The sequence below is a fragment of the Quercus suber genome, unplaced genomic scaffold (assembly GCF_002906115.3).
Source record: "Quercus suber isolate HL8 unplaced genomic scaffold, Cork oak 2.0 scaffold_383, whole genome shotgun sequence".
Lineage (NCBI taxonomy): Eukaryota > Viridiplantae > Streptophyta > Magnoliopsida > Fagales > Fagaceae > Quercus > Quercus suber.
In genome coordinates, this window is record NW_027069835.1 from 378,764 (window position 1) to 444,311 (window position 65,548).

General features: G+C 36.2%; 5 protein-coding genes and 1 non-coding gene across 16 annotated transcripts; 3 read left to right on the plus strand and 3 right to left on the minus strand.

Moving 5' to 3' along the window:
• Window positions 1-10,768: 10,768 nt before the first annotated feature.
• Window positions 10,769-14,401, minus strand: LOC112039962 (uncharacterized). Its single transcript, XM_024072864.1, has 3 exons — window positions 13,868-14,401; window positions 13,519-13,750; window positions 10,769-11,256 (listed from the first exon to the last, which is right to left on the minus strand). The coding sequence occupies exons 1-3, from the start codon at window positions 14,399-14,401 to the stop codon at window positions 10,769-10,771; spliced, it is 1,254 nt and encodes a 417-aa protein (XP_023928632.1).
• Window positions 14,402-20,738: 6,337 nt separating this feature from the next.
• LOC112022314 (pentatricopeptide repeat-containing protein At5g61990, mitochondrial) lies at window positions 20,739-28,505 on the plus strand. Of its 11 annotated transcripts, none has more exons than XM_065760814.1 (4): window positions 20,739-24,169; window positions 24,447-24,665; window positions 25,108-28,166; window positions 28,285-28,505. In XM_065760814.1, exon 1 carries the CDS (start codon window positions 20,822-20,824, stop codon window positions 23,942-23,944), a length of 3,123 nt encoding a protein of 1,040 aa, XP_065616886.1. In that variant the 5' UTR covers window positions 20,739-20,821; the 3' UTR covers window positions 23,945-24,169; window positions 24,447-24,665; window positions 25,108-28,166; window positions 28,285-28,505. The 11 variants fall into 11 exon arrangements, with proteins under 11 accessions (XP_065616886.1, XP_065616885.1, XP_023910644.1 ...); XM_065760813.1 differs by having other exon boundaries at window positions 25,108-27,218; window positions 27,509-28,505; XM_024054876.2 differs by having other exon boundaries at window positions 25,108-26,010; window positions 27,062-28,505.
• A 1,267-nt stretch (window positions 28,506-29,772) lies between these two features.
• TRNAV-AAC (transfer RNA valine (anticodon AAC)) lies at window positions 29,773-29,846 on the plus strand. The gene has a single exon. It is a non-coding gene; the product is annotated as a tRNA-Val (tRNA).
• A 328-nt stretch (window positions 29,847-30,174) lies between these two features.
• LOC112022318 (protein TUNICAMYCIN INDUCED 1) lies at window positions 30,175-33,098 on the plus strand. Its single transcript, XM_024054882.2, has 3 exons — window positions 30,175-30,401; window positions 30,917-31,240; window positions 32,068-33,098. Exons 1-3 carry the CDS (start codon window positions 30,258-30,260, stop codon window positions 32,875-32,877), a joined length of 1,278 nt encoding a protein of 425 aa, XP_023910650.1. The 5' UTR covers window positions 30,175-30,257; the 3' UTR covers window positions 32,878-33,098.
• Window positions 33,099-33,956: 858 nt separating this feature from the next.
• On the minus strand, window positions 33,957-38,283 carry LOC112022309 (malate dehydrogenase, glyoxysomal). The gene is made up of 9 exons (XM_024054872.2): window positions 38,086-38,283; window positions 37,404-37,619; window positions 36,792-37,106; window positions 35,879-35,968; window positions 35,674-35,757; window positions 34,787-34,822; window positions 34,600-34,689; window positions 34,397-34,491; window positions 33,957-34,290 (listed from the first exon to the last, which is right to left on the minus strand). The coding sequence occupies exons 1-9, from the start codon at window positions 38,155-38,157 to the stop codon at window positions 34,218-34,220; spliced, it is 1,071 nt and encodes a 356-aa protein (XP_023910640.1). The 5' UTR covers window positions 38,158-38,283; the 3' UTR covers window positions 33,957-34,217.
• A 24,062-nt stretch (window positions 38,284-62,345) lies between these two features.
• Window positions 62,346-63,185, minus strand: LOC112022319 (uncharacterized). Its single transcript, XM_024054883.2, has one exon. It carries the CDS (start codon window positions 63,124-63,126, stop codon window positions 62,443-62,445), a length of 684 nt encoding a protein of 227 aa, XP_023910651.1. The 5' UTR covers window positions 63,127-63,185; the 3' UTR covers window positions 62,346-62,442.
• Between the last annotated feature and the right edge of the window lie 2,363 nt (window positions 63,186-65,548).

The window sequence follows — 65,548 nt, forward strand, 5'->3', positions numbered from 1 at the left end:
GAGTATTCCCTTTCTGGAACTCCCTGATGGTGGAGTTCCATAGGATGGCTGCCCCATCCAGCTCCAGTTTGCTAGATTTTGAGGACGCACCTCGGCCATGAGCCGACCTTCCTTGCTTTCGACTGAGGAAGCCCTCCCCTTGTCCTTGGAGGCTTGGGGAACCTCCTTATTATGAGGGACCAACTCCGCCTCCTCGACCACCTCCCTGTCCTTCTTTCTTTTATTCAGATTGGTAGGCGAGAAGGGATTAATTGAAGGAGGAGGAGGAGGAAGAGCAGGAGGGAGTTGAGACCTCGAGGCGTCTTTAGGCGCTGATCCCTTGGCCTTACTCGCAAGGAGTTCGCAAAGACCTTTCTTCCTCTTCAATAGCATTATTTCTTCTTCTTCTTCCTCTAAATAGCTGGCTATGTGCGCAACGACGAGTCTGGAAGCACGAACGCTTGAAAATCTGTCAAGCTCGTTTTTCGAGTCCAAGACTTGAATCACAGGCTCTCCCTGCTCCTCTTTCTTTTCCTCAAGTTGAAATTGGTCTTAGTCTCAAATGACAAGCACGAAGAGGCTGTCTCTTCTTTTGGAGCCGCTGCTTCACGGGGAGAATGATGGGAGGGCAGCTCAACTTGTACAATGACTTCTCGGGCCAAGAATTCGGGCACCCAGACGTCAATTCGAGCTAGCTAAGGATCACAAGCTCTAATCGCATTGCCCATGTCTTGAAACTTGTTAGACAGAGGCTTGAAGTCAAGGATAAGATGAACGACTCTGAGTTGTTTGTCCTCGCTCACAAACACCTCGGATCTCAACACCTTGTTGAGATCAAGGACGTTGACAAAGTTAAGGTTAGGAGCCACGTATCTTTTATCTGTGAAAAATAGTCGAGAAGCAAAACCATATTTAGAAAAATGAGTCATCAAACAACAGGAAGCAAAGTGCTAAAAGAATGAAAGAAGAGGCAAAGTGCAAGATCAATTCCTGTGTTAAAATACCTAAACCTAGTATACCCCACCTAGTGTTCCTTCTTAGGTTGGGCAGTAAAGACCGTCATGCATTCGCCTGAGGCGATCAAGAAGTCATCTTTCATGCCCTTGTTGGATTTGGAGAGACACGAGACGAGCCTAATGATAGGAGACCTAGACTTAAGATAATAGCCAAGTCTGCAAGCAGATGACACTTGTACATCCAAACAATGTTGTGCCAGGTGAGGTCCAACCCCATTTACTCGTTGAGAGCGTCTATGCTACCAAGGACCCTAAACAAGTTGGGTGCGTATGGGCGGGGACATATCCTATGGGTGATCAGGTACTCCTTGGTCACTCTACCCATGGGAAGCCTCATTCCCTCTTCTATGAAGGCAATCATGGGAATGATGACCTCCCCTTCCTTTTTGAGGGTATGCCACTCACTCAGAGGGCAATACCGTAAGGAGACCCCTTGGGAAATATGATACAAGGCCCTAAACCCCCTATACCAGCGGGAGAATCTACTAAGTGAGCTAACTTACCCATCTAAGCAAGCTAAGGTGAGGCGAAGAAACCTTTTGGAAGAAAAGAATAGAAGATAGAAGGTTGAGAAAGCTGGCCGAAGAGAAAAGAACGTAAGAATAAGATTGGGATAAGCAGGGAACTTACGAGTATAATATCTTGAGTCACTTCAGGAGCTTCTTGAAAGTTTGAAGATTTGGAAAATCTTGAAAGTTTGAAGAGATTTGGAAAGTCTTGAAAATTTGAAGATTTGGAAAATCTTAAAAGTTTGAAGGTTCGGAAAGTGGGAGAAATGAATCCCTCAGGCGCCTTATGTAGGAGGCGGAGTTGGGTGGGATTTATCCTGCCCAAATTTCAAGGAAAAATATCAGCCGTAAGATCTCTATCTCATCGTAGGACGTGGGGAACAAGGCGCCGCATGTAGCATTTAATGAGACGTTATAGACTCCAAAGCGCCAGGAACAGTTATAGTGCGTACGAAGTGACGTTCTCACGTGCGAAATTCAAAGAAGCGTGAGGAATTAATTATCCAAGGTCAAAACCCCACTTTTCTCCTCGAATAAGAGGGAAAAGTCGGAGTTTCTTCACGTGTCATACCCAAGGCCGAAGAGGCCAATATAGTTCTGAGGAGCCTATGCACTCGGACGTAAAGCCGGAGAGGCAAGCCACAGCCACGTCAAGGGCAAATTACTAGAGGGGGGCTACACTGTAAATGAAGAGTTTCACAAATGGGGTTAGCCCTAATGTGATTGGAAGGATGGTAGCTACCACCACATTTATTGCACCTCACCAAACTCTCTAGCCGCATTTATGTGGAGAAGACTCTTGAATAGTGCTGTCTTGGTTGCCGCAACTTACAGAAGACTGGGGAGGGCATCTAATAGGACAAGCACTCAAGTAGTAGCTTGCATAATCAACAAATGGAGAGTCAAGATCAGGCAAAAGAGGTTATATAATGTGAGAGATCCTCCAGGGACAAAGGGAGGGGTTTAGCTGAAAATTTGAAAAAAATTTGCATGAATTTTGTCCTTCGTCTCTAAACTTTAAAAAAAAAAAAAAACATAATTTTTTCATCCATAAGCAACATCAATTTCAAAAGTTCATTTTCATATCTAAATTATTGAAAATAAAAAAAAATAAATTCATTAAAATTTTAAAATTTATGGACAAAAATAAAATTTCGTGTAAAAATTAGAGACAAGATCACAAGAACAATATTTTGGCCTAAATTCAACACATGGTTGCAATTGCATTGATCAATTAAGCATAAATAATTTTATCTTTTTAGAAAACAATTAAATTTAATACAATTGATCATGCATTTGTCATAAGTCTTGTAACTTAATTTACACTCTTGAGTATTTCCAACAATGATAGTGAGTTGTGTGTAGATAACTTGCTCTCACATTGCTTAAGAGAGTAGTGTGTTGTGTGTAGTATAACTTGTCTCACCCTCCTTTAAAAGTTGACATGGTTTTTTAGTGGAGTTGTGATGTGCCTTTGTGTTAGAACCCATTTCTCTTTTCCTTTTGTGTGTATGTAAGTGTTTTTCAAGTCACTTTTATAAAAAATATAAAAAATTATTAATAAAATTATTATAAAATATTTTTAAAAATAATTTTTAAGCTAATATTTTTAAAGTGTTCATTAGTATTTTCTAATGCATTAACTATGTCGTAAAAAATAAGTTAAAGCTAACGTTGTTAAATATTTAAAACTTGAAAAACAAAAAATGTGTTACAATTACACTGCATGCCATTCTTACCGACTAGAATCATTTGCAATCAAAAACTAGTACAGTATATATCGTTGCTTTCGAAAATTCGACATTCCAGACAAAAATATATTGAAGATCTCCAAGGGCTACAATTTCTCTCACCGACCCGTAGGATGTTATTTATTTGTCCCACATATCTATCATCCTATGCTCACGAAAGCAACCAAAAAGAAAAAAATAAATAAATAAAGAAAGGAAAAGAAGCCCTCTAGCTCCTAGCTATTATGTCTGTCACTCCTGTTCTAGATCGAAAGGTCGAAGTCCCCAAAAAATATTTATGAAAAAAAAGTACCAATGAATGAGAGATTTGTAAAACATGCATCAGCAAAGTGCGGTACCGCGGTCCTGCTTGCCCAGGTCCGGTAACTGTTGCTGGGTCATCGTCTTCACTTCACTCGGTAAAAGCAAAAGCAAAAAGCAGAGAGTAATCGAATCCACCCTGCCACCGTGCGTACGTGTTCTTAATCAATCATATCCAACTGCCACATTTTTTTTTCCCTAAATGCACTGCACCCACCCTCTCCACTATTCCTACGTTTATCTTTATGACTTTCTCAGCATACGAAACTTCTAGATTATTTATTTATTTTAATTAATAATGATAATGTCTCTTAAAGTCTTAATACTTTGTATTTGACCTGAGCTGAGTGGTTTGAGTGGGAATTTACTGTATATGTTGTGCTCAAAGTAACAACTTCATTAAGATTTAAGTGAGTTACGTGTTATTATAAAAAAAGAGTTAATATCTTTTATACATATTTTATTGCACATTTTTTTTCTATGCATAATTCAATTTTTGAACTAAAATTATGTTTCGGATCTATGACTTAGCTCAAAACTATTTAAATTGTGTGTAATATGACGGTACGTGTTAGAAAGTGTTTTTATATAAACTTGAATTAATTATTTTGATAATTTTTTATATTTTTTTAATGAAAATAAATCAAAAATTTCTTTAAATGTGTTTATTAATAATTGACCTGTGCACATTTTAACAACGCCCATATTTTTAATGTATTTTAGTCACCTCACCTCGACAATTGTGGCAAAATGTGATCCATTCCACTACCAAAAGCTAACTACGGGCAACCTTGAAAGCCAGTTCGGCCAAACTTAAAGTAATCAGTTTTCAACCCAAAAAAAAAAAAGAAGCTGTATCAGAACCTAATAGTAATAATTATCTGAACGAGATGATAATTCATTTTGATTGGGGATCGCTCAGGAGACATGGAGGAAAGGAAGGCAATCATGACTGTTGTGCAGGGAAACACAGTGACAGGGTCATGGTTCTATCTGTACGGAATGACATCTTCCCCATAAATGATTTTGAAGTGAAAGGTCTCCATTTCCTGGGGTTTTTCCAAGTGCCTCTTGGTTTTCTCATATTTGTCTTCATGCCCATGTTGTCTGTCTCGCCCGTTTGTTTTATGCCCTCGTCAGCATAACTCTAAAAAAAAAGTTATGATCCTAAAATTATTCGAGCATGACAAAATCAGGGATGGAACTATGTATGGGCTGAGGGGGGGGGCAATGGGCGGAGGGGGGCTTGCCCCACCCCCAAAGATTTTGAAAAGCCAAAGACTATTATGTTTATCTGTACGGAAGTCTAGAATTTTGTCCCAAAATGTATATTTTGGCCACCCTCCCTCAATAAACTTTTCAAATTGGCCCATGAAATCAAAACAAAAAAATTATTTGCCCATTCCAGCATTCCATTTGCCCAAGAAAATCAAAAACCTTAATTCAATCATTTGGACAATTCACAAAACCGGATAACAAAAAGGGTCTGGTTAATGTGTGCCCTAAAGGCACACATTAAGGGCTCGTTTGGTCATAGAGTTTAAAAATTGTTGTTTAAAAAGATGTAAAAATTATTGTTTAAAAAGTGTTGTTGAAAAACGTATTTTTAGTGTTTATAAAACAAAAAAATGTGTTTGGTATTATAGTTTAAACAATATGTTTTTAGTGTTTAAAAAACATAAAAATGTGTTTGGTATGTATGTTTAATTTTATAAAAAAAGCTGAGCAAAAGTACAAAATAATATTTTTAAATCAGGAGAGAGACAATAATAACATTATTTTGTTGTTGGAGTCCTTCTTCATCCCTTCTCTTCTTCCCTGAGGGCAGAAACCAAACCCACGCAGTCCTCGTCTCCATCTACGCCTCTGAATAGCCACGGCTAGGCTTCACGTTCCTCGGATCTTATCTCCACTGTCAGCACTCCAAGACCCAACAACCACTCTTGCGTTTGTAGCCGCCGACCCATAACTCCAAGATCCAGGTTCGCATCTCCCTTTCACCTTGCTTGTCAATGGGTTTTTTGTGTAAAGCGTGAACAGTTACTTCTTCAGTCACAGATTTCTCACTCTTTATTTTGTATTTTTCCTTTTGTTTTTTATTTGTTATTTTTTTCCTCACCAATCGGGAAAACCCATTTTTCCTGTTCTTTGTTTGCTATAGACACAATATTTGATTTACAATCCAAACATACACACCCTACGTTCTTGAAATCTAGAAGGGTTTTCTCAAAATCTTTGCTGTTGAAACAATTCTTGATTTACAACCCATTCGATTTTCCATTTTCCATAAGACTCTGTGAATCATTTGCCGAGAAAGCATCGGAAATTTGATGAATTTGTGGTTTTTCCTAGGGCTTCTCAACTACGAAAACCCAATGTTGCTTGCTTGCTGTTTGAAATTTGAGGGTCTTTTGAGTGTATTTTTAAGCTAATATGAAATTCTCCATAGCTGATTATTAGTTTCATTAGTGCATTTTTACTATTAGTTTTAGTTGATTAGGTATAGTTTAATTATTCATGAAGTTAAGCTTGGTGAATTTGATGAATTTGTGGCTTGTTTGACTGAATGAAGTTGAATTAAATTTGGATATGATGGATATAATGTGGCGCTGTTGAGGCCAATTCCTCAATTACAGTGCTCAAAACAAATGTTTTGTGAGGTTTAGGAGTATTTTCGGTTTTATCTGTTCTGGTTCTGTGATCGATGGTTTTCTAATTCAAAATTTTGAAAGTTTGTATTAATCTCACACCAAAATTTCGAAAACAGTTATAGGAAATTGCATTGCCAATTATTCATGAAGTTAAGCTTGGTGAATTTGATGAATTTGTGGCTTGTTTGACTGAATGAAGTTGAATTAAATTTGGATATGATGGATATAATGTGGCGCTGTTGAGGCCAATTCCTCAATTACAGTGCTCAAAACAAATGTTTTGTGAGGTTTAGGAGTATTTTCGGTTTTATCTGTTCTGGTTCTGTGATCGATGGTTTTCTAATTCAAAATTTTGAAAGTTTGTATTAATCTCACACCAAAATTTCGAAAACAGTTATAGGAAATTGCATTGCCATAATAGCTTCTCTTTACCAAAGTATTAGAGCAATAATTTCTTAGGAGATTTCTATGCATGCCTTGTTTATCGATTGCCTCCTTTTAAGAACATTTCAATTGGTTATTTCAGGAGAGCTATTTCCTTGAATCTTGATGTCATGGTAGATGGCAAGTACTGGCTTGTAACTATCGAAGCATAATTTATGGAATGTGGTTAGCTCATTGCTGATTGGATTATTGCAAGTTGAGCAATGTAATTATATCCATATGAATTCTTAGTTGCCCCCACATTCCCGAGTCAGGTATGTATAATAAAGGGAATCTCATGTTTAGGAGGTACAAAATTGTTTGATGCTTAAGGACACTTTTTTGATGCCTAAAATAAATTGGTTGAGTTCTTAGCTGGTTCTATGGTTTGCTCATGTTACTCTCACTTGGCCTAGATCCATACTAAAGTTTGATTAGTCTTCTTGCTGGTGGAACTTTAATAAATTTTGTGTTCCCTTTAGCCACTTACTTGGTTGGCCACTCTCCTGGACCAACAATCCCTTTTTCTAAGGAGGCTTTGTAGCCTAATTCTTTGGTCTTCATGCTAACCTCGTCGGCAACTGTTTTGTTTCAGCCCTTTATGTAGGGACTTTGTTCAAAATTTACCTTCACAATTTTGGTCCACAAGCACTCTTAAGCCAATAAGTTTAGTGCCTACACACTTTTTCATAATTGTTCTACATACAAAATTGTGATCTTCAGATATGTATGGTGTGTCCTTTTGTAGTGTTGCTTACGTTGTTTAATACTATAACTCAGTAGGTTGTTGGCTTCTTCTTGCAGATGTCGGACGCAATGCATGACGATATTGACGATGGCCTTCAGTTCTGAAATTGCAACTGTTTTTATGGCATGAAAGCAAGTGTGAGGATTTCGGATAAGCGAAATGAGAACTGATATAGGCTTTTCCAATGTTGCCCAAAGGACGCATGTAGGTTTTTTCAATGGTGTATTCCCATGAAGACGCCATTGTCATATACGGAGGAATTCCAGCAACTACAAGAAGAGTTGTGTGTGTTGCGCGAGGAATTGAGGATAATGCATGACAAGGTCCATCCCTTAGATCAGACAAAAAAAATGGTCAAGATTATGTTTATTGGATGGGGTTTGTTATGCACTGTGCTTGCACTACTGCTAACTACGACAATGGTGTAAGCCAAACTGTTATGATGATGTATTCATTCTTACTGTGTACCCATATTATCTTATTATGAACTATTGACTCCTCTTGAACTTGATGCACTTTGTACTAGTTTTTTGACAATCTTGAGTCACTCATTTTGATAGTGCTAGGTATATGTATAGGGTTGACTCTTGACTCTTACAGTAGTATGTTATTGGCTTAATGCTTCACTTTTTTCTTAGAATGAGAATGCTTGCTTTAGTGTAAATAATGTAAAGGATTGTAGTGATCAAAAAAAGAAAGGTTTGAATTTATGTTTTTTTGTTCTTCTCAGGCTTTATTTTGTCTAACACTTCTACCTTTAATTTCAGCCCAGCAATATTATAATTTTTTGATTATTTATCTTCATGGCTGACCCTAGCTAGTTTGTGGAGTACCATTGCTGACCTCAAAATTTAGGATTACAGCTTTGTTGTTGTTGTTGTTGTAGGTGGTTATATTGCAAGTTCTGAATGAGTATGGGAAAAATGATTCTATATCATTGTTATTATCAATTTTAGGTTCTTTTTACATATTACATTTATGAATAATTGACTTATAGTTGTTTTTTATTTCTTGGAAATGCAGTGACTGAACTGTGCTGGTAGTTATATAATGTAAGACTCATATAATGGCATATATCATGTTCATTGATGGAATTGTATGAACACCCAAAGCAGTGAACATGAACGTTAGAGAAGCATGAATGTTAATGGTGATCTACAAGCAAATAAAAGAAATCTGTGAATGAATTGCAATTACTCAAGTAAAACCTCAATCGTAAAAGGAAAATCAATTACCAAAGAAAGTATGTTTTCCCTCATTAAAAATGAAGATATCAAGGCTGCGCAAAATCAAAATCACCTCTTTTGGTTTTGGGGGTTTCTCTTTAGGGTTTACCTTTTGAGTCCCTTTGTCCCACCTGGCTAGTTTTTTTCATGAGGCATGTCTCTTTGCCATTGGAACTGTAATTTTCTCATTTTTTTTTTTGGAACTTCTAACAGTTTCAATTAATGGGTCCTATTTCCAGCTCCATCGGTACATTTTTAGTTTGTCTCATTCTAAGGTGGGGGAGCATTTTAAATTTTTAATTGTACTTATCAAAAAAAAAAAATGAAGATATCAAGACATACCCCACGACACCAATTGCTCGAACCTGCATATATTAAGTTTGTTAATTGAAAATAAGTGGAGGATGGTGATGTTCAAAAGTTGTAAGGAATTCAAGGCAAAGTGGAGCAAACACTACAGTTGTGCAATTTGCCAATTTCTATGAATGGAAAATGGTAACCACAATGCATAATTTTACACAATTTTAGCCACTAATTAAAGTTGTGTAAAATTATAAATTGTGTAAAATTATGTGATCTTAACATTACTCTTTTATAAATAAACCGTTTTTATACTTGATTTTACAACTTCTTAATTAGTTGTTATCAAAGTTGTGTAAAATTATGTAGTTTGCTCTTCTATGAATAGGTCATTTTCATATTCAATCTCACAACTTGTTGACTTGTGTGATTGTAAATGATTGATCAAAAGTGGTAGATCAATGCAAATTAGAATGGCCAAAAAATCCCCACCGCTCATATTAACACATCAACATGTAAAATTAGGATGTTGATTATTATTATTATTATTATTGAGAAACAAACACACACATAAGAAAGAGGAAAATAAGTTCTAACACAAACTCACACCGCAAATTTCACTCAAAATTCTCATGGTAACTGAGAGTGTGTCCCATTTTTCTTAAGAGGATGTTGTAAAATTGAGTTTGGGATTAGTCCTAAAATTAATTGTATCACTAAAATTATTCTTAAGATTTACCTCGGTAATCAACTCATGCGACTAAAAGATAATTCAAACTTATAAAGCAGACTTCATCAAGCAAATTTGGGTTTGGAGTTATGTAAAAGTCACTCCATCTAAAATTTTTTGCTATATATATATATTAAAAAAAAATTGTCTCATTTAATATGTACAATACATAACATTATAGAATTATTAAAAAAATAATAATGTTATCCCTTGATTTAATAATTCTTCTATATATAAAAAATAAAAAATAAAAAAAAATCATTGAGAATGACAACAAAGATTGGCCACGTTAGAAACTTGCATGTAGGAGTGGCAATGGATGATCCAAACTTGCATTGCGTCTATGGCATGACTGGCACCTTTGAAATGCATTCAATTGCATTAAACCAGAGAGTGCAGCAGAGTCAAAAAGTATGCCTGCGGCCTTTGATATGTAGTAAATTATACTAAACTGGAGAGTGCTTCAGAGTCAGAAATTTTGACCCCTAAGCTATTGATATTTAGTCATGCCAAGGTTTCTATTGTAGGTGTTGATTAATGAAGACATTTATTATAAACTATGAAATTAAATTGGCCATGTTGTAGCTCCGGATTATAAGACAGAAAATTATTAACTTTTTTTTTTTTTTTTTTTTGGCAAGGTAAGAAACAAAAATCCCAGGTAAGAATCAAAGGTGCTGACACCCCATGCACACATGCAAACACTTTCTTCCATCTTCAGGGAGATATGAAGTAGCAAACAACAATCCAATTTTACACATGGCCACTACACAAAAGCTTAATACATTTGCAATTGCTATCTTTTACCAACAATTTCAATCCAAAAAACAGTCCACATTTGCAATTGCTACACTATAAATTGAAAATGGTGTTCCCAAAGCTGAACTCATCCCATCACTCCTCATAATCTACCAAACACAATAATTTAGTTTACCATCATATGAAACATGAGGGACTTACAAAAGCTGTCCAAGATAAATGTTCCCAGTGATAACAACTGTTTCAAAGACCAACCAAAACACATACGTAATTCTACTTAGCAACTGAACTAAAAAGCAAGGAAATGAGATGAAGCAAAGTCAACAACAGCAAAAGTTCCATGTTATCCACATTTTACAATCTAGTCCTAAAAAGCTCAATCACGGTTGCCTATGTAATTTGCCCACATAGCAGCAGTTATCGCATCACGATACTTCGACATTGCTCGTTGTGCACGAGAATTAAAAGCTTCTTCATTGCCCCCACTACATACGCGTGCAGCTCCTGTTGGGTGTGCGTCACTGTTACGCATAAATGATCCTTCCCACACTTGGAACATTTCATCCGCCCGGTTATACATGCGAATAAAGTTGTGCAGTGCACAACATGCAGTCACAATCAAGCGTTGTCTAGAGATGGAGAAGGACTGCATTTGAGTTAGGATCGGGAACCTCGCCTTCAACACGCCAAAGCATCGTTCAATCACCATCTGCAATGAGGAATGCCTATAATTAAACAACTCTTGTGGGGTAGTAGGTTGCCGGTTCGCACCCTGAAGCTCTTGGGCATGGTAGCGTACGGACTTGTGTGGGGGGAGGAATGCACTGCCTATTGCATACCCCGAGTCAACAAGATAGTACGATCCTGCAAAAAGAGTGATAACCACACAACAAGCGAGGTCTCACATCATAGTGGCTAATATAAATAGAAAAACAATAAGACAAGTGTAGTGATACATTTGTATGACCCAACCAAATTGTAAACTCCCAATAATAAATGGTTTAATGTGTGCTCTAAATGCATATATTAGCAAAATCCTTAAAACAAACCTTTACGCTTTACTCTTCATTCTCATTCACAATTCTAAAGCTAGTATGCCTTCCGCTTTTTCTCCACAATTTTGCTACCATGCCAGCCCCTATTGTTTAGTTGTTATCAAATATCAACACAACCAAACAAAGAGTGGTTCTTGTGCCACTACTTTATGCACAATTCACCCACGTGGCGAGTTTAGGATAGGATTACTTACTTCAGCTATCTCATCACAAAAAATTTCTCTCTAACACTTTCTCTAAAATTCTTAGATATCACGTAAATAATTTTTAAGCACTATACTCAATAATCAAATAATTCAAAAAAAAAAAAAAAAAAAAAAAAAAAAAAAAAAAAAAAAAAAAAAAAAAAACTTCACACCTCGCTGATTGCTAAACCTAAAATAGATGAAGTTCAACATCAATCTCCTATGTACATACCCTCATCAATAACAACCTCAATATTTCCTACCCAACTTTAATTCACACACAACCAAAACCTACCCACATCATTCATAAATTATTGAAGGCAGATTCTGAAAACAGATTTTTTCACCCCAAATTAACTTGAACATTCATTAACAAAACAGAGATGGGCTTAGGCCCTCGGCCTGATGAGTTATCAATAGAAGAGAAATATTATTCAATGGGGACAAGGGGGGAAAAACAAAACAAATAAACTTTAAAGAATTTCCCTCTTTGTTGAAAAGATCATTAGAATATTCTTTTCTCTAAGCAAACAACGACAGACAACATAGAATCCAGAAGCAATACACCTCTAATTGCTCCAAAACATAATTTAAAAATAGAATTTCTAACCAAACCCACAGAGAGTGAAAAGTGGAATAATATCATATTATAAATATAAATCAAATTCAAAGAACAAAACTTTCCAGGACACAGATAACGTTTTCCCAATGACAAACAGAGTTGACATCCAAATCCGAGGTATAAATTTCATAAAAAAAAATACTACTATTACTACTACTACTCAAACTTCATGCTGTAACAAAAGAAATTCAAAACCCAAGAGCTTACGTAGAGATTTGAAAATTCATTAAGTGGCACACAAATAATCAAAGAACTAGCTCAATGTCCGTTCTTGAATTTTGAAACCCAGATGTAAACTTCCATGAAAATATGACTCAAACTACAGAAAACAAGAAACAATTTTGAAACACCACCAGAATTCACACCAACATACGGATAAAAGTTGATGAAATGACAAAAAAAAGTTCAATGAAAACAACAAAAAGCTTCAAAATCCCAGAAAACTGTGCAAAAGGAAATTCCAAAATAAACTTCCAAGAACAAAGTAGAAATAACTTTCCCAATTTTAAATGTCGTGTTTAGGTTGTAGAATTGTTTAGAGTTAATTAATTACGATAACTCTACGTTATATCCTGAAATTATTTTCTTCTCTAATGAGCAATGGATGTATTGGATCCCCACGAATTAAAAACAAAAATAAAAACCTATAAAGCAAATAAGCTTAAGACAAAAAGAAATAGGCCCATGTTAATGATAAACAGAACATATTACACACTAAAGCTGACATATCTTTTAGAAAGTTTATGAGGCAAAGAAGCAAAACATAGGTTCCAGTAATTTAAAAATAAAACAAAAAATTTCAAGGAAAATATTGCAAGAAAAGAAAGAGAATAAATTTGAAATGTTGTAATAAATAAACTTCCAAGAACTGTGCAGTGATATCACTACCCCCACAGGACAGCTTTGTTTTGTGAAGTTTAATCCTTACTTCACCGAAGCTTTTCTTTTGGGAAATTAAAGTAACTATTGCCAAAAAGAAGTGAAGTTGAGTGTTAATATTAAAAACTTTAAAAAGTTGAAGTTAAAGGTCAAGAGTGTTAACTCAACTGCCCAAACAGATTATGTAATTTGCAAGAAAACCCCCAACTTCTTGCCATCTTCACAAGATGTAAATCACTTCACAACTTATTCCCAGAGAAGAAACTTAACCATCATAGAATTAGCCAACCCTTGAAAAAGGGGATACTGTTTGCTTGAGAATGATATGACATCAAAGAGTTTGGCCAACCCATAAGATATAGAGAAATTGAAGTCTATTTTTTACCTCTAGGCAGCCAAGGAAACTCATACTCGGCATGTCCAAATGCATCCTGCATGACTCGTGAATCATTTGCACTCCCTTCCCATCCAGTATGCACATACGTAAACCGCATGTCGAAGTTGCATGCACACATCACGTTTTGGGTGATGTTACTCCGTCTATCTATGAATGCGGTGGTCCTACCGGATGGGGCAGAGGCACTTATATGCGTCCCATCGATAGCCCCCACACATTTCTGTTACAAAAAGAGGTAACTCTAGTTGAGGATTCTTTAAAAAGAGAGTGCATAGGAGAATGAAAATAGAGAGAAACTGACAAGTGAATTAACAAAAAAAGAAAAATCAAAGCATACCTCAAACCATGGATAATATTTCTCGTTCCCTCGAAGGGAATGAGGAAGCTCAGCTGCATCAGCGTCGGGCCGGATGATGAGACATCCCAAAGCATGGATAGCACGCAAGGCACGCCGGAACCGCCTTTGAATGGTCTCGAGAGAATGTTGGAAGCGGTTGGCAGTTAGTCGGTAGTCAGCATTGTGTCCAACAATAAATAGGACTGTTGCAACGGCCTCCTCAACTGAAACAATAGTAGTGTCCTCCTTTAATAGGTGCAGTCGCTTCAACTCATTACACAAGTGCCTAAAAATGGTCTTGTCCATGCGGAATATGTCGTAACACACTTGGGGATTTCCTTCTAGTACTTCAATCACATATGACCTCCCAGTCAAGATACTAGTGCACATCGGTCGCTTCATGTAGTACTTTTGCACGTACTCTATGCACAACTGAACGTAGGCTATGGCAATCTCAAGCTCCACGTCACTATCATACTCATCTGAATCGGACTCAGCCATGCCTGAATCACGATCTGAATCGGTGTCGGCCATAACTAAATCACACTTGTGGGCAGGCAATAAGTTCACATCAGCCACTATAAAGAAGTACATATATATATATATATATATCGCTATATGTATATATGTATCTATATTGTTGTATGTATATATATATAAGTTAGTATATATATAAATGAGTATAAATGTGTATAATATTTCTGCATAATGGTATTTATAATTCTGAGTAAGTAAGTATATATATATATATATATAAGCTGTGTGCATATATAAGTCAAGGGATGAGCCAAATACTCCTTCAAGCCAATGTCACTTGTATGGTCAATGCAATTAAGGTTTCTTGGCATAGCTAACAATGTATGAAGCAGATATGTGACACATTAAATAAATTTGCAAAATTAAATGCATTAGCTTACTTTTTGGAAATATTAATAGACAAATTAGGAATAACATGCCTAATTGAATGCACCATATCTAATGAAATATAATTACATAAGGATTCGGATAAGCTTTTCCACCTGATATAACACCAAATTGAATGCATTAATGCAGTTAAGTTATAAGCACAAACAGTACCAATAAAGTTCCTATAAATGGTCTCAAATTTGGAATTCATCAAACCAATCCCAGCAGAACAAAAAAAGTTAATATATGCACCAATGAAGTGAAGCACTAGTTCCCACTCCCATAAAAAAATCATAGACAAATTACAAGAAGTTTGTTTAATTTATATATTCCCTCACCAAAAAAGGCAAGTCATGAACGATGACTTGAGCCGAGTTGAGACTAGTTTGTAGAATAATAACTTGAGTAATGTTAAAGATTAAAGATACTACAAAATTTATTGAATAATATTATAGGTCACCAACCACATTCATTGGTCACATCATTTTATAAGTTTTTTGTAATAAAATATATAGTAGTTTAGCATCTTCTATTCAACTAGAAATATTTTAAAATCTTAATCAATCATGGTAAAAAAAAGTGTATTAGATTTTGATACATCATATCAATAACTTAAATAAATAATAAAATAGTCTTTATAATTGATCACTTAAATATTAGGCATGTAACAAACTATAAGTCACTCTTATTTAAAAGTAAATTTTTAGATTTTAGTAACTTTATGAGAGTTACAAACTCTCGACGATAATCTAATACACTGATTGAATTGCCTTGGAATATTCCACCTCTTTCGTATATTCAACAAACAAAACCAATTCAACTGGATTTCCCTATTTGGTACAAACATGAACTGCCCAAAAGCCCTAGAAGCCCACAGTCCTATGCAGAAGACTACAGTAAGCCTAATAGCAAAAGCAACCTATTTCTTTTTCTTTTATGAAGATTATTTAAACTTGTTTTAAATGCAAGGAGTTGGTCTTGCTAAAAAAGGAGGAATGATTGTACAAACTACAAACAAAAACCCACCATGCATACACATTACTCTATCCTCAATTTGTTCATTGGCAGAAAGCGAACAAATCACTAGATAAAAGGACAGTACTGGATGACCTTTCCCCACGGAGGAGAGGGGTTTTTCGCGTTCACATTCTACTTCTACCATATCACTTAGCTATGTCCCCTCTTCTTTACTCACTTCTCAACCTATCTCTATTTGAGTATGAATTTGTGCTTAAATGAATACAAGTGTGTGGTTTTCCTCTGTATTTTCCTTTGCTATGTTTTTTTTTTTTTTTTGGTTATGGGGCTTTAAATTCACTTATAGTTGTAAACAATTATTGGGTATACATTGGTAAAGCAGAAATTGCATGTGCAAAAATAAATAAATAAATAAAGAATTTGTGTAATAAATATGATATAATTATATTCAAACTCTAAAATATAAATTTTTGGGTTAAGTAGTATCTAATATATCATATTGAGAGGTGTTATCAATCCTAACAACCAATTAATTGCTAAGAACAAGAGTTCTATATTGCTTATACTTAGAATTTCTGACAATCATTTATATTGAACCAAATATTACATTCCAAACTTAGCTGTATCCTCTATGCTGTAAAGATGAACTTTCCAGATTTAGATCTTACTTTGAAGTTAATGCTTGCTGCTTGGTAGTTTTTAGTGAGTAGGTAAATGTTTGTTAATCCGTATCATACAATTTCAAATGAGAATTAGTTGTAAGTATATCAAATTTTATTTAGATGGATGAGAGAGCGGTTGATGCCGAGGAAAGGAAGTTGTGGCCTACTGCAGTCGAGAGGCATTTCATTGAAATATTGTTAGAAGAGGATGCAAAAGGGAATATACCCAAGGCCAGTTCAAGAGTGGAACCTAGATAGTTGTTACGAATGAGTTTAACAAACGTACGAATAGAGGTTTCAACAAGACACAACTTACACAAAAATATCAACGAATGAAAACCCAACACCGCACGTTCTCCCAGCTCATCGCACGTACAGGAATGGGATGGGACCCCATTTCAAATACTGTGACGACCAGTGAGGAAGCATGGGCTGCTGCATTTGCGGTAAGTCCTTTAACATACTTCAAACTATTGTAGTTTTGTGAATTATTCTCAGTTATATTGTGCTTAGTTGGATCTATTGGTGTTAATGTGCAACAGGCTTTGTTTATCCAGCTGCTTTTGTGCTTGTCCTTTTTTTTTTTTGGGCTATTACTCTGTGTGTTTTCTCATGGATCTATTGGTACTGATCTTACAAACAAATATGTTTGTGCTTGTGTTTTGTTGTTCATAATGTTTGTCCCTTTGAGGTAGTGATGAAATTATGTTCTAGTATATGGAAAGTGAGTTGCTTAGAACATATTAATAAGTGATTAGGCACCTCACAAAGAACACAAATTGTTCAAATAAAAAGGCTCTTGTGTTAGAATTATTTTCAGTTATATATGTGACATTTTGGTATAAAGTTTGATGACATGTTGTTACTCTTTCTGTTCTTGGTATATAAGAGTGGATGGTTAATATAGGGTTATTATAATTACCCATCTGACTTGTATTGAGTTTTATATGAATAAGTCATCTAACCCATTATATATGGTTGTTAATAGGTCAATCATAAATTCCGGGAGTTCAAAAAAAGGGGCTGAGACACTATGATCTGATGGGCCAACTTTTCAATTCAAACACAGCCACGGGTTTCCTCCAAATGTTATCTGCCCAACCAGCTCCCAACAGTGATGAAGAGAGAGAACTTGATGCAGCCTTCCTATCTAGGGGGTACATGTCAATGTAAACATAGATGGTGTGGATGATGTGGAGGAGCTGCCCACACCGAGTGAAGCCCAAAGCCGGAGGCAAGCTGAAAAGCAACCATGTGAACCATCTAATTCAAGCGGAAAACGGAGGAAAGGCCACTCCCTTGAGTCCATGACTGAGGCAATATGGGGTTTTACTGAAATGAGGACCGTGGGGGAAAAAGTCCACCAACACTGGAGAGTCTGGTGTGGGGGCTGACTCTGAGTCAATTACACAAGCTGTAACTCTCCTCAACCAGCACACTGATGTGGATCATGTCACCTACTGCAAGGTTGTGCAGGAGCTTCATAACGCCAAGAGTAGAGCCGCTTTTTTTGCAATGACGGTTAATAGAAGAAGGGCCTGGATTGAGTTTATTGAGGGTGGATTGCAGTAGTGGTGGTTGTGGTTGACAGCCTAGGCAGTTAATCGATGATATGCCCGTGTATATAGCCTAGGAAGTTAGTTAGTACTCTTAGTGTGCCTTAATGTGAATAGGAAAAGTCTGTATTATGTTAATATTTAGGACAATGTTTGAATGCTGCCTTCTTTTATTATGTTGACTGCTGTGGACATCTATGCTACTTATGTAAGAAATATGTTTTGTGGTTGTCACTCTCTTCTATGAATTTCTTTGTTTTGGTGACATATATATATATGTGTGTGTGTGTGTGTGTGTGTGTGTGTGTATTAGTGGTATATGTGTATACAGTTGTGGTTGTCACCAAATATGCTGAAATTATTCATTTGCACGTCAATCTGATCTCTAGTTTCAGTGGTTGCTCATCTGAATTTTTTTGATCTCAAATTCTGTGTGATGCTTTGATATTATATGGATATATATATATATATTTTTACTTCTCAAAAAAAAAAAAATCTTATGTTTTCTTTATGTGGTACACACAGTAACAGCTATATATATATATATATATATCTACTGCTTCCAGCAATGGTTAGACACAGTTATATAGACTGACTTATAGATGCAGAAATATATGAGTGTTTTTGGTTTTTTTTTTTTTTTTTGGGTCATTCATTGTTGTCTATGATTTTTTTATGGGAGTGGGAACTAGTGCTTCACTTCATTGGTGCATATATTAACTTTTTTTGTTCTGCTGGGATTGGTTTGATGAATTCCAAATTTGAGACCATTTATAGGAACTTTATTGGTACTGTTTGTGCTTATAACTTAACTGCATTAATGCATTCAATTTGGTGTTATATCAGGTGGAAAAGCTTATCCGAATCCTTATGTAATTATATTTCATTAGATATGGTGCATTCAATTAGGCATGTTATTCCTAATTTGTCTATTAATATTTCCAAAAAGTAAGCTAATGCATTTAATTTTGCAAATTTATTTAATGTGTCACATATCTGCTTCATACATTGTTAGCTATGCCAAGAAACCTTAATTGCATTGACCATACAAGTGACATTGGCTTGAAGGAGTATTTGGCTCATCCCTTGACTTATATATGCACACAGCTTATATATATATATATATATACTTACTTACTCAGAATTANTAATCAATTTGCTGCAAAAATGTTAATGGCATGCTTAAATAAAAAGACTTAAATGATATATTTATTAGTACTAAAAATTTTCTATGGATATTGAAGCATAATTTTAGCATGTGTTCCATAAAAAATTACATACTTTGTTCACAATAAAATGCAACATGGGTAATTTCATGTAATCAGTGATATCTCAAACGCCCTCAAGTCTGATTTTTTTTCACGGCTCCAATCAAATTAGACGAACTTTCATGGTATTAAATATAACATCAAAATTAATGTAATCACATGGTTAGATTTCAAGTTAAGCTTAATCAAAATGCTAAAAATCAACAAAATTGATAAACGGCCCAATTAAGACAACATGCATGACCTAGGTACAAAATTATTACAATAATACAAGCAAGCAAATGATTCAGTTGCTACGAAATGATATCAATATTTGATTTACGCAGACCTACCAGGAAGGGAACATGGTGAGATTCGCTGTAGGAAGCAGAGGAGGAAGCAAAGGAGGAATCAGATGCTCTGTATAGCACAACAGAGGAGGTGAAGGATGAAGATGACACTTCCATCTGAATGAGGATTTCGGACTAAATATGGCCTACGCTGGGTTAATGTGAACTGATCTGTGTTAGATGGGGATGTGAAAGAAAGCTGCAACAACTAATTAATAAAACTACAAATTTTACCTGACCAAGGCCTTCACACTGTGTGAGTTTGGCTGTTGGTTAGCACCGAAGTCCTTCGCACTGTTTGGGTTTTGGTTAGCAACCAAGATTTGTAGGTCAGGGTGGGATCTCTTCGTAGGAATTGGGCATGGAATTATTAAGTGGACAAAATTGATTGACTGAAATGGTTGGTGATGCGGTGTATGGAGGAGACGCGTATATGGTGGGTCGGTGAGGATTAATGGAGATGGGTTTAATGTAGCTGGGTCGATGAGAGGAGTTATGGAGGTGGGTGAGAATTTGCTGGCTTGATTCGGTGTGTGGGTGAGATGGAGTTCTTTGGTACCAGCTGCTTTGGTAAAGGCGTGAAGAGAGATGAGAGGAAGACAGGAGACAACAATTGATAAAAGGCTAATTAGGTGGGCCATATATTTTTCAATTTTATTACCGAATTGCCACTCAAATGTGTGTTTATTGTTTTAAAAATAGCCCGGAGCATGTTTTAAAAAGCCCATGATTTCGAACAACATTTTTCAAACTTCACGTGAACAGAGATGGGCCACCAAACATGATTTTCTGGTTTTGGGCAGTACTGTTTTGTGTTTTGAAAACTAAACATACATTTTGAACTGATAAACCAAACGGGCCAATAGTTATTTAAAATGTAGATGGTATGGGAGCTTGACGCTTTACACTAATAACATTAGTGTGTGTGTGTGTTGTTTTTATTTTTTATTTTTTATTTTTTTAATTTCCCAAAAATTGAAAACATTTACACATGACAACCGTGATTGCAACTTGCAACTACAAATTTAAGTATTTCATTAAAAAAAAAAAAAAAAATTCTAGCTATTATCAAGAAATAATTTTGCATTTGACATTTTGGCTTACCAAATGAGTACCTTAAAAAAAAGAAAAGAAAAATACCCCTTTAGAAGTGAAGCTCTTTAACATTCGTCTACCTACTACACTATATAAATTATAGCTGTGTTTGTTTCACACTCTCGACTCTCTGTCTCTCTCTGATCGGAAACGAAAAACAATGGGTTTAACATTCGCACTCCGAAATCGGCATGTTCTCGCGAAAGCAAAACGAAGACATCATGTTTTTGATCCAAAATCCTTAAACTTCTGCACTTTCTCACACTCACAGTCACAGACCTCGACAAAACAAAACGAAGACACCGTCAACGAAATCTCGGCCATGCTCAAGCAAATGAACTGGCAGTGCCTCATCGAATCGTCGGACATACCAAAGAAGCTGAACCCAGAAGTTGTTCGCTCCGTTCTTCTTCAGAACAAGGTATCTAACCCCAAACGCCTCCTTCATTTCTTTGATTGGTCCACTTCTCAAATGGGTGGTGGTCCTCAGAATTTGTATTCGTTTTCGATTCTGGCTGTTTCTCTGTGTAATTTGAGGCTTTATGCACATGCTAGTGGCGTTTTAGAGCGAATGGTGATGACCCAGAAGCCAGTTTTGGAAATTCTTGATTCTATTCTTAGGTGTCGTGTAGACTGTGGCGGGTCTAATTGTGATGTTATGGTGATTGAGATTTTGGTTGATGTTTATAGGAAGATGGGTTTTTTGAATGAGGCTGTTACTGTGTTTTTGGAAGCTAAAAATGGTGGCTTTCTGCCTCGTTTGTTGTGTTGTAATTCTTTGTTGAAGGATTTAGTTAAGTGTAATGGGATGGAGTTGTTTTGGAAGGTTTATGATGGGATGTTAGAAGCTAAGATAAGTCCTGATGTTTATACTTACTCTAATGTGATCAATGCGCTTTTTAAAGTTAGGAATGTGGAGGGGGCTAGAAAGGTGCTTTTTGAGATGGAGGAGAAGGGTTGTCGTCCTAATGTGGTTACCTACAATGTAGTGATTGGAGGGTTGTGCAGAAGTGGGGCTGTTGACGAAGCTTTTGAGCTGAAGAAGTCGATGGCAGGAAAGGGGTTGGTCCCGGATAAGTATACTTACTCCACACTAGTTGATGGGTTATGCAGACAGAAAAGGTTGGAGGAAGCAAAGTTGGTATTGGAAGAGATGTTCAATGTGGGTCTACGTCCTGATCTTTTTACCTACACTGCTTTGGTTAATGGTTTCATGAAAGAAGGTAAAGTAGAAGAGGCCTTGAGAATCAAGGACGAGATGGTTGCCCATGGAATAAAGTTAAACTTGGTGACATATAATGTGCTTGTTAGTGGGTTCTGTAAGGTTGGTGACGTGGAGAAGGCCAGAACTATCTTGAAGGAGATGATTGCAATTGGGATAACACCTGATACCCAGACTTTTACCCCTCTAATTGATAGGTATTATCAAGAGAAAAAATTGGTAGAGGTTTATGACCTACTTCTTGAGATGAAGAAGAGGAAATTGGAACCCACTATATCCACTTATGGTGTTATAATAAATGGTCTATGCCGTTGTGGTGATCTGCAACGGGCTAATAGTGTTCTGGAGCAAATGATTGCTGGGGGTTTGAAACCAAATGCAGTTTTGTACTCAACTCTAATTAAAGGTCACGTCCAAGAAAGTAGATTTGATGAGGCAATAAGGATATTGAAAGGAATGAGGGAAAATGGGGTTCTGCCTGATGCTTTTTGCTATAATTCTCTTATAATTGGGCTTTGCAAGGCCAAAAGGATGGAAGATGCAAAGACTTTCTTAGTTGAAATGATTGAGAGGGGATTAAAGCCTAATGAATATACTTATGGGGCTTTCATCAATGGATATTGTAAGGCAGGGGAAATGCAATTAGCAGACAGGTATTTCAGGGAAATGCTAGAGTGTGGAATAGTGTCTAATGATGTAATCTATACAGCCCTGATTGATGGGCACTGTAAAGAGGGTAACATAACAGAAGCCTTTTCAGCATTTAGACGTATGCTTGAACAAGGGGTCATTCCTGATGTCCAAAGTTATAGTGTCCTCATCCATGGTCTTTGTAAGAACGGAAAAACTCAGGAAGCAATGGAGGTTTTCTCTGAACTCATTGACAAGTCTCTGGTGCCTGATGTTTTTACTTACAGCTCTCTCATTTCCAGCTTCTGTAAGCAAGGTGATTTAGACAGAGCTTTTCAAGTCCATGAAGAGATGTGCCAGAAAGGCATTACTCCGAACATTGTTACTTATAATACCTTGATTAACGGACTTTGCAAGTTGGGTGCTATTGAGAGAGCTAGGGAACTGTTTGATGGAATCTCAGGAAAGGGTTTGGCTCCTAATGGTGTGACCTATGCTACAATTATAGATGGGTACTGCAAATCTGGAAATTTAATGGAGGCATTTCGATTATTGGATGAAATGCCATCAAAGGGGGTTCCACCTGATTGTTTCATCTATTCTGCCCTTGTTAATGGGTGCTGCAAAGCAGGAGACATGGAGAAGGCTCTTTCCTTATCTCATGAGATGGTGCAGAAGGGCTTTGCTTCCACGTCTTCTTTCAATGCTTTGATTGATGGCTTCTGCAAGTCTGGGAAATTGGTGGAAGCTAACCAGTTGTTTGAATATATGATCGATAAGGATCTGACCCCAGATCATGTGACCTACACAATTCTGATTGATTCTTACTGCAAGGCAGGATTAGTGAAGGAAGCTGAGCAGCACTTTCTGGAGATGCAGAAAAAGAATATCATGCCAAATATTGTGACTTACACATCACTTTTCTGTGGTTACAACAACATGGGAAAAAGAAATAAGATGTTTGCTCTTTTTGAGGAGATGGTGGCAAGGGGAATTGAGCCCAATGAAATGGCATATGGCTTGATAGGTGATGCTTACTGCAAGGAAGGTGATTTGATGAAAACCTTAAAGTTGGTAGATGATGTATTAGTCAAGGGTATGATCTTGGACAGTGAAATATATGATGCACTAATATATTCCCTATGCAAAAAGGAAAATTTTCCTGAAGTGTTGAAGTTACTTGATGGAGCTGGAGGGCAAGGACTTACGCTAAATCTTCCTACATGTAGAGCTCTAATCCATGGTTTTTACAAGGTGGGAAATATGGACAATGCAGCAAAGGCTCTGGAAATTATGATTAGATTTGGATGGGTTCCAGCATCCAATATAAGTGGCTTAATCAATGAAGGCCAAAGTGTTGCAAACTCTGAGAAATCTGTTAATATCTCGAAGCAAGAAATATCCGGAGTTGCTTGTCAGGCAGAAGCTTAATTACTCAGCAGAGAATGAACGTCTGCTCCCAGTGCTTCCTGTCTATGGCTTCATGGTTGCAAATTCAGGTTCTGGCGTTAGCAGGGTGCTAAAGTGAGTTAACCCTAAATTGGGTATAGTAGTTTGAGGTGACAGCTCTCGGTAGCAACAATGTGCAACTTCTTTTTTCTTAACCAGTTATTGTGGATTCTTCCAACCAAATTTTTGGAATCAACACTTGGAAAGGTAACACTATTTTGCATCCTCTTTTGTTAGATGAAATCCTTCCTGTGATAACAATTTCTTTTACAGAATAGGGCAAGGTTGATGTACCATTCTATATGTTTGCGAAAGCAACTAGGTGGTCAATGTTGTTCACTAGAACCGACCATCCCTATGTTTTTTCCCCCCTCACTTTGCTTGTTTACCATGTTACTATGTATGTCATCTATATTTGAAATTTCTGGTCCACTTGTCCTGACAACTTGTATATATTGCTAATTTGTTGAAATGGCTGTTGTAGTTGGGATAGGCTGAAAGATGAAAAATGAAAATATGGCGCAGTAGGCTGGTGCCAGTGACAAAGCTGAATAATAAGTATGGTGATTGTGAGTGAGAAGGTTGATGGGTGGTGCCAGCCAAAATCAAGGGCTGATTTTCCTTCCTTTTAGTAAGAAAACCTTATTGGACATGCCTGCTGGCCGGTTTAACCATGAGAGACAACTGAAAAATTCTTTTATAGGTAAATGAGAGACAACTGAAATTACCATTGATTACTCTTTGTTATGTAGTTTTTTCTTGTAACTATGGCTGCTATGAAGTGGCATACTGTTCTCTTTCATTAAATGTACTGAATTCAGCTGGTTTTTATGCTGGTCATTTTAACAGTGAGACAACTGAAATTACTATTGATTATTCTTTGTTGTGTAGTTTTTTCTTGTAACTATTGCTGCTGTGAAGTGGCATACTTTCATTCTCTTTCATTTTATGTACTGAATTGAGCTGGTTTTTCCTTCCTTTTAGCAAAAAAACCTTATTGAACATGCATGCTGATCATTTTAACCATGAGAGAGAACTGAAATTGCTATTGATTATTCTTTAATATGAAGTTTCTTCTCGTAACTATTGCTGCTATGAAGTGGCATATTGTTGTTCTCTTTCATTTTATGTAGTGAATCTGACAGTCTGCAGGGGTGGTGGTATCTAATTTAACCAATGCATGCAACAGCCCTTTAGGGCGGGAGCTGATGTTCTCTACATTCAAGGCTAGTGGTATATTTTTTTGTTCCAGCTCAGCACTCTCATGGTGTCCATTTCTTTTAATCCTTGCCTTCTTCTTTGGTTGAATAAACTGTCTTTCTGTGTTGAATGAATTGGAATCACTAAAAATATTAGGCACAATACAATGCTCCTAGTTCATACTTTGTTAGTGAAATGATCCAAACTATCGGAGAAACTCTTTTTTTATATTTTGGTTAATAGTTTTCTTTTCTTTTCTTTTTTTCTCGTGTTAATGTGCATGTACATTCTAAGTTTGAAGAATATTCCTCTTGATTCTTGAGTCTTTGCACAGTGGTATACTGTAAGAACTTTGAGTCATCTTTACACCATATTAATCTACAACTACTGTCACTAATCAACATCATTGGTCATGATTCATGATGAAGTTTTAGTGGCTCCCAAACAAAAGAAAAGTTTTATCTTATGATGTTATGACTCAAAGTACCACCTTGCACATTTTCAAGCCACCATGATTGAGATGAATCTCTCTATCCTTGTAAATATATAAAACCTGAACTATATACAAAATAATATAATTTACCGCTATAATATCCAAACTTCCTGACTAGTATAGCCTATATTGGGAGAAATTATTGAGCCCAGCAAACTCCACTGGGCAGATACAGTAATTTCTTCTATTTAGCCCTCAACCAGAAAACTGAATTAAATATACACTTGTGAAGGGGAAAGACACATGAAGTTGAGCAGATTTCACTTATGAAGCCAAAAGCTCAGGGACCCCATGATGAAGGTTTTCTTGAATATCTTGAATAATTTCACTTAAAATTTGATGAAGCATATAAACAGTGAGTACAGTTTGCGTCTTATCTTAGTGAAAGTTTACCCTCTTATTCCTGCTTGCTACATCAATATCCTATTTTTAATGATGCACTTTGTCTATTACTTGTGTTAGTGCTAATGCTAATTGGAGGCATAATTCTTGTTAGTTAGCTGAAAAATTGAAAGTTAAGGATGGAAGGTATAACTTGCAAATGGGCTGTTCATGGGGAGCCGGCCTCTAAAATAGCTCAGTGTTCTTCATTAAGATGAGAACATGTATCCTTCCAGCCGATGCTGTCATTATCAATCTGGGGTTTTTATTTTTATTTTTATTATATGAATTTACTTTCCTGTTACTTGCCAAAAAACTTGCTTTCCTATTGCTACATCTTTGATGCTCCCTGCTACCATCAAATATGTTGTCACTTTGTGCTTCACTTTATTGAAATAAATATTTTTTGTTCATTCCCCAAAATAGCATTTTGTAAAATTGTTGACACCTGTTAATGTTCTTTTCCTTGTGTCTAAGGCTAGAATATCTTAATGAGAGCAGGTTTGATATCTCCAGTTTGTAGATCCTCTAGTTTAAAATTATGATAGTATAGATTGTCCCCATTGAATCTACTAGCTGGTTTGAAATAGTAAGAAGAGACAATGTAGATAACAAAGCAAATCTTTACATATTGTAGGATCTATGGGGTTGCTCATTTGGGTTTGGGTTGCAAAAGTTTTTGGTCAACATTTTGGTGATGTGTAACCAAAACTTGCAGCAGTCAAAGGGGTTTTGAAATGTTAATATCACAATTTTTATTTATTTTTTATTTTATTTTTTTATGATAGTTAAAATCTGAATTAAGCATTTAATATCACAACTTACTTTACAGGATGGAGGTGTCAATAAATTTAGAAAACGATAATTCAGATTTGGTGGCCACCTTGATATTTAATGCCATACAGTAGTGTGTGTGTGTGTATAAATCTTTCCTTCATATATGGTAGACTCCTATTAATTGAAGAGGACTCATAAAACTATGACAACTTTATTTTTTATTTTATAATTTTAAATTCCCCTTGCAGGAGAAGCAAGTTGAATTTTTACCCAAGTTGAAGGAGAAGATAAGCACTCCAGAGGGAGTTCCACATCTTTTGATTTAATTAAAGTTCAGGATGAAAGAATGAAACTTGCTTTCTTTGCAGCACTGGGAAACACTGTTGTAGTTAAGGATCTTGACTGGTCAGTTTCCAGTTTCTTTCTAAATCATTGGATTATTCTTCTGATTCAAAATTGTAAAAATAAAAAAATGCAGTGTTAAGTTTGCTCACTTGTTTCTAAAAGCAAGCTGGTGTTTTGATAATTTGGCATTGTGGCTAATAAGTTGGTTTTAGCTGCTTGTACTTAGTTTATCTGGATTAGTTGCATTGGAGTAACTAAAGTTGTCAGCTTATAACTTTTTAATTTCTTATTGCCTCTGTGCGCGTGCGCACTTTCCTAAAGAAAATTTTGCGCAATCTACCTTGTGACAGATCCTTTTCAACTGGAATCCAAGACAAATGAGAAGGAAATTTTAGATGTTTTACTGCTGATAGAATCTTAAGCGGAATATGTCACAATGTAAGCAAACATATTCTAAGAGATTAGAAGTCATTTTTTAAGGCCTTGGGCATCTTAGCCCTGCCATACATTGTATCAGAAACGTAAATCTGTTTAATATACCGAAAGGAATTATCATTAATTCCTAATTTGCATTGGTCTCTTGATGAGGTTAAACCCTCAAGTTCAGTCTGTGGGTGGTTTCCATCTTATTGAGAGTAAAATAACCAATATTGCCATATTGGTGCAAGTAGATCTTGGAAGTTTATATGGTTTTTGGAGATTTCACATTCATGTTGACTTGGAAACAAAGAATTTCGACGTGTGGTAACACTTGATGGTGCTCTTTTTGAAACATCTGGTACAATGAGTGGTGGAGGAAGTAAGCCTCATGGTGGCAAAATGGGAACATCTATTCAAGTTGCCAGTGTGTCGGGAGAAGCTGTTGCAAATGCTGAGAAGGAACTGTCTCTAATGGTTGAAAAATTGAATAGCATCCGCCAAAGAATTGCTGAGGAAGTGCGGTGTTACCAGGCATCAGAAAAAGCAATTGCAATCCTGGAGATAGAACAAGCTAAAAGTCAGAAAGAGGTAATGCTCAGTCACGGGTTTTCTTAGGTATCTTTTACTTGCTAAATTTGAAGGGAATATGTCTCACCTACTCAAAACTTCAAAGGATGGTTGATTACTTGCATTTTTATGCATACAGACATACAAACATATATATGAAGCTGCTGCAGCCATGGACTTGTTAGACATTTCAGTGAAATTTCTTATAGTAGAATCAAAGGCCTATGATTCTATTATATCATAGGCCTTATTTGTGATCTTGTTCAAGGTTTTGACGACAATTCTCTCGTCTAGGATATTTAAAGGGTAATGAGATTATTCGGAATTCATAGCTTATAGTTATATTCAGATTGCTTGATATTCTCTCGTCTTCACTGGTTCTGTTATGTCTCTATCTCACTCTCATTGTTATTCTAATTTTCCTCTTTAAATCTATTCTCCTTTCATTTTATTTGCTAACCTATTTTTTTCAGTCCTGTCATTTTACACGTCAAAATACTGTAAGTTGCAGGGTCCTTCTGTGTCTTTAATTAAATGTTATTTTACATTGAGACTCTGAATGAGATTTTGAGCCACACGCATCAAAGTTCCTAATGCCTAGCCTCAGGCTTTAATTTAGAACCAACTACTGTGAACATGAATAAATATTTTCGCAACATTGAATGAGATAATGCTCAATACAAGCCTGGACAGCTTACCTTTGATATATGTACACCAAGTTTATGATGAACACCAGAGCATTAAATGCACATAAGAATACTGAGGTTCGAGAAATTTTTATTATTATCAACAACCGACTCAATTTTAAACATGTGAAAGTCTTTAAGTAGAATGATAGATAAATAACATGATCCACCATTAGGATTGTATAATTTTTCTAAGTTCAGGTGCACCACAATTGGCACTTACAAATCCTTCTGAGCAAATCAATTGGCTTCTCTTTTCTCATACTACACTTGTATTGTTGCAAACCTCTAGATTCACGTAAATGATTATTATAGGGGATTTTCTTAGATGTATTTTGATCACAATCAAAATCACTCTGGCTGGTAAAGCCATAAGGATTGCTTCCCAAAGGTAAATCAGACAGACCATCGTACACATAATTGGTATATCCATTACAATGACTATAGAAACACAAATTTTTGCAAAGTTATTAATAATGATAAAAAAAAAAATGAATGTTTACTTTCTCTGGTGTCTAGAGACTCAATAAGGAAGCAATTATGCTAGTTATTTTTTCGATCTAGTCCAGACTGTCCAGTGCAAATGATTTGTACTACTTTTTCAAAAAAAAAAAAAAAAAATTCACACGATGTACGTAGTAAAGCTTGATTGAGTTTCTATTGATTGAAGAAAGAAATGCATAATTTTTTTTTGCTAGGTAAGTGCGGGGATTGAACTCTCGATCAACAAGTCACTTAGGATCCTGGATATCAACTTGCCTAGATGGGCGGTGGTAAAGGAATGCCAAAAAAAAAAAAAAAAACACTTATCTCTTTTTGAGATAACATAATGTAAACTTTTTTTTTTTTAACAAAGACGATAACATAATGATAATAGACACTTCTAATTGTGTGGGAATGACACCAAGAAATAATTTAATTCCAGCCAAAGCAACAAAAGTGGTGTCGTGGTGTAGTTGGTTATCACGTCAGTCTAACACACTGAAGGTCTCCGGTTCGAACCCGGGCGACGCCATTGAATTTTTTTCAAACCAAACCAAAAACTTTTTAAAATTTCTTTTACAAAAATCAAAACTCCAAACGGCGACGTTTTTATTTATTTTTTAAAAATTATTATTTATATCCTATTTTTTCTTCTTCCCTATATTCAAGCACCGAGACCGCATTGACTTGGTTCCACGTCACAAATCTGTTAACGCCAACAAATCCCAACCAATCAAATTCCTCTCCAGATCACTTTCTCCTCTCCCATTGGTCCAAACCCTCCAAGTCACCACTCCTAGAATCTTCCTCCACCACTCATTTTTTTTTTACAAACTTTCCCAAATTAAGCTCTTTTTACAACAAGCCACACATTAAAAACAACCTCTTTTCTTTTGTATTGTTCAAATCAAAATCCATAATCCAAAATCAAGTAATCAACCCAATGGCTCCAAAACCTGTCTCTCTGCAATGCAAATCCGTGTTTTTATTATTTTTCCTCATCGCGATCCAAACGTCGTCGTCTTCGCCTCTGTTTTCCTCTTCTTCTTCCTCAGATTTCAATCCTCCCTACCCCAAAGCCATCTCTGTAAGTTTCTTACTTATTCTTTTGCAAATTCAGTTTTTTTTTTTTGTTCTTAGGGTTTTGGTTTTCCTGTTTGGTTGCTCAGAAAATTAAGAGGAAAATAAAATTTGGGAAAATTATATTTTTTCTGATTCATGATTACCCCCTTTTTTTTTTTTTTTTTTTGGATCTGGTTTCAGTTGTTAGATTCAGAATTTGTATTTTCTCGTTAACTAACGCGGTCAATTCTAGCAATCAGGGAAGCTTCAAAATCCTGAATTTGACAACTTTAATGAAATAAGATTTTGATTATTCTATTTTTGTTAGCAGAAGAAATTTTGGGAATAAAAATTTCTGGCTCATGGTTTGGGATTTCTAGGGAATGATTTGGTTTCAATTGTTACATTTAAAATTTATTTTCTTCGTTTTCTCGTTAACCAAACGCTGTTAACTGTGAAGAACTCGATTTAAAACCAAAAAAAAAAAGATCTCAGCTAGCCAACAAGGAAGATTGATTATTGTAAAATTTTAATGTATAGGATCTGAAGGAAGCGATAGTGAAAGGATTAGGGTTTCAAGCGGATGATTTCAAGGTATCAGGGTTTGATCTGAGGGATGCCCAAGTGGGGCATTCAGTGGCGTATGAATTCGATGTGGAAATCGACAATAAGGTCCTTCCCTTCAAGCTTTTGGAGGATGTTAACCGCTGGGAATATGTGGATTTGCCTATTTTCCGAGTGGACAATGGGTTGGTTGAGAAGGGCAAATCGGATCCCAGCTTGCCGGTTCTAGCTCCGTTTCAGTTGGCTGGACCCATGGAGCTTTGGATTCAGGATGCCAAAGATATGCGCATCTCTCTTCCAGTGAGTTTTTTTTTTTTTTTTTTAATCTGTGCATTTGTTGTTTCCTAGAATTAAATGAATCATATTTGGGATGGTTTGTAGGTTTTTTGGGCGTGGAATTTGGTGAATTTTTTGAATCTATATGAAAATTTGGTGTTAAAGGATTCGATATTTATGGCCTTGAGGCAATCCAATGGATTATATAAACATGTGGGTGGAATGGGATGGTAGTAACTAGTAACTAATAAGCTTTATCTTTGTTTAGAGTTTGTGGATAATGTAGAGATTTTATGTGTCCACAAATGTAAATCGAATGTTTGCTCAAACTTTTTCAGTTCGTATTTTGAGTCTTGCAAGTGGGTTTGATATACCCAAGTAGATGGATTTGAAACAGACTGTTGTGTGTTGGTGTGTAGAAATTCATACCAGTTGTGAGTATTTGCTATAGGAATCTAATTTCCATCCAAGATTTTCTGAGTTGCTGGCATGTAAATTGTCTAGGGGATTGTAATGTCTATTGTTTGAGATTTTGGATATTAATGATTTCATGGAGCAAAACCTTTGAAATCTTCTAATACTTGGGAAACTGTATATACTATATAGGCATGATATTAAAATTTTCAGATGAAAAAAAAAAGAATGGAAAAACGATTATCAAAGGGAAAACATACTGGTTTTGAGTTAGTATCTTTAGGTTGAGATCCGATTGTTTATAAGTGGTTTTCCTTTAACACCATGGTCATAGGGTAACAAACCCACTGAGTGTTCATTTTAGGATCTGATAAGAGGGCCACTGCTGTGATCTTTGAAATTTCGTCATTCATTTTGTTGTTATCTTGATTGTGCAGCATGATGTGGATGCTGGTGTCTTGAAGAAAGTGATGTTAGCAGATGGTGCTGTTGTTACTGTCAAGGGTGCCAGATCAGTTAGCCTACGCCACCCACTTGAATTCCCACTCCCCTTAAACCGATCCCAAAATGGATTTGCATCTGGTCTATTAACCCTGGCCGAACAGCTCCGCCATGCTTCCCGTACACAAGGTGCTTCACTCCTCTCACTTCGCATTGTTGGTCCTACCTCACTCACAGCCCCCACCTCATCTTCACCCTCTTCCACCAACAGGCTGAAGCTTAAGCGCCTTGCACCAGGGCTTGTGGAGTTATCCTCAATATCAAAGGCCCTCTCCACTATTGATCTTCAAGAAGATGCCACCACACTCTTGACGCCAAGTCAGTTCACCACAATGTGGCCTCTTCCTTCAGTCAATGGCTCAAACTCAAACTTGCTTGGTTTTGAGACACTGCTCTCTTCGGTGCTGGGTCCTAAGGCTAACAAGAAAGGTTCCTTCAAGTTGTTGAAGGCAGATGTGTCAGCTCAGACATTTCTAAAGATAGGTTTTGGGGTTGAGAAGAAGTTGAAAGAAGGAGATGGGATTGATTTTGAGGGTTTTCCTGCGTGGAGGACAAAGCCAGAGAATGTGAGAATGCATTTTGAAGTTTTGGCAAAGGTCGATGGTGAGAAGATTGTGCCAGAGAGAGTCATGCAGGTTAGCCCTGTTATTGTGGAGGACACAGTGGCACCAAATGTGGCTGCGGGGAATGTGACAATGTCTAAGGCCCCTATTATTCACCCTCCCTCCAACCCCCTCACCTTGTAAATTGTTGAAGGGATTTAATTTTGATTAAAGTTACCAGAGCAAAGTGTACCTATCAAAAAAAAAAAAAAGTTACCAGAGGTCCAGAGCAAAGTGTACAGAAGAAATCCTCGTTTTTCTTTTGCTTTTTTTTTTTTTTTTTTTGGGTTATATTTGATGAGTTAAAAAGAGGTGCTATTATTAACTGTACAAATTCGCGTAATAAAGACTATCTACTTGCCTTATGATTGTGTGACTTCTCCATATCCTTTTCAGTGAGGATGGCAGAACATCGGCTCTTTTTTCTTGAGAATTATATATTGTTGCAATCTTCATTTTGTTATAGTCCTAATAACACTTCTGTCAATACATGAAACTAATGCAACAATAAGACGCACGGTAGCATTTGACAACACGACTTAGGAGTAGAGGGACGACCAAAAAAAAAAAAAAAAAAAAAAAGAAGGCACGTTTAATACGCAAAAATGACAATAATGAACCTTGTTATGTAATAGTCGTTTCTTAGGAGTTGTTTTAGTTATAAAAATAATACTAGTTATATAATTTTTTTTTTCAATTTGTACTTAATATTTTAAGCAAAACTCACTATGAAAGTGTAAATCTATTTTTTTCTTTTAAAATGGTATTTTAAGAAATTTTACTAAGATATGACGTGATTCCACTATCTTAACATTGATTCAGTTTTCTATTCCCGTTTTATTACCAAAAGAATGAATAGACATAGTTGTCATTCTAGCTCTTTGTATCACTTGTAATACTAATTCTTATTACATTTTTTTTTTTTGGAAAACAATTCTTATTACATTTTAATAACTATTACTCTGTATAATATACCAAAAACGTACGCTCTATAATAGAATCCTCTCCATATTATTGAAAATAAAGAGTTGTCCTCACTAACAGAACAATACCTTGTATTGTCATGTCTTCATATTTTTGACAAATGATATTGCTCTTGCTCTGATGCCTTATTTGTTTGAGGGTGTTCTGGGAACCACACCCGTAATGTCTTTTGGATGACTACACATTATATGTTTTCTATACTTTTCTAAAGTAAGCACACTCTAGTTCCGCAAGAAAGATTATCAGATGGAATTGCATTGTTTGCATGTTAAGGCAACCAAACCTATGCAGAGTCCATGAAATGCCCTGAACATCCCTTGGTTAAATTGCTGCAACTCAACCCAAGATATTGGGGATCGAAAGATAGTTTGAGGGAAATTTCCAACTGGTTCAGGATACAATAGGAGATTACTAAGACTGAGGGAATTTGAGACAGTAAACAAAAATTATACAGAGCCTTTAAGGAGATGATAAGATTGTGATTAGCATCTTCTCAGCAGTTATTTCCAAATAAAGGAAATACCCTTTTGGATGCTTCCGGCTAACTCTTTCTTTGCTTTCTCCAATCCAACTCTATCAAAAGAATCATGAGGAAAGTAGATTACATTTTGCCTTGCTTATACTTTGTTTCCAATAGAGAAAATAATCATGTAGTGATAATAAATGCATATCATCATACCTCTCATACTCATTTAGAGGTCCCAGTTGGTAAATCTCTTCAGCTCCAGTACGACCAAGTCGTACCTTGGATGCAAAGAAAGGAAGTTCTGTCACCTATTATCAACATTTTGGCAAAAAAGGTCATGCTTTATAAATGAGTTTTGGAATTCAAATAAAAATTCAAGATCATTAATATAGAAAAATTCAGCTTGAACAAGGCACCTGAGAAGCTACAAAGGCACATTCCACGACACCTGCATCTCCTCTCAAACCTCGAAGGCATGCATCTGCAAATTTAACGGCCGCATATGCCTATACAATGCACTTGCTGATATTAGTTTTCCTTATTTGCTTGAATAAATATTTGAAGCTCTATGTCTAGGAGGTCACAAAATGAACAAAATATTACCATTGACAGCGTTGCAGAACCAGCCCCAGCTTTCGCCTACATAACATGAAAAAACCATATAAACTATGATTTAATTAATTGATATTAGCAAATGCAGAAGTAGTGAAAATAGTTTAAAGCATAATTAACCTAGAGAGAGAGTACAATTTTCTTGAGAAAATCTGGTATCAGAAAAGTGCAAACTAGGTTGGTTTTTGGTCCTATGGTGCAATTTGTCTAGGCATCTTGCCTCTGGTCAATAGGCGTATCAGTGTATCAGATGACTGAAGCAACTATACCAGCCAACAAGAGAAGGAATTAAATAAAAGCATACGTCAAGATTACAGTCTCATTGCTAGCCAAATGAAGAAATATTAATTATTTTGTAGGAAATTGTCCAAAATCTTGTAACCATAACCCATAAAGATATTTTATGGTACAGAAGTTTTGAAGCTTCTAACTCTGTCTGGGTTAAAGTCAAAGATTTCATCAATATAGTACAAAAGACAGTCTGCAATAGGTAGCTCTATGAATTCATCACAATTTGCTCTTCCCCCCACCCCCCAAGCCCCAGTTATAAGTATTACCTATTTCCTCTTCCTCTCTGAACTTAATTCACTTAAGAGCAATAAGCTTCCACCAACATTTCAAAACATCCTATTAAAATGTGAGTGATGATTTTGCATATGTATTGCTTGGGTCTGATAAATAACCAAGTTGATAGAGGTACATGCTTGCATGAAATTGTATGCCAAAACTTTGCCTTTCCAGTTGCATTAAAGAAGACATTAGCCAGGGGATACGTGAGCAAGGAATACAAGAAAACATTTGAATCTCCAATGATAATCTGATCATATTTCATTTTCCAATTTGATTTGCATTATATGAAAGGCACTGAGTGACATTACCTCAACAACTTCTGTCCCACCATTTTGAATGCGATTTGTAAGGTATTCAGATTCTTCTTTGGTTAAAGTGCAGGGAGGCTTAACCTGAAAATTATTGTTTATTTTTTTAATTTCACAATTTTGATTACAATATAACACGCATTACTTAGATGTCTGGATTAACAAATCTGAAATTGATGAAGTTGAAAATTCATTTCTATAAGACCTGTGACAGAAGAGGCAAAATTGTCACTCCTGAATGACCTCCAACAACTGGAACATCAACTTCCCTAGGATCAAGCCCCAGCACCTCTGCCTGTAAAAAATCATTGGATGGCATAAAATACTGCTTATTATCCAAAAATAAAGCATAAATCAATTAAACATATATGCTTTTACTTGGCACTCTGCAAGCACTAGTGCACTACCATTATTTATCATGATCTGGCAGAATTCATACTTTTCTTTTTAAAAAAAAAAAAAAAAAAAAAAAACTTGCAATCCATTGTTGAAGATTTGCATTAAATGATGTAGGAATTTTCTTATGTCATACAATCAATTGCAAATGATTAATAAGGAAATGTATTCTCATGTTATCAATATGAAAATAAAGCTATGAGAGTGAATCACAAGAAAGACTGAGAACTCTGATATGATTATTTATGACTGATAATTTAAGAAGAGATTCTGTACTTGATATTTAAGAATAGAAAATCATGAGCAACGTATTGGAGGATCCACAATTAGAATTTACTTAACATTTCGAAACAAGCACCACAATAATATGGACAATTATCTTGCATGGGAATGCAGAGGTAATGCTATGGATCATCTTGTCACTAGAGGGGACGAAGAAGAGAGAATCAATATTCAATAGCATTGCATATTGGATCCATGATGTACTTAACTTATATATTACTTTATGCATATGTGTTGCACATTTGGAGCAGTCTTTTACTTGATTACTTCATAAAACTACCTGATGTTTGCCTAATACTTGCAATTGAAGGATATTTATTGTTGGACAATTGTCATTTTTATTAACGAACAACAAATCGAGATATTAAAGTCAAATGAGAATTAACAGAATCCTTACCGTGTAGAGCACAAATAAAAAATATCTAGCTATTGTTACATACCACAAAAGTATTTGCTCGCACAACATCGAGCATTGTAACTCCCAGAAGTCGCTTTGGGTCGTAAGTGCCAAATTTCTTGAAAACCTCAGCTGCAATTGGAACAGTGGAATTCACTGGATTGCTGATCAAGTTGACAATAGCATTGGGGCAACACTTTGCAATGCCTTCACAGAGGGTCTTGACAATTCCAGCATTGATCTTGAAAAGGTCATCCCTTGTCATTCCAGGCTTCCTTGGCACACCAGCAGGTATGATTACAAGGTCCATGCCAGTAAGAGCACTCTCAAGCTGTGGCTGTCCTAAGAAACCACGCACCTAGAACCCAGAGATAACATTTACTTTCCAAGTTCATATAGATCAACTCTTTCTAGTTCTGCATTTTAAATATGCACCAGATTTTCATGTGATTGATCCTTGATTGAAAACCCCAACTTAGAAATAGGGTTTAAAAAAATGGTTGAAATCTAAATTTCATTGTTTTAATATCAGGTAAATATCAAAGTTTCAAGAAAATAATCAATTTTACTATTGATTGTAACAAAAAGTTGCAGCATAAGAGGGAGGGGAAACAACATAGAAGAATATTTAATAGCAATGATAATGAAATATTACCACAGCACCAGTGTCCATGTGACTAATATCAGCTGTGACACCAGGCGAGTTGACAACATCATAGAGATGAAGAACCGAGACTAGAGGATTTATCTTCATCAACATAGCAAGAGGTTGACCAATGCCCCCAGCAGCACCCAAGATTGCAACTTTGAACCCAGGTGCCCCACCTTTTGCTCGGCAATTTGCTGCCCTCAAACTAGAATTTTCCTCCATCTTTTGTTACATATAATCCACATAACACATCAATTTCATTTCCAAACATCAGAAGGCATGAAAGGAACCACAATTTCAATTTTGTTGAAGATTATGTATCATATAGATAACTAGATTTTGATACAGAAAGTACGTAGAAATGAATGCACAACAAATGAGGTCAGCAAGAAGAAAATTATCAGAGATGATTTTCATTATGAGCCATGGTGGTTATCAGTATACACAATAGTAAGGAAGAGCAATTATTTGAATTGAAGGGCTCATTAGATTGAGAGCATTTCTATTTAGATATAATTTAATCAATAGAGGCTTCTCGTTTATTATTAAGTACTTGATGCAACCTTGGCATTAGCCATAATCATAATAACATGATGGATGAAAAGAATAATCTCATGCAACATTGATGATCACCATGGCTTAGTTACACAAGTAAGACTTCTTTAAGTGTAACACCACCAAGACAGACCTGAAGATTTGAAGGGTGGAGATGAGCTGTGATCCTAGCAATGCGCTGATTAACCTCTGCACTTGCCTCCATCTATATGCTCTTTTTGAGAGTGTGTGTTGAAGTGTATTAGTATGACAAAATACGTGAAAGGTATAAATAAATTTAAGTATAAAAGAAAAGAAAGAGATAAATGAGAAAAAATGGTAGGAGAGTGGGAGGCAAGAACTTGACATGTATGTCCAAAACTTTTTAAAATTCAGTTTTTTGAGTGGAAACTAATTTTCAGGTTCCTTATCTTATCCAAGACCTCAAATGCTTGTGGCTCACAGAAAATTTTTACAAAGAAATCATCTACATCTCATCTTTGTTTCTTTCCTATGTTGATTGTTAACCAATATGTCTCTTAGTTATGTCAGTGAGACAGTGACATGGTATGTGTCAAGGTGGAGAAAGGGGCACATTCTCAGTCATTTCTTATTTGTTTGAGCTTGTAAATTTGGATTTAGGTGAGTAAAATCTAAATACTTTGTTTGGATAGTTTAAAGAATCAAAGGACCTAAATTTTAGAAAATTAGATGCCTAATAAAGGATTTGAAATTATACTTCAATAGATTTGAAATTTTATAACTTCAAATCCTTCTATGTATAGCTAAGAGTCATATATTTTAACTGACACATTGTGTATTTTTAATGGAGTCATTCAAAGTTTAAATCTCTTGACCACTATTATCAAATTATCAAAAAAAAAAAAAAAAAAAAAACCTCATTAGTATAAATTGCATCCAAATAAGGATTTTTTTTTTTGGATGGGCAAATAAGGAACTTTTAAATTTAAAGATTTAGAATCAAAACATTTTAAATTCATTGATTCAAAATTCAAATTCAAGTATCCAAAACCCAACTTGAGTGATTTTGAATTTTTAACATTTAGAACTTACGAACAAGAATGTCAAGATTAAAAATGTTTTAAGTAGAGGCTCAACAACAATCGACACTGTGGCCAATTAATTAGGCCTTTTTTTTTTTTTTTTCTTATAAAAAAAAAAAGTAGGCCTTTTTAGTTTTTCTTATAAAAATAATATATTAGGCCTTTTCTTGCACAGCACCACATCACAATGGTCTGGGCTGGGCCTATAAATTTTCTCTTACAAAAATTACAAGCCCAATTTGTTGAAATTTCTTTAGCATTCCAAACCCAGTACTTGGTTCAATTGCAAACCCACTTACACATATACCTCAAATTAGTATTACAAAAATTTAGCCGAATCCTATGTATAGTATTTACTCCAAGGCAACAATTGATTTGGTAATTGTTTAAAATATATGATAACAAACTGATGGGCTGGGAGTGAAAATTGATGTTCTCTTTAATTAAATGGGCTGGTCTTAGCCAAGTAGATTTTAAATTTTAAATATTTTGGACAAACCAGGTCATCATTTTTTTTTTTTTTTAAGAAACAAAAAACTAGGTCAGCTTGTACAACTCATTATTGGTCTGGGCCAATAAATTTTCTCTTACAAAAATTACAAGTCAATTTGTTGAAATTAGTTATTGTAATTTTTTAATTAAAAAAATGCCACATCATTGAAAATAATGCCAAGTCGTAGTTTTGTTAGCCACATAATTAAAACCATTAACGACAGTTAGTAAAATGACTAATACAACTCATTTTTTAAACTTGAGGGACCAATTGTGCTTAGTTGAAACTTAAGGGACTAATTGCACACACAGGGTAAACTTTAGGGACTAATAGTGTGGTTTTTCCAAAAAAAAAAAAAAAAACCAATGCCTACAAATAAACCATTGTTAAAATTTGGATTTGCTTATTTAAGAAGCTTTTGTACGTTGTATACAGTTAGAATAGGCCAGTAGGGTTTTATTACTCAGCAAAAAAAAAAAAAAAAAAAAAAAAAAAAAGAAAAAGGAAAGAAAAGAAAAAAGAACAGGATTTTATTTAGTGGAGGCTGTTATTTACTAATTCTGAATAATATAATCAAATGGTACAGCTTTCACTAATTATAACTATGATCTCAAAAGCTAAGATCTAATTGTTCATAGTCACTAGAAACCAGTGACAGTTTTAGGAATTTTTTTCAGGGTGGTCATTAAAAAATTTAAATTATACAAAATTTAATAAAAAGACAAATTCATATATTGACCCAAAAAAAAAAAAAAAAATACAAATGCATAAAGTTTTATAGTTTTCTTTTAAGAATTTCATATTTTGAAATTGTTATATGATAGTCTCATTATCAACGTTGCAAGCTATATTTCTTTTTCAATGTACACAGCCAAACAATCATTTATTCATTGATCTTTCATTCGATTGCGTAGTTCATTTTTTATATATTTCATTATTGGAAAACTTCTATATATTGTTGCAGTTGAGATAGGAAGAATCAATACTAACTTCACAAGCAAATAAACTAATGAATATATAACATGCTTCTGTGTCTCCACAAATTTTTCAACAAGGTCACCAATTTCCTTTAACCTCTAAAAGTAGGTCATTGTTGTGTTTACTAAAAATATAATTATGAAGTAGACTGCCAAGTGCCGAGAAATCTACCTCAGAAAAATCAAATGGATAGAACTCTGTTTGTTGAGCATTTTCTTTTCCTTTGAAAGGGCTTGATATATTGCTAAGGGGACCAAAGTTTAATTTTGTTGGGTCTAAAAGAGTTTAGGGTAGTCACAAATTTGTTTTCAAGGGGAGACAAATCATAAATTTTTTTTTAAAAATATTATATATATATATACACATTTTTTTTTTCATATTAGGGAGGTGTTTTGACAGGTGGTCTTATGACTACCCTGCCTTTAATGTGGAGCTAACCCTACTAAAACCTCTTGTAAATCACATGTTACTATTCCAGTTCTTGAGCATTATTGTGGAAGAAAAAGAAAAAAATAAAAAAAATCCAATGTGGAAAGTTAAGGTAATGACTCATTTAAAATTCAAAGATTTGCATCATATAAAATTGATGAAAATTTATGCTGTAGCAACATTCTCAAGATTGAAATCATTCAGAGAATTTTATTGGGTAATATTCTTGGAGGTTTAACCAATAACCTACCTTTTCACAAGGTTTAGACTTGAAACTTAGTTTTGTATTGCTTGTATAGCTTTTAAATTTCTTAGTTTAGGAATTTGCTTTTCATTGTCTGATGTTGTGCTGTGGTTTATATAAATATATATATATATATATATATGTATGTATATATATTACCATTTTGACTTTTTTGGTCATGTTCAAGCCTAAAATGCTCAAATTCCAACATCGAACAACTGGATACTAACAATATTGGTTAGCCGGTTATAGTGGTAGAACTAGAATTTCACTTTAGGGGGCAACATTAAGGATAACATTAAAAATAATTTAAAAATATTAATTGAGAATTTTGGGTTTGGGCAAAATCCAACCTGATTATCTTTTACCCATGATGAATTGGTGGAACTAGAATTTCACTTTAGGGGGCAACATTAAGAATAACATTAAAAATAATTTAAAAATATTAATTGAGAATTTTGGGTTTGGGCAAAATCCAACCTGATTATCTTGTAGATATGATTCAAAATGGAGCTAGAAGGCCTACGTGTCGTGAACTTCTTTATGTGCATTATTCTTTTATACCAAACAGAGATATAAGCGTTGTTTTCTTAATTTCAAAATTATTAAGAAATGTATTCTTATGTTATTAATATGAAAATAAGAACTATAAGAGTGAATCGCAAGGAAGATTTAGAACTCTATTATGATTATTGTAAGGACCAGATTTGAATTCCTAGCCCAAGGTATAAATGGACTTAGGCCCAAAAAGCTCAAAACAATGAATTTGTAGAGAATGAGTTAGAAAATTGGGCTTTAATTAATCAAACAACAAGTTAGGTAGGCTTGATGATGGAAGAGTGAAAATAAGTAAGTTTAAACTGAAGAAAAAAGGTCCTCGGTAATGTCCGAGGAGACTGATTCTTATAAAATGTTCTCAAGTATGGTTACAAGTCTGATTCTAGATTGCTACAACATTTCTCTCTTGGTTTTTCGATCCTCTTCCCTCTAGGGGTCTCTTACATTATATATCTCCCTCTTCATGATCTTGGCCCTCCATTTGTTGATCATCCAAGCCACTACTTGAGTGCTAATCCCATCGGACACCCTCCTTAAATCTCTGTGAGTTAGGATAGCCAAGGTAGCGCTGTTTAGGGGTCATCTCTACATAAATGCGGCTAGAAAATTAGCTGCAAAACATTTAATGTGGTGGCAGTAGCTTTTCCTTAGATATTTCTAAGCTTCCATCCCTCTTGTGCATTCACAATACGCATCCCTGTTAGCAAAACATCCAGGAAGGTTACCTTGAATGATAGGACATGTATTTGATATGTGCTTTGCTCATCGAAGGAGGCTTACCTCCTTGGACTAACTTCCCCAGTCTCTCTATTTGCATCTCACTCATAGGATTCTAAACTTGACATTCTCACTACCGTTAATTGGTCCTCGGACCAGTCAACATCCTCGGACGAAGCCCAAGGCCCAATATACAATTTTGGGCCTTAGTCCCTACAATAGCCCCTAAAAACTCTGATTTTTCCCTTTTATCCGGGGAGAAAAAGTGGGGTTTTAATTTGTTAAGGGTTAGGATCATTAGATTCTTTAGTTTGCACGTGCAGGAGTATCGTTCTACGCGTCCTATAACTATCATTGCCGCTTCGTAGTTCGCAATGCATCATTAATTGCTCCAAGCAGCACTCTGTTCCCCGCATCCTGTGGTGGGATGCAGATCCTGCGGTTGAAATTTTTCCTCGAATTTTGAGTGGGATAATTCCCACTCAATCCCATCCCCTATATAAAGGAGTCGGGAAAATCATTTCCCCTCATTTCACAAGCTTTCAAACTCTCAAAGATTCCTAGCTCTTAAATCTTTAACTCCTCTCAAACCTTCAAAATTCCTCAATCCTCTCCTTTTAAAATTTAAACCTCTGAGAAGTACCAGAGGTACCACAAGTGTTGACTTTAGTAAGTTTCTTCTTTTCCTAGGTTTATTTCTTCTCAGCCGGTCTCTTCGGCCATCAATTCATATTCTTTCCCTTGAAACTTCATTTGTTCCTTTATAGTTTGTCCCAATGGGTAGGTTTAAGAACCTTGTAGACCCCCCTGCAAAAATAGAGGCCTTTAAGGCCAGATATCACATACCACAGGGAGTTGCTCTGCGGTATTGTGCTCCAGACCAAGTATTAACATAGAGAAGAAGGGGAAGTCGTCATTCCTATGATAGCTTTTATAGAAGGAGGAATGACACCCCCTATGGGTAGAGTAACTCGAAATTATCTCATTAACCATAGGTTGTGTCCTCATTAGTGCACTCCAAACCTCTTTAGGGTCTTAGGTACCTTCGATGCTTTAAACGAGCATTTGGGTTTAGGGCTCACTTGGCATGATGTGGTCTATATGTACGAGTGTCATTCACTCTCTAACATGGGGTTTTACCTCAAGTCCAAATTGCCTATTGTTAGGCTCGTTTCATGCCTCCCCAAATCTAATAAGGGTATGAAATACGACTACCTGATAGCTTTAAGAGTGCGGCATAATGGCCTTCACTGCCCCATTCGAGAGGGAGAGCTAGGTGGGGCACTTTAGAGTTAGGTTCCGTAGCAAGAGATTTAGACCTTTTAACCCTAACTATGTTATTATTTATCTTTTGTTTTGCTTTCTCTGACGATGGATTTTGACTCTCTAACCATGTTTTACTCCTTGGCTGTTTTTGCAGACAAGAGGTAGGTAGAGCCCAGGCTCAGTCTAACCAACATTGTAGCTCTCAACTATTTGCTAAGGTCCGAGATCTTCGTAAGTGAGGATAGATAGTTACAAGCCGTCCACTTGATCTTGGACTTCAAGCCCATCTCAGAGATATTTCTAGAGGTAGGCCACACCATAAGAATAGGCGACCCATGGCTGGCTCGGATTGATGTGTCATGCCCAAACTTCTTAGCCTAAGAAGACCTTCCTTCGGTCATACTACCCTTTCAATAGGTTCTGCCTGAAGTAATAGCAGCACCCACGGAGGAGACTGCCTCTTCACGCTTATCACTTGAGGAGGAGATAGACAAATTTCACTTTAAAGAAGGGGAGACTCAAGGGGCTCAAGTGGTTCACATCTCGGACGCCAAGGACGAGCCTAACAGATACTCGGGTGTTCACGCTCCGATTTTGGTAATTTCTCATTCAAACAGCACCTTCGAAAAGGAAGACGAAATAGTGTCAAACTAGGGGAACAAAAACCTAAGGGAGCTTATGGCCGTAAGGAATAAGGGGTCAACTTCGAAAGAAGCCCCCAAGTCCCAAGTCCTAAGTTCCTCCCACTCTTCCACCTCCTCCCCCTCTACCCCTTGCTGACCTAGGACTGCACATTATTCCAAATTTAAAGAAGAAGAGACCAGTGTAGGATCTTGAGGAAGGGGAGGTGGCCACTCAGAAGGGTACCAAGTAGCAGAAAGTGCCCAAAGACCTTAAAGACAAGAGATCCACTTCTGTGGACAGCCAAGAGGATCAAACTGTGGCCGAGGTGCGCCTTCAGCAACATAGCTGTTCTCCTCGACTAGAGGTGGATAGGGCCTCCATCCTGTGGAATGCCTCTGTTTGAGAGTTCCAAAGCCAAAGAGGTCATTCTGTATATATAGCTAAGGCCCTGGAGTAACCAGTTCTCTTACCCCGAGATATGGATGCTGTGAGGAAGCTGAAGCAGCAAGACCTCTTTATGTCCTTAAAAAGGGACCTAGCCATGGTAGGTTCATAGCCATACACCTTTTATTTTAAGTATTAATAGGTTTTCTCTCTCCTTTTTGTTCACATAGGGTTGCTATATTGTTTTTGTGCAGATTACCCAAGAGGTCTTTGTGGCCGAGGAATAGGTCAAGAAGGCCTGGAACGAGGTCCACCTCCGCCTCGAGACTAAAAAGACCTTGGGGGCCACGAGGGAGGAAAACAACGAGCTGCTCTTCAATTTGATTGTTGAAGAAAGGGAGAGAAAGAGTGCTCAGGTAGGATTAAAGAATGTCGAGACTCAAGCAGAAGACCAGCGCAAGTTGCTTTATCAGACCGAGATAGAGCTGGCCACTTCAAGTCAACTTGTGCTGGATCTGAAGGCACAACTGCAGAAGGCTAAGGAAGCAGCTCAGTTGGCTAAGAAGGCAATCGAGGCTGAAAAACAAGCATCCTACACCCTTGGAGTGGAAGAAACATAGGCCAGGCTTATTCAGGAGCTGGCCGGGGTATGTAGGGATTACTGCGATGCAACATTGGTAGAAGCCCTCAACATTGCAAGAGTCCCTGCAGACTCGGAGTGGAGGCAACCGGGGAAAGTGTACTACCACCCCGAGATCCGTGAAATCCTGTTGGCCTCTCATCCCTCTCTGCCACTGCTCTTGAGTCTTTTGAGCAGCCCCAAACTGCACAGGCTGCCCTCCCTTCCTTTGAGGCTTTGAAAGGACTCTGTCCAGTTGATGATCAAGGTCAAGGGGTTGAGGGAGTTGTATTGTTTAAATTAAAACTTCTCGCATAGTTCTGCCATCAACCTATTATAGAACAGTTTTCCATTATCAGTTATGATATAACGAGGGACACAATATCGATAGATCAAATGAGTTTGAATGAAATTGACCACCGTCTCTTTTTTCACTTCCCTAAGTGGCACAACTTCTGCTCACTTCAAGAAGTAATCAGTTGCAGCCAAGATGTACAAATGGCCATCAGATGACTTTGGTAATGGTCCTGTCGCGTCAAGCCCCCATGCATCAAAAGGCCAAGAAGCTACCGTTGGGTGTAAAGGTTCTGGCGGCTAGTGCATGAAGTTTGCATGATACTGACAAGCTTCGCATTTTTTAGCTCACTCCATAGAATCTTGCACCATCGTTGGCCAATAGTAACCCATTCGTTTGATCCTGTAGTGTAACTTAGGACTCGACTGATGTGTGCTGTATATTCTAGAATAAGCCTCCTCTAAGGCTTGTTTAGCCTCCTCCTCTCCTAAGCAACGGAGAAATAATCCATCAAATGAATGACAGAAGAGAGTGTCCTTATAGTAAATGAATCGAGCAGCCCTCCGCCGAACTTCAGTCTTGTGGCGTTTATCATCCAGGAGTCTTCCATGTTGAAGGTATTCAATGATCGCTTGTCGCCAATCTTCTTTTTCAACAAGACATACAGAAATGATGTTGGCTTGGTCTTCTTCATCTTCAACCACGAGAGGTACCACACACCTCTGGGAAATAGAAACTTTGGTTGTCTCTTCCTAGGATAATGCTAAGGTAGTAGCCAAATTAGCTAAAACATCAGCCTATCTATTCTCTTTCCTTGGTATATGCTCCAATGTGATGGCCTCAAAATTTGCTAGCAACTTCTTCGCATATTTGCAATAAGGGATAAGATCTTCCTTCTTGACGTCATACTGCTCCAAGATTTGGTTGACAATTAATTTGGAATCCCCAAAGATCTCAAGTTGTGATATGCCCATCTCAATGGCTATTTGTAAACCAATAACCAATGCTTGATATTTGGCAACGTTGTTAAAGCAAAGTTCGCTTAATGAAAACGAGTATAGAAGTATTTGCTATTATGGAGAAACAAACACTACACCTGCCCCCTCTCCTTCTCTACGTGCAACCCCATTCAAAAACATCATCCATGGTGGCATTACCTCAATGTAAAACACGTTTTCATTCGAAAAATCATCAGAGAACTCCCAATTAGATGGAACTGGGTGATCAGCTAAGAAATCTGCCAATGCTTGTCCTTTGACAGCTTTTTGTGGAACGTATGCAAGGTCATATTGTTGTAGCAGGACTGCCCATCAAGCTATATGACTCGAAACCACTAGCCTGGAGAGGACATATTTAATCGGGTCTGATTTTGCTATTAAACGGACTGTATATACTTGCATGTAGTGCTCAAATTTGTCTATGGCAAAGAAAAGAGCGAGACATGTCTTTTCGATAGGAGAATAATTTAATTTTGCCCCATTGAGAGTTCGACTTAAATAATAAAGGGCTCTTTCTTTCCCCTATTTATTTTCTTGCACCATAAGAGCACCTAGAGACTTTTCTTGTGCCGCGATGTACAGCATCAAAAGCTTTCCTGGGATAGGAGCACCTAAGACTGGAGGATTAAGCAGGTATCTTTTGATGCGTGCAAAATCATTGCTACAAGCCTCATCCCATTTAAAGTGAACATCCTTCTTCATCAATCTATTGAAAGGTTGACATCGACCAGCCAAGTTTGAAATAAATCATCGTATGTAGGCTAGTTTTCCTTACAAGCCTTTAAGTTCTCGCAGATTCTTGGGCTCTAGCATTTTTTGGATAGCTTCAATTTTGGACTAGTCAATTTCAATACCGCGATGCCTCACAATGAAACCAAAAAATTTCCTAGATGTTATGCCAAAAGCGCATTTGCGGGGGTTCATTTTAAACTGATTTTTTCTTAGGCAGTTGTACCCAGATTACAGATCTGCCAAGTGGTCTTCCCTTCTTTTTGTTTTAACCACTAGATCATCGACATAACATTCCACGTATTTATGAAGTATATTATCAAAGATCTTTTGCATGGCCCGTTGATAAGTAGCACCAATGTTTTTTAGTCCAAAAGGCATCACTTTGTAACAGTAAATGCCCTTAGGGGTACGAGAAGCTGTAAGCTCTTCATCCTTAGGATTCATTCGAATTTGGTTGTAGCCTGAGGAACCATCCATGAAAGATAAAACTTCATGACCAGTAGTGGCGTCAACCATGACCTTAATGATGGGTAATGAAAAATCATCCTTGGGACATGCATTGTTCAAATCATGAAAGTCAATGCACACCTGATTTGTCCATTCTTCTTTTTGATAGGGACAATGTTAGCAATCCATTATGGGTACTGTACTTCACGAATGAAGCCCGCCTCAATTAGCTTATTAACATCAGTTTCTATTTGAGGGATAAGCTTTGGCCGAAAGCGTCTTTGGGCTTGTTTAACTGGGCGCACGCCTTTCTTTACTACCAAATGGTGTAGAGCAATACTTGGATTGAGCCCAAACATTTCCTTGTAAGTCCATGCAAACACATCTTTGTATTCTACTAGGAGCTTGATGTACCCTTCTTCTTCTTCAAGGGTGAGAAGTGCGCTAATGAAAGTTGGCCGGGGTTCTTCAGTAGTTCCTAAATTGATCTTTTTAAGTTCATCAACTGTAGCCTGTCCTCTATCTTCCAAGGTTAGAGGAGCTTCATCGACCTCTTCATTGGTTGCTTCAGCGTCTGACGATGTATCCTCTTTTATTGTAATATGAAACGAGGATGATACCTCTTCAATTTGCTCATTGTGGACAAGTGACTAACTTGTGTGTACAATCATTCGTCTTTTGACTTTGAGCAATCCTTCAGTGCTGATATCTAAGGTAAAGTTACATTTCATGTGTAAAGGAATACTACTACGGATCTCATCATTATCTTTCTTCTCCCCTTGAACCTCAAAGTTTATTGAATTTTGAGAATGACTATCAATAGGCGTTTTTGTTGCCCCCAATCGATCAAAGACTGATTTATAAGCAAAAGTGTCCCGATTTTGTGTTAAGCAAGTTGTATTTAACCTGTCAAACTTTGTTATTCGTGACCATGAGGCCTCGATGCGATTAAACACCAAGTCACGCGTGAGAGTGATCTTTTATTTGATTCGAACTTTCACTGACCTCCACTGTTATGTATTGGGAACTTGAAGCATTGCTTCTTTTCTTGATCCATATCTGAGATGGTTGTTCAAGAATATAACCTAATCCAGTCTTTGGGATAGGAATTTCATGCCCTTTAAGCCGCATTTTCCTTTGTGTTTGCTAAGGCCATGCATCTTTTCTCTAGTGGCTTTTGGAATTAGTTTCCCTAAGTCCCTTTGTTTTGAGAAATCGTAGCCTGCTTTGGCTAATAGCCTATATGCCTTTAGGTCGAACCATTCTTTCATCTGCTCACTTGGTAGAATACCATGCTCTGTCAGACTTTGCGAAGACCTCACAAATCCATTTATCGGCTTCGAGGGCAAAGGATTTGTGGATGAAGTTAAAGGCATTACATGATTTTCTTTCAATATGGCTACATCCTCCATCGTGAGCTTTGCAGGAGGCCTTCCCGTGTCTTCTCTAGATTGAAGGCATTTCGCGAATGGTGATTGTCCATTCTTGCAGCGTAATAATGGTACATACCGGAGGAATGAAGGGATATTGGAAGGCCTTGAATTTTTTGCTCTCGCTAAATTACTGGTAGATTCACTAGAATGATCATTCCCATATTCTAGACCTTCCTTTGGGGAAGGAATATCCTTTCTAGTGATGAATTTAACATGCTTCTTTTCACCTTACTTACTTTCCATGGACAGGAACTCAACTGGAAGAACTTTACTAGGAATGTTATCTTTACATAAAATTTTGCATCAGCATAGTGAGCTTCAGTCTCAGCAAAAGGCTTCAAATCGGCATTGACTTTCTTTATTCCACTTTGAAGATACTTGAAACATTGATGCAAAGTTGACAACACTATTCCGTTTCCATGAATCCATGGACATCCTAACAACATGTTGTAGGTTGTCTTGGCATCAATGACATGGAACAAAACGTTGCTTGTCAATTCTCCAATGATTAATTCCAAGTGTATCATGCTGATTGCGCGTTGTCCTCCTTGGTTAAAACCTTGAATGACCAACGATTGTATGATAATTCCTTCATAGTAAGACCAAGTCGTCTCATTGTCATTTTTGGTAGTATATTAATAGCTGAACCTCCGTTAATGAGAATACGATTGATCTTTTGTTCATGAGCATAGCCAGAGACATAAAGCGGATGATTGTGGGGCTTAGAGCCTAACAACAGATTCTCGTCAGTGAAAGTTGAGTCCAGAGAGCATGTGTAACATCCTTGTGTTTATTGAAGCGTGTTGGTATGAGAGGTGCACATCTTTGGCTTTTTAAGAGCTTAGGTGAGCAATTCTTTTGGTGAGGTGGAGGATTGCAAGGTTCAACTTCATCAACCTGAGATTGGAGTCCCTTTAAAGATGACAAAGTCTCATTTGGACCACCATGGTCAACGCCCTCCTTTTTGTCATGAACTTCGTAACGAGAGATCGTGTGAATGACCTTCGCTGAGTTATTTTGAAAGAATTTTGTGGGAAAGAATTCTTCCAATGTGATGAGATTTCGAAGTTTCTGGGCTTGTGCCGAATCGTCATACATTTTTGTTCCCAGTCTTTCTTGCCTTTTATCACTCCTTCTTCTTGACCGAGGCTGAATTTGGTTTTGTGCTCTTCTAAACTCTTAGGTGATCAAATGTAGAGGGAATGTTTGTCTCTTTTTCTATCTTCTACGAGTAACCATCGTCCAACCCTCTTCCTCATCCACTGTTGACCTTTTATCATTATTTGAGTTATAATCAGATGTTTTTTGTGAGATCTGAACTTGAACAGGTTCCAGAGAACCAAACTAGATGAGCATGGTATTTGCCCCCTATTTAGTAGTTAGAGACATGCAACTAGGTAACCCACAAGAAAATGTTGCAAGGTTTGACTGAGCAACATCAGTAAAATCCAAGTTGATTTTCCTTTCCTTGGCTAACTTCATGATGAGTTCTTTAAGAATAAAGCATTTTTGGATTGGATGGCTTATGATGCGATGATACTTACAATAGTTTGGGTCATCAACTTTTCTCATCTCTTTCAGTCATTTGCATTCTGGCAATTCTATTAATTTCAACTTGAGCAGTTGTTTTAGCATTTCGGGCATATCAGCATCTAGGAGAGGATACACCTTTTGTTCCCATTCCTTAAGTGATGAGCGACGCGTCTCACGCTGTTGGCCTACCTCAGGCCTCTTTTCATTAGCCTTCACATTTCTTGTTGAAATTTTGACTGGGGCAGGATTGACATTCATTGAATCTTTGATATTACTTTTCGCATTCCTATCATTTTTCCTTATTTCTCGTCTTTCTTCCCTTTCCTCAGGTATGGGAGGTTTCGTATTTCCATGGCTAGAGATACTCAATTCCATGTCATGCGCATGAGTTGCTAACTTTTTAAATGTTCAGGGCTTTATCCCTTGAAAGATGTAAAGAAGCTCCCAATGCATGCCATAGATGCACATCTCTATAGCAGATATTTCAGAAAGTCTATCCTTACAATCTAGACTCAAAGAACTCCACTGATTGATATAATCAACGACGGGTTTATCTTTCCACTGTTTGGTATTGGTAAGCTCTATCATGCCTACTGTGCATCGTGTGCTGTAGAATTGGTTGAGAAACTCCCTTTCAAGTTGTTTCCAACTATCGATTGACTCGAGTTCTAAGTTTGCATACCAATCAAAGGCATTCCCTTTTAGTGAACGGACAAACTACTTTACAAAGAGGCCTCCTTGAGTCCCTGCATTCTCACAAGTCTCTACAAAGTGGGCAAAGTGAGCAACGTGTTGCTTAAAGTTTCCTTTGCCATCAAATTGCAAGAATTTGGAGGGTTGATACCTATTTGGCATCCTCATGTTATCGATGCGCTTTTTATAGGGTTTCGAATATATGAGAGAACTCGTATAAGAACCTCCATATTGTGCTCGAATGGTATTTGTTATCATGTCTTGTAATTGTTGGACAGATATCAAGGCCATTAAGGTGGAATTTCCGTGTTGAGAAGTGCCTTCGTCTCCTTTTCCCTTATCAACCCTAGCGTTTTCTCCTTTCAAGGTAAAGCCAAGTGGGTGCTTAGGGCCAAGACTTGATTCACCCGAATCTTGTACCTCCAGCTTGTTCATTAGGGTTGCAATTTTGACGTCCTTTTCTTTAAGTGCTTTGGTGAGAAGGATGACCCTTCGTTCCATTTCAACTATCTTTTTTTCCATGGTAAAGGTGCTAGTCATCATTACTAGCATGACCTCTAGATATGATGGAGAAAATGATGAAACAGGATGAGTCAAAGGTACTTCATTCCTTAAGTTTCTCATCATAGGTGAAGAGTTGATAGAAAAGGTCTTTATTGGGGATGATTCATTATTGATCTCCAAATCTTTCGAGACAGATGAATCCTTAGCGGTAGCTTTCCTATTTGCAAGAAAGTCTAGAGAGATGGTAGTATGAAACTTGCCTTCTTTGGTTGGTTGGGGTTCAAGTCAATCAAGAGCTTTGGATTGACTACGAGTGATTGGATCGACATAATCATCAGTATTGGAAGCATCAACTACTAATTTTCAGATATTCTTGCTAGAGGCCATTGAAGCTGGTAGCAAAATGATGTCAAATTTCTTTTCTTTTGAAGGAGAAAGAGATGAGAGGTAGAGATGTCCTACCGAGCGTGCTAGAATTTGTAGACAACTAAATTTCTAGTTTGAAATAAATCAAACAAGTAAAATAGTTTCACAAATGTGAATTTGTATTTATGAATGTGTGGTACAATTCTCCAAAATTAAAAAAGAGTGATCCTTTTATTCAATCTCCTTGAAAAACTTGTTGATTGGAATTGTAATAATATAATTTTGACTCGAACACAAAATATTATTCAATTTGGCTAAAGGATGGATTGAGGACCCTTGAAACAGAATCACAATGAATCTCTAGCTATGAGCTTGTTAGAAATTCTTTGTTCTTCGTATGTTCTTTGTGTTCTTGGTGCATTCTTTGTCTTTGAAGGTTTGTGGTGGAAGTTCTTCGGTGCATTAGAGGCTTGAATCAGTAGAGCTTTATTGATTTATGGTTTGTTGAGGTTTATGGAGGATTTTAAGCTTGATTCCGGTGAACTTTGAGATCTAGGCAGATAGTTTGGATAATTCTGCTTCGAATGTTCTTCGATTTTGACTTTGAATTTCTTGAAGGCTTTGAGGCTTGATTTCTGCAAAGCTTCTATACTTTTGAGTGCTTCTAAATCTTCTCTGATGCTGCTTATGCTCTAGATGGCTTGGTGTCCTCTTAAGGTGGGTGAGTGACACGTGGCGAAGTCTGATTGGTGACACTTGTCACAGCCTGATTGGTCCGCTTATGTCATCGCTTACACATGCGAGGTAGCTTATGTCGTCGCTTACACATGCGAGGTAGCTTATGTCATTGCTTATATGTCCTGATGTGTGATTGGTTTTTGCATGACACTTGGCAAATTTACGTTGGTTTCTGAATAGTGATAGCAAAACCTAGCAACAATACATGGAGCTTTGTAATTTGTTGTATTTTGTGGACTTGATAGTATGATGTGTCAGCTTGTGATAGGTCAGGAATTTTCCCTCTTTATACTTGGTATCCAACCTAGAATTTGCAAAACCCCAATCTCACAACAGGCACTGAAGCAAACCTGATCGACCAGAATTCGTGTTCTTGGAAACCTGATTTGGTTAAAACTATCTTTATTTACCCTATGTGTTTTGAGATTTTAAGCATCCCTATTTCCAAAACAGGAGTATTCTCGGATAAGCTCATGTGGAAATTTTCCAATTTAGGGGAACATAAAGTTCATAAAGCATACAAGGTGCTCTTGAAAGATGCTAACCAAACATCCCCAGCCACCCATATGTCCCATAGCCCACCCAATGCTGAGTGGAACCTCATTTGGAAGGGTAAAGTACTTTTAAAAACTTGTAACTTTGTTTGGAAACTATTGCATGACAGTCTACTAACTTTTCTTACTCTAAAAAAATAGAGGAATTACAACTACTTGCCTCTACCCCTTTTGTGATATAGATGAAGAATCCTCCACCCACCTGTTTCTCCACTGCCCCTTTGCTAGAGCCTGTTGGTATGGCTCCCCTTTAGCCATCCATACCTCTGATCTTGGCCCTATATTAGTCCAACAGTGGGTTAGCAGTACAATCTTTAGACACAAACAGATGGAAGAGGACAATATAAGATATCTGCAACTTCTTTTCACCACTCTCTGGTCTATATGGAATCATAGGAGTAAAGTTGTACACAAGGGAATATAACCTAACCCTATGAATGTCATTTTAACTTCACAACATCTATTTTGCACGTATCAGGATGTTTTTGACAAAAGCAACGCTGCTGACAAGGGAGATGCTGAACAGCATTTTATAGATCATCAAAGGTTGGGTGGACAGTGGAATCTCATCATCAAGATAGCTGGAGTTCGAAAGAAAAGAGTTCAAAGAAGTGCATACTCTTACACGGCCCAGAATATCCAGGGGGCCACTGTTTTCAAAGGGTGTACCAGCAGTGCAGCAGGATCAGCCTATGGAGCATTGCTAGAAGCTCTAATGGAGGCTGCTGTACAAGCTAGAATACATGGTTTCAACCAGATTTTGGTTTTAAGTAGCAGTAAGAGACTAGTCCAGCTTTTCAACATGAATTGTAACCCAAGTGGCAAGAAAAAACTATGTTTGAAAATTAATATCTTATCCTTAAAACAAAAAGGGCTAGTCTTTAGGTTCCTTTTTGTGCCTAATTTTGTGCTTAACAATGTATATTCTATAGCTGCTTTGGCTACCAGCATACCTACACACTATAGCTAGCCTTAGTCAACAAGCTTGGAAGGTGCTCTTTTCTGGTTGATATTAAAAAAAAAAAGTGTGTAGAAAACAAAATTTTATATACAGTTTTTTTTTGGTATTGTGCCTTAATTCTTCAATTACTATATTAAAATTAGTTTTCGTTGAGAAAGATAAGAAAATTGAATAACATTAATCAATAAAATTATGTGTTTAAATTTAATTAAAAAAATTTAAAGTACAACACTTAGAGAATTGAATTAATTATTTTTTTATCCATATATGTTAAAATAAAGATTTTGAAATTGATGTTTTTTATTTGGCTTAATTTCTTATTTATAAAGAGGTGATTAGGAACAACACTAAAAAGAAATCTGTTGAAGATTGCTAGATAATATATGGAAAAATAGTGTATTTTCGATTAAGATGTTTTATAATTTTTAGGTTAATTTTACGTGAAAGATTTTTTTCCTCATAAAGAACTAGTAATGTTATTGAGTTGCAAGACTCTTGAAAATATATTTAAATTTAATGAGAATTACTATGTTCACAACATTTCTAGTTTAAACTTATCACTGAAATTACTTTTTTGTTCCATCAATAATAATCCATAACAACTTGTCACTTAGACTTGATTGTGAAAGTGTTATGAAAATATCATGTACATAGCATTTCTCAATTATTTTTTTTTATTTTTTTTATACAAGATAGAAATTCTACTTTAGTTTAATTTAAGTGTATATGTGTGTGAAGTTCCTTCCTAGAGACTTGAATTCTGATACCCCACAAAACACTTATACTTGTGGAGTGACCACCACACTAAAGGTGCGCGATGGTAGCATTTCTCAAATTTAATAGCACTAATATTTGATAAAACCTCTTGATTATATTCAATTTGTTGAGATAGGGTCGTGTCCTGTTGTTTTTGTCGTTCTAAAATTTGTCGTCATACACAAGTCATTTAAGTTGGGCAGTTTTGTCTTAAAGTTACCAAGTTTTTTATCTCCTGGTTTTAAATTATGTCGTTAGTAGTTGGCATATTCGGTTTATTCCACCTTTTTTTCATTTCATTTTAGCTAAGATATTATCCTAGACCTGCCAAATGACAATTAAAAACGACTAGTTATTTATCCTTGCCTATGCCATGATTAAGATGGTGGAAATAAAGGAGAATTTTCATCTCAAAACCAACTTTTCTAAATAAGACGACTGGACATCCTTTTCATTTAATATTGAGTAAAGGCAATAACACTACAAATTTGATTATCAATCATAAAAATATTTAATATTCATTTGTTACGTTGTTAAAATCAACTAATTATATCTATTATTACATTAGTTGTAAGCAAACTATTATCATAATGAATGTGAATGGTGGGTTTCATTCAACCATCAAATAAAACGAATGTTAAAAAAAAAATTTAGTGATAGATCACCTTCTGTTTTTAAATTCTTTTTAGTGAAATTTTTAATATCTCTATCATTCAATCAATTTGTAATAATTTGAACATTTTTCTTTAATTTCAATGTAATGATAGGAAAGATATAAATTTTAGGAACTATGCATAGTTTAGCTTTTAGGCATAGTTCAAAGAGTAATGTTAGGAAAATTAAAAAATTTATTACATAACCATCACAAACTGATATGTACGTCACCAATCACCCAAAAAAAAAAAAAAATCAAATATTATTCATTTATCTTCATTTTATAATCTATTAAGTATTAATTGTATTTATTGTCATGTTATTCACTAAAGATTATGTAGTATATTCAGTATTTCCTGTATTAAAAAAAATGTTGAAATTGTTGAGTTTAAATTCAATAAGGTTATGATGTAAACCTATTTATTTACACCCTCCAAAATCATAATGTCACATCAGACTTCTACAACTTAATGAATAGTCCCCCCACACACTTATATCTCTTGGCTAATTATTATTGCACAAAATTAGTTAGATATAACCATACACACAACCTGTGAAATTATGTTTGCTCCAACTTTTAAACTTCAATTGGGTTCTTTTTAAATGATAAGGATAAGGATCATACATAGGAGTTTAAATCTTCTGTATTATTTTTTGTGTATCATTCTATATTTTATTAGTCAGTACTTATCATATATATAATTAATTTTTATTTTAAACTTTAATTGTTTTATAAAGAAAGTAAAATAAAAACATAATAAGTAATAACTAGTAGAATATAAAATAGAATAAAAAATAGTACAAAATATTTAGACTCCATATTTAATTAGAGTAGGGAAAAGTATTACGCGGTTTAGACAACCGCAATTTTCGGATTTTAGGTCGGCAGATAGGCCTGATCTAAATCAAAGTCAATGTTTTTTGTCGGATAAATTGGTCAAAGTCAATGTTGTCATCCATAAATTATAAAAACCACGCCGTGTACTATCCTCTATCATGACTAAATGCCCTCGCACCGGTCAGCTTTCCTATATAAATCGTAGAGCCAACCTCATTTCTTGTGCAAAACCAACTATTAAAGAAAAAAAATTACAAGACAACTATGGCTCACCACATGCTTTTTCTCTCTTTCCAAGTAACCGTAGTTGTAGCCATGCATGGAATTCAAATGTGAGGAAAAAAAAAAAAAAAAATCACAAATGTGACAAAAGAATTGTTATATGTAATATTATAATTGCAACCTCATTTTTTGTGCAAAACCAACTATTAAAGAAAAAAATTACAAGACAACTATGGCTCACCACATGCTTTTTCTCTCTTTCCAAGTAACCGTAGTTGTAGCCATGCATGGAATTCAAATGTGAGAAAAAAAAAAAAAGGAACCACAAATGTGACAAAAGAACTGTTATATGCAATATTATAACTGTATAATGTGATGATGGAACCATCAAATGTGAAAAAAAAAAAAAAAAAAAAAAAATTAAATACTGCATACTTGTTCATTTACCATGATTGAGTGATATGTGTTTCTCAATGACAATGAGAGTTTATTTCATGGACTAACTTAAATCTAATCAAGTTTATGTTTGTGTCTTGTGGTTTTGTACTTGGTTCTCTATTGTTTGTATGTTATCTTGCAAATGTCCTGTTGTTCCTCTCAAGGAAAGAGCCTGTAACTAATGTTCCATCATCCCCTATTTCAAAATGGACTTGCCATTTGTCTCAAGCTTCCAACAGTGAGAGATTCAGGACTCCGCTTGATTCACAGACTTACTCAAGCATTTTTGTAGATGCTCTTACTGTGGTAGAAAGGGTTGTAAAGGTTGATACCTTGAGAACAACATTTATTCCTAGAATCTTTGAAGTAAAAGATTGGGCTGACCTATTCGGAAACTTCGAGAACCGATTGAGGAATTGGTTAAGGAGTTCTATGCAAATGCTAGATACACTGGAGTTGAGTTGCAATGGGTACGAGGAAAGGAGTTTAGCATCAATCCAGACTACTTTGCGAATGTTCTTCGAATCAATAGACCGGCAAATGTAGATCTCACTCCATATGATGACAGACTTCTTAGGTTCAAGATATTCTACAAATTCTTGGACCAGATCATGAGTTTCATCTAAAGGCACATCCTTGGAAAGCAAAGTTTGCACCTAATCTGACGATCTCAAATTGATCATGTTCTTTAACTTGTATCCACTCTCGAACACTGCATTCATCAATTTGGAAGAGTGCAATTTCTATGTGATCTCATCACCGGAGTTCAAGTTGACATCTCTTCTCACATCTTCTAGTTAATAAGGAGAACAACAGCTCGGTTGATAGCACGTACATGTCTTCCTTTTTGTAGTCTTTTCATGAAGATCATGGTCCTTGAAGGTGTTCGTACAACAATGGATGGAAAAATACTGCCACGTCATCAACCAATATCCATGATATATCTTCAAGCAAGTAAGAGTCACTCCTCTAAAGCACCTAAGAGTGAATCTTTCCATCATGCTACCTCTTCCGGTCATGGCTCAGCCACTCACACTACGCCTGTGCATACCAAGTCTGCATCTCCTCACACTCCTGAGTTACAAATGACTAGCACTCAGCCTACACAACCTAGCACTCAATTTGACAGGTTGTGCACTTTGTTTGAGGATCTGTACTGGCGTATTTTTGGATTTGAAAAGGTTCTCTACTCCACCAACAACCAAGTTCAAATGCACCTAACAGCCATTGAGACACAGTTGGATGCTATTCAACAAAGCTAGAGGATAGCCTTTAGCTATTCGTGCCAAAAAGAAGGAGAGCAAAAACTCATTGTATAGTTTAGATGATAGCATACAGCAAGGGGGAGAGCAACAAAGAATGGTAGTATACAGCAAGGGGGGAGCAACACAAGAATGGGAATTGTGCATATTGAAGAGGGGAGTTGTGTGAGCTCAAAAGGGAAATATTGTTTCATACACTCATACTTTTGGTTTCTTTTGACTTTAGTTTATTTGTGGTTTTTACTTTGTGCTACTGTCTAAAGCTGTTGGTACTTTGGGTTACATGTTTAAGTTGATATTCAGTATGCTGTTTTTGTACCCATGCTTTATAGCCTAGTACTTCTTGTTAAATGTTATGCATTTTCTTTAAGTACATTACTCTTGTGCCTTGTGTTAGATTTTATATCCTTAATACAATTACCTTGTATTTTTATATTGGTTGAGTGTTGGACATGCAAATGATACTTTGCATTAAGCTCATTAGCTTGCATCTCCTGATATTCATTCCTTATGTGAATGAGCATTATGGTCTCTATTTATAGTGAGTGTTCATTTTTGGTCAAGCCATGCTTTATTGCATTAATCTATATTGCTTGATCGCATTGTGCTTGCTTCATATGCATTATGAGTTTTCTACATACAATGATCATATTGTGTTGTTGTTTTTCAGGAGATACTTATTCTTATGGTTCAAGAGCTACACAGATTCTAGAGTTAGGTGTGAGTGAGTTTTGTTCAACTGGTCCCAACTCAAATGTTAAGTCTAGTATTTGTTTTAGGGTTTTGTCATGGAACAGTTAAATGAGAAATTGTAAGGTTGAATTTAATCAACTATTTTGTTAGCTTTATTCCGTACCAATTTGTTTATAATTCAGCATTTAAAAACCTTGTATTTAGGTGGAAATCATGTAAGGGTGTTCATTTTTGGTCAACCCATGGTTTATTGCTTCAATCTATATTACTTGATTGCATTGTGCTTGCTCCATATGCTTTACAAGCTTTCTACATACAATGATCATATTGTGTTGTTGTTTTTTAGGAGATACTTGTTTTTATGGTTCAAGAGCTACACAGATTCTAAAGTTAGGTGTGAGTGAGTTTTGTTCAACTGTTCCTAACTCAAATGTCAAGTCTAGTGTTTGTTTTAAGGTTTTGTCACGAAATAGTGAAAAAGGGAGATTGTAAGGTTGAATTTAATAATCATTTTGTTGGCTTTATTCTGTGTCAATTTGCTTGTAATTCAACATTTAGAAACCTGTATTTAGGTGGGAATCATGTAAGGGTAGTGTATGAGAAAGTGTGAAGAAAACTAAAAGTGTACTCAGAAGCCTCGTCTAGCTGCACTGGCTCACATGGCAAGTACCAAAGGAGCACATGTGTGAAGCATGAGAGGAGCTAAAGAGTCAGCCAACTGGAGCACTAAGACAAAACTTCCAGTCTGGCCAGGCAATTAGCTTGCGACTCAGTCAAGTCCGAGGCCAAGTGCAAGACCATTCTGTTTGGGAAAAACTGACCTTTCGCATTCCAAAACACACCAGATAAATACCCTTATACCACATATTGTAGAGAGCTTCAGAGAAATTTTGAGAGAGAAACCCTAGAGAAAAACAAGATTGACTCATCACAATCTTCATCCTTGATTCTCCAAATTCCTCTACTCTCACCATCTCCATTGTTACATCCTTGAGAGGTACATTAGCCAAATCCTTATCTCACCATACCCATATCTGTGAGAATGTTATTTGTGCTTGGGAAGCATTAGGAAAGAACCAATTGATATTGGTTATCTATGGGCTATAGCGGATCCTAAGTTAGAGAAGACAAAGTTCGTAACCTGTTGGAGTAAGAAGCTTGGAGTGTTTAGGTACACTGGGTAGATTAGCTTGGAGGGTCTTCTGTGTTCATGTATCCAAACTTCATTCTCTAGTGGATTATTGACCGCTTGGAGGAGGCGGAAGGTTTTAGCCGAGGATTTCGGTTTCTTCTTCGATAACAATCGCTGTATTGTCTTTGTTTCTGCATCTCTCTTCCCTTAATCTTTGCATTTAATTTTTGCTATGGTTGTGGTTTTATTTGGTTTAGATTGTTTTATCAATTTTGTTTTAGCTTATTTTATATTCCCACATAATTTTTGATAATAACTTGAATTGATAATTTGAATTTTGAAGGGTCTAAATTCAAGTGTTTTACACACTAAATTGAACATTCACAAATGTTTTTAGGATATTTGTTTCAAACAATTTTAGAAAAGTTTTAATACCAATTTTATGAAAAATATAAAAGATTTGCCAAAAAATTAGTTTTTTTCCCCTTTCTTATAAAAAGTTTTCAATGGTATTTCCTAAATGAATGCCCTTATGACATCTATTAACAAAATCCAATTAGGAATATTGTGATTTATCAAAAAAGAAAGGTTTGGTTAACGGTTTGTTAATGGACAATTTTAAGAAAGTTTTGATGCTACTTTATGAGAAATATAAATAGTTGAAGAAAGAAAAAATCAATTACTTTTTCTTTTCCTATAAAAAGTTTCTAAAAATATTTTCTATACTAATACTCTTATGGCTACTATTAACATTTTCAAAATAAAAATACTTTGAACCATAATCGTTGAAATTTCCCACATACATTAATTTTCTAGTGAAATAAAATTTTACTATAAATGTGATGGTTCAGTCCCCGTAGCCTAAGAACTTGAGTTTTAAGTAGATGATCTGGTCTTGATGTTTTAGCCATGGAGTATAAGTTGTAAGATATATTTAGAGTTGTGGAATAAAATAAACATACCTCTAGCCATAGTTGTTTAAGTCTTTGAATAAAAGAAGACTTACTATATGATGATAATGTATATAAAAAGGTCTTCTAGTCTATGACATTTACCTCACATATTTCCTTTTGATGGAGACAAGCTATAAATATAGGCTAATTTAGAGACCCTTTTAAATTAAGATTTGTTTCATAACCTCCTTCCATCAAGGAGTTTAAAACTTGTAACTTAAAGGTGTTTACTAACCAAAAGGGTCATACCCATTGAGAGTTACTTAGAAATTGTTATTCACCATAGTGTCTTTTACAAATAAAATCCTTAAGACACAAGTTTTCATTTATTATTTAAATGTGAGTCACATAAAGTTTTTTTAAAATCCTACATAAGTATCTGGACTTCTAGATCTAGCCATTCACAAAGGACGGGTGGATTCCACTTTTATAATTAACTTTCTACATGGTATGCTATATGAATAAAATTTGGATGCTTTATTAAACTTAGAAACTGGTTGTAAAAAGATTAGCTACTGTCCAGATTGATTACACTTTGAAGTTGCATTGGGTTTTTTATTTTTATTTTTAAGTTGAATGAAGAAGGTTTTTGACGAAAGAGATGGAAATATTTCTCTCTCACAGTTACGCAAAAGAACCGACCCAGCTAGCATATGTACTTCAGTACTTGGTACGTTATATTGTCTGAAGAAGCCGCATATGCATCATGCATGGTTCAAATTTCAAACTGATAAAGAGTCCAATATATTTTTTTTTTTCAAACTGATAAAGCTAAAAACAGCCAACAAATAAGAAATATATATATATATATATCTGTAGTTCATGAAGGCAATATAAGTAATAATCCAAGCACATTTATTTATCTCATGAAGTACGTAACTGAACGGTACAACATTTTATTCATACATATAAATTAGCTCTTAATCAGCACCCTTATTTTGCATACTTGGCTTTGTAGTCTTTCCAAAGCTGATCAACATTCTTCCCTAGTAGTTCAACAAAAAAATTAGCACTATAACCATTCCTCAATTTCTTATTCAATTCAGCCACGAACCCATTTCTAAGACTATTGCAATAGTCCAAAAATAGAGCCGTAACGTCATAGCCTTGATCCCATCTATCACCTTGTCCAGGCTTCACCCAGTGGCTAGGCGCGTACCCTGCCTTCAATCTCACATAATCAGCAATTCCTTCAATCAATCCTCCTGGAGTACTTTGTCCATTACCATTCCACTGCCATATGTGTGTACTTTCATGGTATAACACACCAGTGATTTCCGTTTTCACATTGCCAGAATAGCCATTGATGTACCTTGCACTAACATGGATCTCGTTGTTGCTAGTATAAGCAACTCCATTCATGTCATCAACAAACAAGCTCACTTTGGCCACGTTCTTTCTGTCCGCGTCACTGTTTTGCTGGAACAGTCTCCATATGAAATTTTTGGCAGAAATCAAAGTTTGCTTACTGTATTTAGACCCAATTTCATTGTGGAATCGAACACCACCAGGAGTGTTCCCAGCATTGTTGGTGACAACATATTCAACTGCATGGATTCCACTAATGGCTACAACTACGGTTACTAGGAATGAGAGGAAAAGCATGTGGTGAGCCATAGTTGTCTTGTAATTTTTTTCTTTAATAGTTGGTTTTGCACAAGAAATGAGGTTGGCTCTACGATTTATATAGGGAAACTATGACTGGTGCTAGGATTTAGTCATGATAGAGGATAGTACACGGGCCACGGCGTGGTTTTTATAACTTATGGATGACAACATTGACTTTGACCAATTTATCCGACAAAAAATATTGACTTTAATTTAGATCAGGCCTACTTGCCCGAAAATTATATTTTGTACCCAGCATATATGCTGGGTCTCTCAGAGCATCCGCATTTGGATGGCCATATGTCAAATGCAAAGCAAATTTGGCATACAAGCCCAAAAAAAGGCCAGCAACTGGAAAGGCATATGCTAAAATGCTAAAAATATTTGAGATATTGCTACAGTACCATCTTAAATGTAAAATGGTATTGTAGCTGAATTGTAAAAAAAAATAATTTTTTAATGCTGTCATTTCTCTCTCCTCTCTCCTTTTAACCCGGCCATTTCTCTCTCCTCCCTCATTTTTTTCTTTCGTTTCTCTCTCTTCCTTCTTTCTTTCTCATCTACTCTCTTCAGACCCAACACTCTGCGGTGGAGATCGGCGAAGTGGAGATCGTTGGGTGGCGAGATTGGCACGGCGGAGATCGGTGGGTGGCGGTGTATGTGATCGGCGTTGTGGTGGCTGGTATATGTGATCGGAGATTGGTGGGTTTGCTGGTATATGTGATCGGCGTTGTGGTGGCTGTGGCGTGGTGGAGATCGGTGGGTGGTGAGATCGGTGGAGCTGTGGCGTTGTGATCCGGTGTGGGTTTTTTTTTTTTTTTTTTTTTTTTTTTGGGTTTGCTGGTATCAGCGTTGTGGTGGCTGTGGCGTGGCGGAGATCGGTGGGTGGCGAGATCGGTGGAGCTGTGGTGGCTGTGGCGTTGTGATCCGGTGTGGGGTTTTTTTTTTTTTTTTTTTTTTTTTTTTTTTTTTTTTTTTTTTTTTTTTCTGGGTTTGCTGGTATCGGCGTTGTGGTGGCTGTGGCGTGGCGGAGATCGGTGGATGGTTTTTCTGGGTTTCTGGGTTTGAGAAATTTCTGGGTTTGTGGGTTTGTGGCGTGGAACGGTTTGTGGGTTTCTGGTATATAAATTTCTGGGTTTGCTGGTTAATGGTTTTTTTTTCTTTTCTTTTCTTTTCTGTTTCGCCGATCTGGGTTGTTGAGGAGTTGGGTTGTTTTGTTGGTTAATGATGGAGGAGTTGTGTGGAGGAGTTGGGTTGATATGGATGATCGATTTGGAGATGGAGGCTGGAAGAAGGTGAAAAAGGAAAGGAATGGAGGATGACCCGTGGGGGAGAAAATTGAGAAAAAACAAAAAAATAAAAAATATATTTTATTACGTAAATATATTATTTTAATGAGTAGAATAGGAAAATAGAATTTTGAGATGTTGAGTATATTGTAAATGGTATGGTATAATTGATAAAGTAGATTTTTAAGATGGTAAAATAAGATAGGATTTAGAATCCGGCTGCGGATGCTCTCATAGACAGGCGGGTCTTATACATTGTGAGACTTGTTAGTGTGTGAGTGACCCGGCATATATGCCGGGTACACCATATACTAGCTCCTATTTGTTGACTTGAAATCCGAAAATTATGATTGTCTAAATTGCATAATACTTGTCTCTACTCTAAATATGGTCCTTAATCTTATTATTTTAAAAGATCCCAACTGAAGTTTAAAGGTACGTTACCTCTCCTTTTTTCTTTTTCTTTTTGGTACGGTATCCACTAGTAGGCAACCTATTATACCAGGTTACCAAATCCTCATATTTGACAGTTCAATCTTCACATATGACAATTTTTTTATCACATTTGGTGGTTCCCTTATTTTTTCTCAAATTTAACTGTTACATCCTCATATTGTGCAGTTCCAACATCACATTTGGCAGTACTTTTGTCACATTTGGTGGTTCTCTTATTTTTTTCTCACATTTGATAGTTTCATCTTCACATTGTGCAATTCCAACATTACATATGATAGTTATTTTGTCACATTTGGTGGTTCTCTTATTTTTTTTTTCCCACATTTATCGATTCCAACCTCATATTGTGCAGTTCCAACATCATATGTGATAGTTCTTTTGTCACATTTGGTGGTTCTCTTATTTTTTTCTCATATTTGAAGATTCTATCCTCATATTGTGCAGTTCTAACATTACATTTGACAGTACTTTTGTCACATTTGGTGGTTTCTTTATTTTTTTCTCACATTTAACGGTTTCATCTTCACATTATACAATTTCAATATCATATTTGACAGTTCTTTTGTCACATTTGGTGGTTCTTTTTTTTTCTCATATTTGACGGTTCCATCCTTATATTGTGTAGTTTTAACATCATATTTAATAGTTTTTTTGTCACATTTGGTAGTTTTTTTTTTTTTTTTTTT

Coding starts and splice junctions, on each gene's coding strand:
- LOC112039962 (XM_024072864.1), bottom strand. CDS start 14,401: ATGGCCGACACCGATTCAGATCGTGATTCAGGCATGGCTGAGTCCGAT. Junction 13,751..13,867: donor AATATTATCCATGGTTTGAG/GTATGCTTTGAT, acceptor TTTTTGTAACAG/AAATGTGTGGGGGCTATCGA. Junction 11,257..13,518: donor GTTTCCTTGGCTGCCTAGAG/GTAAAAAATAGA, acceptor CTCTTTTTGCAG/GATCGTACTATCTTGTTGAC.
- LOC112022314 (XM_065760812.1), top strand. CDS start 20,822: ATGGGTTTAACATTCGCACTCCGAAATCGGCATGTTCTCGCGAAAGCA.
- LOC112022318 (XM_024054882.2), top strand. CDS start 30,258: ATGGCTCCAAAACCTGTCTCTCTGCAATGCAAATCCGTGTTTTTATTA. Junction 30,402..30,916: donor CCTACCCCAAAGCCATCTCT/GTAAGTTTCTTA, acceptor TTTAATGTATAG/GATCTGAAGGAAGCGATAGT. Junction 31,241..32,067: donor ATATGCGCATCTCTCTTCCA/GTGAGTTTTTTT, acceptor TTGATTGTGCAG/CATGATGTGGATGCTGGTGT.
- LOC112022309 (XM_024054872.2), bottom strand. CDS start 38,157: ATGGAGGCAAGTGCAGAGGTTAATCAGCGCATTGCTAGGATCACAGCT. Junction 37,107..37,403: donor ACATGGACACTGGTGCTGTG/GTAATATTTCAT, acceptor TCTGGGTTCTAG/GTGCGTGGTTTCTTAGGACA. Junction 34,291..34,396: donor CCTCTAAATGAGTATGAGAG/GTATGATGATAT, acceptor TTCTTTTGATAG/AGTTGGATTGGAGAAAGCAA.
- LOC112022319 (XM_024054883.2), bottom strand. CDS start 63,126: ATGGCTCACCACATGCTTTTCCTCTCATTCCTAGTAACCGTAGTTGTA.